Source organism: Trichosurus vulpecula, chromosome 8 (genome assembly GCF_011100635.1).
Source record: "Trichosurus vulpecula isolate mTriVul1 chromosome 8, mTriVul1.pri, whole genome shotgun sequence".
In the NCBI taxonomy this organism is placed as follows: domain Eukaryota; kingdom Metazoa; phylum Chordata; class Mammalia; order Diprotodontia; family Phalangeridae; genus Trichosurus; species Trichosurus vulpecula.
The window spans coordinates 166,794,041-166,866,129 of record NC_050580.1 but is presented as its reverse complement, the minus strand read 5'-3'; the positions used below and the strand labels follow the sequence as shown (position 1 = coordinate 166,866,129).

The 72,089-nt window shown below is 40.3% G+C and overlaps 2 protein-coding genes across 2 annotated transcripts; one reads left to right on the top strand and one right to left on the bottom strand.

Annotated features, from left to right (window-relative positions):
• Window positions 1-15,978: 15,978 nt before the first annotated feature.
• Window positions 15,979-69,058, bottom strand: ONECUT1 (one cut homeobox 1). The gene is made up of 2 exons (XM_036769483.1): window positions 67,614-69,058; window positions 15,979-23,045 (listed from the first exon to the last, which is right to left on the bottom strand). Exons 1-2 carry the CDS (start codon window positions 68,701-68,703, stop codon window positions 22,753-22,755), a joined length of 1,383 nt encoding a protein of 460 aa, XP_036625378.1. The 5' UTR covers window positions 68,704-69,058; the 3' UTR covers window positions 15,979-22,752.
• On the top strand, window positions 61,122-70,375 carry LOC118829658. The gene is made up of 3 exons (XM_036736590.1): window positions 61,122-61,172; window positions 69,055-69,486; window positions 70,052-70,375. The coding sequence occupies exons 2-3, from the start codon at window positions 69,100-69,102 to the stop codon at window positions 70,373-70,375; spliced, it is 711 nt and encodes a 236-aa protein (XP_036592485.1). The 5' UTR covers window positions 61,122-61,172; window positions 69,055-69,099.
• Window positions 70,376-72,089: the final 1,714 nt, after the last annotated feature.

The following is a 72,089-nucleotide window of genomic DNA, read 5'->3' as shown; positions in this document are numbered from 1 at the left end:
AGGGGTTAGCATAATACTCCTACCATAATCTGGAAGGAATCTTAGCGGTCTAGTACTATGGAGGACACTGAGGGCCAGAGAGGTTAAGTGAGTTGTACATTGTCACATAATAGTCACATTAGTCACATAATAGTCAGTGGGAGAGCAGGGATCTGAACTCAAGAGGTTATGGAAAGATTTTTTTTTTAGTCTTACCTCTCCCATTCAAGCTGGCTTTGAATAGCTGGTGAAACCTACTGGTTGTCATTCACAAGGCTAAATCATGTCAAAATCCACTGAGATTCATCTACTTATGAGCATCCAAGTTATTGTGATTTTTTGACCCAAGAAAAAGTTTAATTTTCCTTAATCTAAATCTCTCCGTGGGCCATATGTGTATCCTCCTTCTGAGCCTCATCCTTTGGTCAACATGATTATTTCCTGTTTATTTGGCTAATCTAGTATGTGTGTCATTGGTCTTTGTGACTAATATGTTTTACCTTTTGAATTAGAGCTAAATAAACCCACTTATAATTGCAGTTCTTTCAAAATAGACTCACATTTGTTTTCTCTTCCTGGTTTGGGTGAGGCAGACAATGTTCATAGCATCATTGGTTTTGGAGGTGAAAGGGGAAATTAGACCTCTTCCTGGCATCTCATTTTGAAGAGGACAAAACTAAGTCCTGAACAGGATGAATGACTTGCCCAAGGTCATATGGGTAATAAATATAAAGCTGGGATTTGAACTCCACTCCTCTGAGTCCAGGTCCTGCCTTTCCCCGGCTGGAGGTTAGAAAGGGTGAATGTTAGAGGAATATACTTATGCAGGACTTCTTTAGCTGTAACAAAAGGATTTTTTGGTGAGGATTAATAAAAGATTCTGAAATGTATTGAAGTCTATGGACAAATAAATTTCACTTACATTGCTTTTTTTATGGAACAGCTCAATTCCCCAGGGCACATAAAACCTGCTCATCTAGGTAGTACAAATTATTTCAGCTTTATGTGTTTCTGAGTACACCCCAGAGAATACCTGAAATCCTGTGTAAATCAACACTGACTTTAAAAAAAAATTCTCTTTTGTCAACTTGCTGAGAATAGGATTGATCTCAAAAGAGGTAAAGTTGGAGCAGTGATACACCCCACATAGCTAGACCAGGAAATATAGCTGTATGGGCCTGGTTCTGGTATTTTGTTTCTATAGAGGCATCCTGACTATGATGTTTGAATGTCCAAAGATTCTCAAGTAAGGAGCATGTGGCCTACATGTGGCCTGATGTAAGTATAACAGGGCTGACTTTCATTCACATGAGGTCATTTCAGTGCATCAAGGAAGGCCCTTCTCATAATAAAAATACTTCTTTTTTGCTCCCAGATGCCTGAAATTTCACCATTAGGATTTATCTCTTTTGACAAAGGGGAGTTTTCAATCTGAGCGTTGCTCACGCTGATGAAATCACAGGTAAAAAAGAAAAAGAAAGAAAGAAATGGTCTAATTGAATTTGGTGTTGGTAACTATTCGTGATCCATTATCATCAAAAGAATTTAACTTTTGTAGATCCCGCATTCTTCATCTCCAGCGTAACTAGGATGATGATTTCTAAGGTACCTTAAGATCCTTGGATCAAAGTATCATGAGGATGGAACACACCTGCATTATATTTATATATGATTTTGACTGAGTTCCTTAAAAGTGATGCTTGTCCTGGGTCATTATTGAAAATGCTGAAATTCAGAATTTGTTCAGTTGCTCAGGAAACTGTCCCTTTGTGGGAGAACACAACTTTGTTCATGTCTTAACGTTAAATCTCCCACTGTTAGTAGGCTGAGGATATAAACTTCTGTAAACTCAGGGAAGCTCTGTATCATAGTATTCATACCCTCCTGACTACATCATATCATATACAGAAACTTTGAGTCAAGATGGCTGAAAACATCAAAAAGGCATGCCTCAAGGGAGGTGCAGTCTTTGTTAATGGTTCATAACACCTTTTGCCAAGTAGACGGTATGGCAAACTGAGAGTGAAGGCTAATTAGAATCGGGGGTGGGGAACCTGCGGCCTCGAGGGCACATGTGGCCCTCTAGGTCCTCAAGTGAGGCCCTTTGACTGAATCCAAATTTCACAGGACAATTCGTCCTGCCTGGAGACCTTGGAATTAACTGTTGGATTTGGGTGAGGTATGACAGAAGTGCTTTCAGCCTGACAGTGGTCATTAGTCTGAATGCCGGCACGTTGCATCCCTGGTATGTACCAAAAGGGAATATTAAAAGGCTTATATGATTTAGGAGTACCTGTTCAGCATAAAATCCACCAGTTAGTATTATCTTTGGATATTGCCAAGAGTTTTCTCTGAATACCTTCTATGGGCTGTTGTTCTATTTTAAAAGTGTAGGATTTAGAACTGGAAGAAACCTTATAGATCAGTCAGTCAATCAATAAACATAAGCACTGACTGTTTGTTAAGTCTTGGGAATATAAAAAGAGTCAGAAGACATCTCTGCCCTCAAACAATTCACAATCTAATGTAAGGCTGAGAGGGACTTTAGAATCTCTCCCTCCACTTTACAGATGAGAAAACTGAGGCTTAAGGAGGTTAAGAGACTCATCCAGTGTCACCTAGCTGGTATGTTCTAGAGTCAGTGAGTCAATAAGCATTTCTTAGTGGCCTACTATGTGCCTGGCTCTGTGTATGTGCTCCAGATAAAAAGAAAGGCAAAAGATAGTCTCTGGGGGCAGCTAGGTGGTGCAGTGGGCAGAGCACCAGCCCTGGAGTCAGGAGGACCTGAGTTCAAATGTGACCTCAGACACTTGACCCATATACTAGCTGTGTGACTTTGGGCAAGTCGCTTCACCCCAATTGCCCCACCTTCTTCTCTCCAAAAAAAAAAAAAAAAGATAGTCTCTGTTTATAATCTAATGGTAGAGACCACTGCATGTTTTAAACCAAAATCTTCCTGATACCAAGTATATTGCTAGATCCACACCATCATGAGTATTTCTTAGGACAGATTTTTGTGTTTCAAGTCTGGTGGTAGAAACTAGGTAGATGAGGTCACTTGGGAGTATATCTAGCTGCAGCAGCTGTAACAGGAATCTCAAAGCAGGACAGATTTAGAAATAATTTTAAATTTCCCAAGTAATTACCCGCTAAATTCATCCCACTCCCTGGCCATTTCCCTACTTCTTGTAAGGGAAGGAGACATCTAATCAGTTGACAGGCATTTATTAGACGCCTATACTATGTTATAGGCACAGGGCTAAGAGCAGGGGATTTTAAGAAGATCAAATAGATAAATCTAGATTTTATTTACATTATGTAGTATTTATTTTGTTGGTAGGGTTCAGATAGTCCTGAATTTCTAAGTGACAGAACTCAAGCTACCTCCCTATTAATGGAGAGTCCACGTCCTTGAAGAGACAAAAGGCATGAACTGAAGTTGGTCCTCACATCCCAAACTGACTTCTATCTCTAGCCCCAGCCCATTGCTGGGATCAGGCCTTTGCTTCCACACCGCCCCCCCACCCCCACTTTAAAAGGAGGAATGAGTTTTCAGTTTTGGGAGTGGAAGGGCAATGTGTGTGTGTGTGTGTGTGTGTGTGTGTGTGTGTGTGTGTGTGTGTGTTTGTGGGGGGGGGTAGGGAGATGACAAGTGGTAGATCTAAGTATGTGCTCAGTCATATGTTGGGGATAGTTTTGTAGTATCTAAGGAAGAGGTTTCGGGGTGGGGTGGAAGAGAGGAAATGAGGTAGACAAGAAGTTGCTTTTACCACTGTGATTCTGTGAAAAGAAAACAATAGTAACTGAAAGACCACTTTCAGGATTATTTGTATTCCTTCAAGGACAACTATAGAGGGGCAGCTAGGTGGCATAGTGAATAGAGCACCAGCCTTGAGTCAGGAGGACCTGAGTTCAAATCCGGCCTCAGGGGCTTGACACACTTACTGGCTGTGTGACCTTGGGCAAGTCACTTAACCCCAATTGCCCTGCCATCCCTCTCCAAAACAAAAACAAAAACAAAACAAAAAACAAAAACAAGGACAAATATAGAGTATCCCCAAATCCTTAGCTACTTTTAAGCTACTAAACCTTGAAACTTAAGACTTCAGGGACACTGACTATAAATACTATATACCATTTGTGAAATGATAATCGTGTACCATATTGTAGTACTCAGTTTCTTTTGTAATTTTTGAAGATGTTTTTAAAAGTGCAGCTAACTGGTATGGTAGGTAGAAGTGTTGGAAGTTGGAGTTAGGGAGACTTGTGTTCAAATCCGGTGTTGGACATTTACTAGCTGTGTGACTCTAGGCAATTAATTTAATCTCTGCCTCAGTTTCCTCATTCGTAAAATGGGAAGGGAATAAATATAATATTTGTGTACTGTACCTACTGTGTGCCAGGCTCTGATCCTTATGACAACTCAGCAAGGGAGGTGGTACCAATATCTTCATTTTACAGTTGAGGAAACTGAGGCAAACATGTTAAGTGACAAGCCCAAGGTCACAGTTAGTAAGTATATGAGGCCAGACTGCAATTCAGGTTTTCAGGCCCAGCACACTCTCTCTTGCCTCTGGGTATAATAATTACCCCTACATAAAATGGGCATGATAAGAGCACCTATAGCACAGAATGGTGGAGAGGATAAATTAAGATATTTGTAAAGTGCTTTGCAAATCTTAAAGCACTATATAAATTCTTCTTCTTCTTCTTCTTCTTCTTCTTCTTCTTCTTCTTCTTCTTCTTCTTCTTCTTCTTCTTCTTCTCCTCCTCCTCCTCCTCCTCCTCCTCCTCCTCCTCCTCCTCCTCTTCCTCCTCCTCTTCCTCCTCTTCTTCCTCCTGCTCCTTTTCCTCCTCCTCTTCCTCCTCTTGGTTATTTTGGGGGCTAAAAGGGTAGTAAGGAGATGGGACAGGATGCTGGATAGAAGATGATAGAGAGCCAAGACTTTGTTCAAACATAATTGTTCACCTCTGCTTTCAAAGATTCATTCCACAACTCCATGTGGCCTCTTTTGCTGAATATGCAAATGCCCATAAATATAACATTCTTCTTTAGTACCTTTCAATAACGAATCTGTTCATTTTAAAGAATTGCCATTGTGCTGAGGCTGAAATTGAGTGAGTTTTGGGTCCTTGATGTGAAACCGTTCCATGTCTGCCACCTACTGGCTAACATATATTAGATCATCTTTAGAGCATAAACTGGTTTTAAGAATGACCATTGCTTGTAAAATATGAATGTTCAAGACTCCTTCTCTCACCAATCATTTCTTGGGGTTCTTGCTTCTGATCTTGACAGCCGCTTTTCAAACAACTGCGCTGACAGACAGTTAAATGCGCTTGCGAGAGGTAGCATTCTCCTAGTCACCCAGCCTTCCAATACACTCAACTCTTTATTTTCACCCTCCATTTCCAATCTGTTCCCAAAGCCGGTCAATTCTACCGTTGAAACATTTCTCTTATTCTCTCCTCTGATACCACCTCCACCCCAGTGCAGTCCTTCATCACCTCATCCCTGGACTGTGGCAATAGCTTGCTGGTTGGTCTTTCTGCTTCAAGTATCTCCCCACTTTGGTCCATCCATAACTAGCTACCAAAATGATTTTTCCCAAAGTGCAGGTCTGATTGTATTGTCCCTTGGGCATCCTACTCCCAATTCAATAAACCCTAGTGGCTCCCCATAATCTTGAGGATCAAGTAGGCAGGTAAGAAGCATTTATCTAAACATTTACTATGCTCCAGGCGCTGTGCTAAATGTTGGAGATCCAAACAAAAGCGAAAAAGGAAAAGAGTCCTTTTCCTCAAATAGCTTATATTCTATGGGGGTGGTGGTGGAATGGTTGAGGGGGGGTGGTGGAGAAAATATTCTAATAAGGAGACCTGAAAACGGTTGCGGGGTAGGGGAGGGAGTGAAAGTACCTGTATGGAGCATGATGATGAAGGCCAGAGTTAGGAGCACAGGCAGAAGGCAAATGAAGTATGGTAGGCCTGGGCCAGTCTCCAAAATGGAGAGCCTAGAAGGCACTCATCCATGGGAGAAGGGGGTGGTATGTCAAATGGATGTTCTAGGGTGAGAAACCTCTAAGGACTACAGGAACTTCTAGGGTGAAAAAGCAACTGAGTCATGGTGTCAAAATCTATTGTCAGAAGCACATCTGGAGAATCAAATACAGAATCGTCTGTTTGGCTTTTAAAACCCTTCTTACCTGACTCCCATGTAACTGAGATCTACTGATGTTGGCCTCCCTTGTTGATGCTTGAACAAGATATTCCATTTCCTGACTCCCGCATTTGCATTTACTTTGGAATGTTCCCATTCCTCTCCTCTACCTCCCAGCTTCCCTGGCTTCCTTCCAATCTCAGCTAAAATCCTACCTTTTGCAAGAAGCCTTTCCCGCTCTTACTACAAATCCCAACCTTTTGAGATTTTCCCTAATTTATCTTTCATACATCTTATTAGTACATAATTTTTTCATACTGTCTATTTTATCAGACCATGAACACTATGAAGGCAGGGACTGTTTCCTCCCAGTGCTTAGCCTTAATCTGGAATATAGTAGACGCCTAATAAATGCTTTTTGCCTGGACCACTTATAGTCAGAAAGAACCTGAGGTCTAGCCCTGTCTATGACCATGGACTTTTCAAAAGTTTGCATGTTAAGTATGTATCTTCTCATGCAGCTGGAATTCACTGAGGTTGGACCTAAATCCTTTTTCTGCCAAACTGAAAATAGAGACACCTAACCCTGTGTTCTGCACCTGTAACCCCCCTATATTAGGAATATATTTTCCAAAATATATTTGTTAGATAATTAATCATGTCCTCAGTTTTTATTTTCTAGAGGTCTGCCAAACAAATGCTAATCTTTTGAACACATTTGGTTGGCCATCTAATGTATTAGCTGTACTACACTGATCTGTTTCTCCATTTTGGGGGCACCAGTAGCAGATAGACTTAGGGTAACTTCTTTGTAATTATCTTTTATAGTCTAGAAGTCGAAAAAAAACCCCAAACTCCTTCACCAGCTTTTCTTTTCAGTGTTTCCTATAGCAGACTTGCCTGCCTATTTTTCCCACATGACTTTGTTGAAGTGTGTAGAGAAGCCTCTTGGCATATTGATTGGTATTGCAATAAATATAGAAAAAAAATTTTCTTGAGCCCTAGTTTTGCTATCTTGCCCAGACTAGAAGGGTGGTAGCCTCTCATGGTACTGATCCCAATATTTATCATCTTTGAACTGCTCCATGCCCAACCGGGGCTGTTTTGCCCCTCCTTAGAGCTCTCTGCCCCTCTTTCCCCCCAGTTCTTCCTTCCCAGGGGCTCCCTGTGTTGGTGTTAGATTTAGCGATGATGGGCTCTGGTTCTACTGTAGCTCAGAATTCCTACCAGTCTCATGCTTCCTAGTAACAGGGATTACAGGCAAGTGCCACCATGCCCAATGAATTTTTAGAGTATTGCATAGTACAGTAGATTCTTGTTATTTACAGTAGTTATATTTTATAAAGTCATCACAAACACTGAATTAATGAATATTGAAACATTGCTCATATGAGAAATATAGGGTTAGGTTCTTCCGAGCCTCTGGCCACAATATTTATTTTAGCCCTTTTCAGAATGGCTGATTGGCAAATTTAAAATATTTCTTGTAACAAATACATATATTTTTAATAATAGAGATAGGGCATTGGTAACAATAAGCATTTATATAGTTATTTAAGGCTTACAAAGCACTTTACATATGTTATCTTGTTTGATCCTTACAACAATACTGTGAGATAAGTGTTATTATTATCCTTATTTTACAAATGATGACCCTGAGGTGAGAGAGGTTAAGTGATTGGCCAAGGATCACACAACCGGTAAGGTGTCTGAGGTAGGATTTGAATTAATGTCTTTTTGGCTCTAGGTTCAGAGCCTTGATCAATGCCGTACATTTTCGGTTTCTATCGCATGTAGGAGAGAAATCAATGGCATGTATTATAGTAAAAGCCTCTGGGGGGATGGAAAATATTGTCAGGGGATGAGGATTGGGGTGTAGGTTCAGGATGTTCAAACATTACTGAAGGTATACAAATTGCTTGTTGTGGCTTTGCCTCTGCTTTACTTCTTTTTCTCTTTTTCCTTTCTGTTTTGGATGCTAAGGTTTTCCATGGGTTACCATTCCCTCCTTCTTTAGTTCCTAGATTTGCTGAATTATAGTTCAGGGGTTCTTCATTTTTGTGTGTGTGTCATGGACACCTATGACAGTGTGAGGAAGCCTATGGACCCCTTCTCTGAATAATATTTTTAGATGTATAAAATAAAATACACAAGATTACAAAGGAAATCAGTTATATTGAAATAGTTATCAAATTTTTTTAAAGGAATTCATGGATCCAGTTTAATAATCCCTGCCCAAGAGATCATCTAGAGTTCTAGACCAAACCTTCATTTTACAAATGAGGAAACTGAGGTCTGAGAAGAGAAGTGACCTGTCCAGGGTTACACAGAGTGAAGATCTGAACCTAGAACCTTTGACTCCAAATCCAGTTTTTTTTTTCCTACTGTACTACAAAGCGGGTCAGAATAAATCTCCAGAGTTAGCACAGAGACTGTTGTTTGACCAGTGGAAAGTTTTCCTATCATATAAGAAAAAATTTAGATTTAAGAAATATTATCATATAGTTTTATTTGGGACTTTTTCTTAGTTCCCAGTATTTCTTTATCAGATTATCAAGAAACGTGAAACCTGGTTCCCCAGAGATTGTTTTTCCTAACCGAAATGAAGAATGGAAGGATATCTCTGCTACCATAACATAAGCATAAAACATTGAAGGAGGGTGAAGAAATTGGGTACAGTGCAGTGGTTATCAAACTGTGATCAGGAGATGCTTAGTGATCCTTAGGACCCTTTTGAGAATCTTTGAGGTCAAAATTACTTTCATAATAATATTAAAATGTTTATTTTTTAATATAGTAAATATTAATACATGTGACCCCACATTAACAAAAGCTCTTTGGGGACCCTCAATAATTTTTTAAGAGCATAAAGGGGTCCTGAATTTGAGTACCAATGGTGTAATGGAATGAGGCCTGCACTGGTAGTCAGGGAAACTGGGTTCAAATCCTGGCTTAGCTATATGCTAACCTGCTTGACCTTAGGCAAGTCACTTAATTTCTTTGAGCCTCAGTTCCTCATCTGTAGGGTTGGACTAGATGACTTCTAAGATTTCTCTCATCTTTAAATCTAAAATCATAAGATCATCATGACCATTTTCTAGCAGACACTTTTCTGTACTGTCAGAGGTATAATATGGTGAGCTATTGGCTCATCATAGAGTCCCTTGGCCTGGTCTTCAGGCATTTTAACTTTGTTATCTTCAGGACTATTCATTTCAGATGATAAACCTGAAGACCAAATAAGAGGAAAGGCTGAAAGAGGTGAAAAGTTTGTTGAAATTAGATTTCTGTATTTCTGTAAAATAACTATTAATTAGTCCCAGAAAGGGAAAAAAGTTTACCTTTGACAAAAATCACCATTTAGGCCATGCATTTGCACAAATGGTATTGGGCTTTTTGAATGTGAATTCTGATATAGTTGTGGTGGGCAGCCATTCAGGATGTGGGAAATTAGTCTCATATTAAGAGATTATAGACATTCCATCAGTTTTGATAATTTAGTAAAAGATCCAAACTCCTATGTGATTGGTAGGGATCATGGAAATGATTAACAAACAAACAAACAAGCAAATAAATAAAAGCGTTCTGCTTGAATGATCCACAGCTCAGTTAATGATCTGTGTCTCCACTGGCTCCTTAAAGAGACAAGATTTTTGCCATTTATCTATGAAATCCAGAGGGGACATCATTTAACACAGTAGTGTCTGGATTTTCTCCTACCCTCAAAGTTTTGTCCACGCAAACATGAGAACTATTGCTATTGTACACAACAATAGAGCAGAGGCCAAGCAACGGGGAAAGAAAGAACCACTAGATTTGCAGATGGAAAAATCAAGACAAAGTTGGCTTGATGATAATCAAGAGTCCTATTTTCTGCCATCTTATTCCTATTAGGTCTCTTTTCAATAGCTGTTGCCCGAGGCTGCTGCTTAAGATAAGATGCTATGTATTTTTTTTTTTTTGCAGGGGGGAAGGCAGGGCAATTGGGGTTAAGTGACTTGCCCAAGGTCACACAGCCCATAAGTGTGTCAAGCGTCTGAGGCTGGATTTGAACTCAGGTCCTCCTGACTCCAGGGCCGGTGCTCTACTCACTGTGCCACCTAGCTGCCCCAGATGCTATGTATTTCTACTGAAGTTTTTGTCATATGGGGAAAAGTATCCAAAGACAACAAAAGTTCCAGTGACCGTCTAAACGTCCATCTAATCCCAACAGCTATGGGCTAGAACTGGTAAACTGAATAAAACTAGATGAGAAATTTGGAACTTAAGGTGGCATTATATCAATAATGTCAAATCCACCAACAAGTATTTATTAAGTCCTGTGTGCCAGTTATTGTGTTAAGTGCTGGGTATACAAAGATAAAAACGAAATAATCTGTGCCTCCAGGAAGTTTATATCCTATCTGAGGAGACAATGTATACATGTTTAAGCATATGCAAAATACATGCAAGGTAATTTCAAGAACAATTGAAGCTGGAGGAATCTGGACAGGTTTCATATAGATGGTAGCATTTAAACTCAATTTTAATAATTATAATAATATTCATATAGTACTCACCATGTGTTAGATACTGGGCTAAGACCTTTATAAATATCACCCCATTTGATCCTCACAACAAGCCTGGGAGCTGGGTGTCATTATTATCCTCATTTTACAGACGAGGAAACTGAGGTAAACAGAAGTTAACTAAGTGTCCGAGGCTAGATTTGAACTTGTTAACTCTAGGCCCAGTGCTCTGTCCACCCTGCCACCTAGCTGTCCCATTTAAGAGGTGGAAATGAAGAGTGAATGTATTCCAGGCATAGAGGACAACCATTGCAATGGCAGGGAGCAGGAGATGGACTTGTGTCTGAGGAGAGGCAGGATGGCCAGTCTGGATGGGCTGCAGAGTGTAGGATTAGGAATCATGCACAGCCTGTTGTCATTTGGTTGTGTCTGACTCTTTGTGCCCCCAGTTGGGGTTTCCTTGGCAGAGATACTGGAGTGGTTTGCCATTTCCTTCTCCAGCTCATTTTATAGATGAGGAACTGAAGCAAACAGGGTTAAGTGACTTGTCCAGGGTCACACAGCTAGTGAGTGTCTGAGGCCAGATTTTAACTCAGGGTGAGGAGTCTTCCTGACTCCAGTCCCAGGACTTTATCCACTTCGCCACCTAGTGGTCACAATGCACAGTACATACATTACTGTAGTGTTTGTCCTTCGGTTTTGAAGGGGACCATGACGTCAGGGAAATGATGACATGGCTAGCAGATGACTTGGATTTGAGTGAAGGAGAGCTGTGCAAGGTCACAAGCCTCACTTTCTCCTCCAGAGCCATCTGGATCCAGTGACCAGATATTCATGAGGATTGACTGGAGATGACCCAGGATGCAATGGGAGACCCTGGCCCTTTTAGGCTAAGGCCTTTTCATGTACTCAGAGTGAGGTAAAGCCCATTCAGTGAATAGGCCTCTTTAAGAAGTGAGTCAAGGGATGGCCCCTTTAATTAGAAAAAAAGATTTAAAAAAATCAAGCTGGTAGGGGAAGACCCTCAGAGGAAACAATTACCATTGATATTCACTCTAAGGCAGGAGGGCCCAAAATACAGCCATTAAACAGAGCTTGGGCAGGGACCTATTGTAGTACAATCTATGAGCTTCAGAATGAACTGGCTTTAAGGTTTTGTGAAAGAAAGAGAAAGAAAGAAAGGAAGGAAGGAAGAAAGAAAGAAAGAAAAAGAAAGAAAGAAAAGAAAGAAAGAAAAGAAAGAAAGAAAGAAGGAAGGAAGAAAGGAAAGAAGGAAGGAAGGAAGGAAGGAAGGAAGGAAGGAAGGAAGGAAGGAAGGAAAGGAGAAAGGAAGGAAGGAAGGAAAAAATTTAGCCAGTAAACCCCAAGTTAATTGGGCAGCTTCTGGCCGTTGAAATTTACCTTCCTTTGGAGAGGAGAAGGAGAAGGAGAGGGAGAGGGAGAGGTGCACTGAAGAATGTCAGATTAGGAGCAATTCACAGGTTGGGAAAGTAGTTTGGGTCCATTTGTAAGGGGCTTTAAAAACCAAATAAAGGAGTTTATATTTGATCCTAAAAGCAATAGATAGCCGGTGGAATTTATTGAATAGGGGGCTGGCTTAGTTAGATCAGTGCATTAGGAAAAATTACTTTGGCAGATGTTTGGAGAATAGATTGGAGTGAAATGAGACTTGAGACAGGGAAACCAACTAGGAAGTTATTGTAGTAGGGATGAAGGCCTTAACTAGAGTGGCAGCTGAATAGAGGGAAAGGGACACATGCAAAAGATGTAGTAGAAGTAAGAAAGACAGGATTTGGTAACTGAATTGGACATGTGGAGTGTGGAAAGTCTTCAGTTGAGCTGAGGATCATGCCAAGGCTGTGAAATCAAATGACAAGAAGGAGAATTGTACCCTCAACGGAAATTGTGATGGGTTTGGAAGAAAGGTGGGTGTTGGGGAAAAGGTCAATGAGTAACATTTTGCAGTTTGAGATTACTACCAAGCACCTAGTTTGAAATGTCCAATAGGCAGTTGGAAATGTGCAACTAGTATTCAGCCGAGAGACTGGGGCTGGATATGTGGATCTGGGAATCATGAATTAGAGAATTTATGAGGTCATTGAGTGAGAGAGATAGAGAGAAGAGAACCCAGGAGAAAGCCTTGGGGTACATCCATGTCTAGGGTACCTGATAAGGATGATGAGCCCGCTAAGGAAGCAAAGATATGTTCAGACAAATAGGAGGAGAATCAAGAGAGACCAGTGTCACAAAAACCCGGAGGGGAAGGAGAATCCAGGAGAAAAGGGTGGTTGACAGAGTCATATGTTGCAAAGAAGTCAAGGAGAATGAAGATTGAAAAAAGTCTGTAAGATCTGTCCATTCAGAGATCACTAATAACTTTGGAGAGAGCAGTTTCAGTTGAGTGTCGAGGTCTTTAACCATATTGCAAAGGGTTGAAAAGAGAGTGAGTGGAGAGGAAGTGAAGGTGACAGATGTAGGCAGCTTTTTCTAGGAGTTTTGCTGGTGGAGGCTGTTAAAGCAAAACACAAGAGACTCAGACATTTGAACATTTCAAAGAACAAAAAGAAAAGCTCATGTATTCCCTCCATTACCACCTCCATGCTTGTCTGCTCAGCTCTTGATGCCATCAGTGAATGTAATCGCAGCTATGTTAGAAGTTCTGAGTCCTGCTAATATAAGGGGAAAATGTTCATATAAAGCTTGGCATATGCATGTACTTTGGAAATGTACATGTATTATGTTCTGTATGTAGTTAGGCAGGTTGTCACTGTAGTACTCTCCCAAGTGATGCTTTGTATGGTGCCATTTCGACTGCATAGATGGCGCATAGTTAACGTGCATTTGCTTATTTTAATTTCAATGATAACAAAGGTTGGTTATCTAGAATGCCAGGAAAATCATCTTTGTTGTTTTAAAGCACTGATGCTTGTGTTTATACCGAATATTGACAATTATTGGATTTGCTCCAGCTGACCTTTGCAAGAGACTGCAAAGAGTTTTGGCCCAGGGGAGGAAAGTAATCTAAATTCCAAAGCGTATTGGAATAGGATTCTCATCTCATTGGTGGAGGTCAATTCTCTGCACCTGCATGAGGGACAAGGCAAAACTGGCAGCTTTGGTCTGTTCGGTTTCCTTAGCTCTCTTCAGTTTGGACTTTACAATCTCTTGGGCTGCTTCTGCCTTTCAGCTTTCAACTTCACTTCAAGTTGTTGAAGGGAGAATAAGACTCAGGGAAGAAACTGACATAACCGACATTAGAGACTTTGGGGAACTTCTCCTTGGGTGAAATCTTGGACTCTTTCTCTTGATTGAGCCTTTACCTCACTCCCAATAGGAGAGGTCCTTCACCTTGTATTGTCTGGTAAATATCTTCCTATGTATACTTAGTGTTATTTCTGTTTTGCTAATGATTTGGATAAATTATTTTGTTTGCTTAAAAAAAAGTTCAGTATCAGATATGGCACTTTTTATTAGTTATCTTCAGTGATAACTTTTAATTGGAAGTTGAAGAGTAATAAATAATGAAAACTCAGTAATATATTGACTTCAATAAGAAAATTGAACACTTCTCAGCATCCATTAAGTGCTCTCGAAATTGCTTAGTGAGTCACCTCTTTTTCCTTGTGGCTTCCCTGCCCTCTAACCTAACTTGTTTTATTTATTTTTTTTTTTACCTTAGACTTGGTAATAAGATTAGTTGGAAGCCATCCCTGGAAACTATAAGAACATGGAGCTTTTTGCTTGATGCAGTGGAGGTAAGATTATTTTGCCTTCCCGAAATACAATTCTGATCTGAATCTACCACAGGCAACATTCAAAGGGGTCCCATGGTAGGCCTTTTCACATAACAAAGGGTAAAATAAAGAGAAGAATACTCGATATATGAATGTCAGTCAGGCCATTAGCCCTCCTTCTTTCATGATGATTTCTTATTCTGAAGTAGAACCTAGAGCCTCTTACATTTTGAAAAATGAGAAAAACTTAAATAAAAGTGAAATCTTTTATATCCACTTAAAATTCATCATTGGAAGTATTTGCCAAAGACAAAAGATAATTCTTAGCATCTGCCTCCCAACACCCTCCCTACCACACTTCTGTCTCAATCACCTTGGGCCTCTCCTTTAAGTTAATAATAATAATAATAATAATAATAATAACAGAAATCATTCTTTTCATATAGCCAATCAGATTGACGGAAGTTGTCAGCCTCTAGAAAGAGAATTATGCTCTTCCATTTTAAAAGTATCTTCTTGTTTTATCCAGAAACCTTTAGGGGAGAGGGTCTCTTTCTTCATTGACTTCCACATGAATATTGGTACCAACTCAGTCAATCCCTGCTTCTTTGCCACCCTCCCATCCTCATCCGCCCTCCAAAACAAAGCTCAGGGCTAGCTAATCTGTTGTGATTGATTGTGTGGATGGGAAAACAAAAGGAGGCAAGAAAGGTCTAAATTTAAAGTGCTGGAAAATCCAACATTTTATTGACTACATTTTGGTGACTACATAAACGCTGAAACATTTTAACACTGAAAAGCATGATGGCATCATCACTTGCTTTTTTTTTCTTTTTTCTTTTTTTTTTCTTTTTTGCTTAGCAAACACAGCAGATGATATTGCACGGCATAAAGTGAGAACAGTAGCGAAGCTTAAAAAAAGGAAAGAAACCTTAATGCAGTACAGGAGATACCCATAAACAAACCAGAATAATGCCTAATGCATTATACTTTTTGTCTCTACACACAAAAATACAGAAGAAGCATTGGACTGAGAGAGTAGAGAACGAGAGAGAGAGAGAGAGAGAGAGAGATAGAGAGAGAGAGAGAAAGAGAGAGAGAGAGAGAGAGATTGACAAAATATTAGCAATCAACTGTAATTGGGTACAATAATCACTTAGTCTGAAATGCAGATGCAACGTATAAACTACTGCTTTCTAATCGACAAACAAAAAAGACAGCAACATTTGTCTTTTATCAAAAATCTTCTAAGCCCCTCATGGTTTTTATTTTTATTTTTATTTTCATTTTTTTTTCATTGCTAAGGAAGAACTCCTTCTTGCTCTTGGAAGATTTTCTACCTCTACTGATCTTTTTTTTTATTTTTATTTTTTTACCTGATGATTGTCTTAGGCACCCTCCTTATATAATTAAACCATCAAGCTAACTTGAACATGGAAACTGAGACACAATCAAACAATAGCTAAGGTCAAAGGTGTGTTGAGAATGGAAAAGTTCAAGAAAGGAGAAGGGAAAGATTCCCAAGGAACACAGACTAGCGGGCTGGTATCATATTGGACAACACCATTAGATATAGGAACACAACTATTGAAGCAAGTAAAAGACAATTTTTGAAAGTTTATTTTTTTAATACTGTTGTTTTGTTTCGAATGCAAAACTAAAATGATCCCACAATGATGATGCAATAAATGCAGAACATACCACAAAAATTCAAAAGGCTAAAGGAGAAACAGAAAACAACTCTTAAGGGATACAGTTCTGTTCAGTGTTTCATTGCTGATGGTAAAAGACTAGGTAATAACTACTGCTTTTCCTTTTTCCTGGATTTTCTTTCTGTTATACATAAGTCACTGCACAGCGTTACAGTATGTATTTAAAAGCAGATAATTAGTCAATGCTTACCAATGATAGACCATTGAATGATCCTGCATTTCAGAGCAGCTTTATTGCCCTATTTTAAATACTTGACAAGTATAAAATATACCTAAGAAAATGTAACATTTGACCCAAAGTTTAAGCCCTCCCTTTCCTTTCCCACCCTAAACCCCCCATATTATGTCCCTGAAAATGAAAATAAGGTACACCTTGAACTTAACTATTGCGCCTGGAAAGAAAATATTTACATTGGTAATAAATCATATGGATTGATGACATTCATTTCAAACAGAAATTATCGCTCAAGCAAAATAGTGGGCATCATCTCCCCTGACGATGCCACTTGTCAGGTTTGTAGAATTCTTCATGTGTATGTGTGTGTATGTGTGTAATATACATACATACATATGTATATATACCTACACTGTATGCACATGTGAACATACTGTGTGTGTATATCTGTATTTATTGGGCTGGTGTGGCCCAAAACAGTGGCAAGCATCTGAAAAACATCAATGGGGCCCGGTTGCAGTTTGTCGCTTCTAGTTTAGAAAAATAAAATGGCAGGAGGACGAAGTACGGGGAAGGACAAACTTATTTTTGGGAAGCCATTATTCCTTCTATCCAGGGCCTCTGAAACTATTCCAATTTGGCAGATGGGGAGGTGGGGTGGTGGTGGTGGGGGTTGTGTGGGGTGGAGGGGAGGGGAGAGGATGTTTGGAAGATTAAGGGTGATAGGCTAGACAGGAACAGGTATGGAAAATTTTTTTTCCTTTTTTAAAAATAAAATTTGTAGTTGGGACTGAGAAATCGTGCTCTGAGAGTCTCCTGTTTTCTCACAAGTGTTGCCTCAGAAATAGCATTGGCTCAGTCATCTGTCCTTAGCAGTGACTTTCTCTTTGGAGGCCCTGAGCCAGGACATTATACGTATAGATCTAGCAGTGGAAATGTTCCCTCCAGCCTTTGAAGCCCTTCAGAAGCTTGGTTAAACTCAGAAATATTTCCAAATTCAAGTTAGCTTGTTTCTAGAGTTTTTACAACTCTTTCCTTTCCCATACCCGTGCGAATGGTAAATTTTTTAAAAAGTCAGCAAAGTATCTCACAAATGCCGGTGCTTTTAAACATCAAACAAGTTTTAAATTCTTTGGAACTGCAGGTCTTACCTGCAAAGTAATCTTTTCTTAAAAAAGACAAATAAATAAAGAAAAAACACACGAATAATGCTTTTCTTCTTTCTAAGTGACGAAAAGGACGATCTTGAAACACTCATTTTGGCATGTACAAGTTTTTGAAGGGGGAAGGGGGGAAACCTGGCAGTGTTTACAACACACACTGAAGTGCCTGCTAAGAGAAAGCTAAAGATACACCCTGCAGTTAAGAGAAGCTCTCTCCTTCAGCTTATCTTAGCATAAAGAACAAAAAAGATTGTAACATAAAGCTTTGGCCATTTCAAATCTACTATATACATTTTTTAAAAACTACATAGTCATAAATTAAAGCAGTGATTAAATAAGCTTATACAAAATGTAATTAAATTAAAAAATCACAGCACATTATAGAGGAAAAAACAGGAAGAACCCAGTGTCACAAAAAAGATAATTTTTTTTACCCTGTGAAAAAATCAACTACCAAACACAAAATTTCTTAAGTAACTATTGAAATGAAAGTCATTTTTTTTGTTCCTTTCTTGCATTTTTACATAATCTTTAACCCACCTGGGGAACATTTCCAGAAATTAAAAGTCTTCCTTGAGCATCCTAGGGCAGTTCTGCCAACCAAAAAGCAAAACAAAACAAAACCCAACCAACCCCAAACTGAAGGGAACAAATCCTCAGTGATACATACTACAAAATAAATAAGAATTATAAAGATTTTGTAAGTAATCTTAACAATTATCAAACTAGTAAGTTTTGCCTTATCACATAGACTCTCTATACAACATAACCCTAAAGCTTCATTACTATGAGGTATTTGGAGGAATTGGTAAAAGTGATGCACGGCCTGCCTGGTGGAGGGACTCAAACTGTGATGGGAGGGGGAGAGAGGAGAAGGAGCTTTGGTTCATCAGCAAGAAAGTGGAAAAAAAAAGTTTTCCTTTGGTATCAAAGAAAGTTTCATTGCATGGTTGCACGGAAAAAGCACCACGGTGAATAATTATTCCTTTTTTTTTTTTTCCATTAGTGGCCTTTCTAAGAGGCTGAGGTATTCAAAGAGTATAAGGTGAGAGAGGTCAACAGCGGTTTAACACTTTGGTTCAAGCAAGGCACTCGTCCTATGAGTTTACAAAGTTTGCAACATGTTTGCCTAAAGATTTATTAAGTAGTATTAGCAGTAGTAAGAGTAGTATTTCCTAATGTCATTATTATTATTATTAACCATTATTATTATCAATAATGAAGACAAGTTTATACACTGAGTGAAGATTGAGAAAGGGGAAAAGAGGTGGGGGAAGGAAAAGGGGCTGAGTCCCCTTTGCAGACCAAGGCCGTGCATGAAAAAATCTTTGGTATTCTTTGGTATCATCAACGTGATTAAAATCACCAATGGAAATCGAGTGAGGTAGCGTCTTTGGTTCACACTATAAATAGTAGATTTTTACACATTTATTTTTTACATTTGTGGAAGTAGCTATTTCTTACCTTTTGCTTCTTTGTCCTTCATATTTAGGAAATAGTTACCAGATGTACTATAAAGCTAACCACACCACAATAATAACCCAGAAGGCCCAACAAATCTCAAAGCAGCCTCTGGCCTTTGAATGCACCCTAAACTTGGCTTGATAGAAAAGGGAGAAGTGCTTTCTCTTTGTTTGCTAAATGCATAGTTTTCATCCTTTATGTACAAAGGGAGGACCTTTCCAGGGAAAAATGCCTTTACAATTCATGTGAGAAGTGTCGTAGAACTCTTTGGTATAGTACGGTTTGCATTTAACCTGTGAAGACAAGTCATTCACCTGGGATAGCATCGGAAGTGGGTAGAGTCCCAAAGTAACACAGTGCTTTTTTTTTTCTGGCAAAGGAATCACGGTGTTCTTGGTTGGGTGCAATGAATGACATGGGTCAGTTAGAATTTCTGGATTCCACCACACCCTTTCTTTGGTCTTTAGGGTCTATTCCAGCTGCATTCTGAGATTGAATCCCTGACATCCAGAATTATTTCACCTGAACTCTTTGCCTCCTATTCTTTGGTACACGCTTCCTTCCCCATACCATCATTTCTCCCACCCTCCTGCTTAGCCCCTTTCAGGAAGTATTTCCTGTGGTGATAGGACCTGGATGGTTGATGGATGAAATCAGACTAACTTTAATTCCACCAAAAAAAAAAAAAGAAAGAAATGTTAAAGATTATTTGGAGTACTGTGTTGGAACCAACAGAAAAAAATATTAAGATTTGTTTTTTAGTTGAATTTTACTTAGGGTAAGAAATGATCAGAACTTGAGTGAACTAATGTCATGTTGTTCGCTTTGATTAACATTTTAGGTTAATATCCTGAGACATAAAATAATGCTTCACTAAGCAGAAAAGGTGACATTCCCTTTTCAATGTGATATTTAGAAGGTAAGGAAGATGAAGCCTGTGACTATGAGGTGATTAGCATATTGCTTGTGAAGAGGTGGGGCTTGTCCATTATGACTTCTCAAAATTAAAGGTCTTAAGTATGCATAACAGGTAAGTAAAAAATTATTTTTCAGGCTGTAGTTTGTGCATCTGTTTATGTGAAAATATATCTCTAGGTCCTGAAATTGCATATTGGGTGCAAATTCAATGCTGGTATGAAAATTCTCTTTGGTTTCAGCAAATAGGTTAATTGATTATTTTTCAAAAGATATTATGAGGGGAAGTACTTAAAAAAAAGTGGTGACATATCTGGAGGCTGTGTCTATATCCAAAAAAACTGGTTGAAAAGTAAAAAAAAAATATATAAATATTCAAAATGGTCATTTGTGACTCATGTAATAGCAACAGCAATGACAATAAAAAAATAAAACCTGGCTGCTTGAATTCAACCAGTTTTTTTGGGTGGGCTTAAAAAAATTACTGGAATTAAGTAAAATTATCTATGTGTGTGCAGACATAGCTTGAAGTTCCCTGAATTTTATATTCTCATGTTTGGAATGAGTAAGGCTTCCCCCTCTCAACAAGATAAATAAGTTATATTGCAGGTTTTCTTTTCCTTCCGGAGAAAGCAACATTAATTGATTTTTTCCTTTGAGTCATGCTGAATTGACAATACTGAATTTCTAGGAAACTTGAAGGTATGTAATTTTAGAAGTTTGTTTAAATAATTGGACTGTAATTGTGCCTTTTTTTTTTTAAAGAAAGCTGGAATTCAGGATAAAATGGAAAATCCTAAAATAAAAATTGCTCGAGGCAACAGCACTGGAGATTTCATACAGGAGTGTTAGTTTCTTTTCCCCATTTAACACTGATCTCAGGAAGAGGGATGGAATTAACATATTGTGGTTGAGTTTTACCTTTTTTAGATTTCTGTCAGATAATTAGAGAAATTGCTCAAATTTGGCCCTAAGGAGCTAGGTAGTATGTTGTAATGGTTTAATTTTTATCTTTAGCATTTTTATGAGATTTGAATGAGCTACTTGTTATTGGAACAATGCTTAGCTTTATATTTTCAAACAGGTAAGGTAATTAGGGATAGCCAATTTATAACCTAATGATGCAAATGGTAAACCTGCAGTTGTGGTTTGAACTGAGGGAATTTTCTACCTGAATCTCCATAGTTCTTTAAAGGAGAGGAAATGCTTCACTAGTCTACCGCCAGTGCATCATCATTATCTGATTTTGTTGTCTCTTCTATTATTCCTAGCAATCGAAAAAAAACTCATGCTCGTATATTGCCCCGGCTCTGTGAGCAAAATGGAAAAATGTTGTCTTGTGTTTAGAAGGTCAAGTTGAGTGCTCTTTTTATCTGGCCCCTTTAAAATAAAGTGGAATCTATGGCATGCAATATCCAGCTTGATATAGTAGCAAGAAAGAATGTAGTACACCATGGAGGTTGTGCTTAGTGATGAAAAGACTATAAGAACTGCAAAATGGAAAGTCTGCTCTTCTTTTTGGCCTTTTTCTATGTACTACCAACAATCCTCCCAATTCAGGGTTGAATCATCCATTGTCTCTTGACACCCAAATCTCACCAAGGATTGAGCTGGCTATGAAATCACCTTGATTTGCTTATTTAAGTGGCTAGAAATGTTGGATAGGTTATTTTTTGTTGCTTGGTTTTAAAAGCCTTTTGGTATCTGATGATTCAAAATAATAGGTCAAATCCCCAGGATTTGCAAAATCTAATTTGATTATGTTGGTATCTACCAAAAAAAGGATTTTACTGATGCCACTTTTACAATTTCATGGTGTTAGAGGTAGGTTCTGAATGACTAGTAGGTCAACAATTTAGAAGAAACAAAATTAGATTTTTCTCAACTATTAATGGATTGTTGGGCTGTGTCTAGGGTTCCAGTCAAGTGGTGGTTATGGAACTTGAATGAGCTTGTGTCAACTGAATGGAAGGACACACTCATGGCATCAACCTTTGTGATGGGATATTAGTTGCTTCCCTGAAGCTACATTCTTTCTTGCCAGTTCAGAAAACTAATGTTTCAAATGCTTCAAGAATCCTAAATAACAGTCATGGTTATATGTGTACTGTATTATACAGTTAGGTCAGTTCATACGTATAACTTTACATAGTATTTTGTGTAAAAATAGCTTTGGAATATTAAAATCATTGCAATAAAATACCTGCACTATAATATTAAATGTGTTCTTTGGTACCTAGGTGATTTTTTTTAATGGATGGAATCTTGTTTCATTTTTTTAAAAAATATCTGAACATTCCTTAACAAACAAAGAGAATGCACTGGTTTAGGAGTCATTCAAATTTTCTTTGCTGGGTTTGAATCTGCATTTAGGTTATAGACCTGGCAGGTTCAAACAATTGAAGAGCGAAATCCCACTTCTGTTCAAATGAACTCAGACAACTCCACACCATGTTGGCTGTACTCCATGGCACAACCCTTCCTGAAGACCAGCCCTGCCTAAGTCCCTAACCATTGGTGGTGGGTATGTGTGGGTGGGTGTGTGCGCGCACAGTACTGAGACACCATACACCTTCATGGTGTGGTAGAAGAGATGAAGGAGTCAGATCTGAAAAGATGTCCATTCAATGGCTAAAAATCACTATGCTTCAAACCACTAAACAGCCAAGCACAGTGAGAATGATCATGGATGGACGGTGTAAGACCCAGCAGTTCTCTTGCTTATAATTTCCTTTGCCAAGTCATCACCCTGCTGAAGTGTGTGTCTCAGAACAAAGTCAGGATGCAGGTGAGTTCAGTCTTTGGTTTCTTTGGACTATAAATAACTTTTTTTTTCAAATAATTCTAAGTATAAACCTGCTATCTTGAAGTCCTGGTCTTTTTTTTTTCTTAAATTTTTATTTAAAGCTTTTCCACCGAGGTTTTAGTTTGTGGTTATTTCTTCATGCTTTGGTACAAGTGCTTGATGAAGAAGATGAATTGCTTGAATTGGTGCTGCCCTCGTCTTGCCACTTATCCAGACTCCTCCTCCTTGCATTCATGAAAAAGTTGCTGACGGTGCTCAGCTCCAACCCGAGCTGCTGGGAAATGGTGATTTGCAATTCTTTGGATGGACGCTTATTTTCTTTGAATATTGCATGTAGAGTTCGACGCTGGACATCTGTGAAGACCAACCTAGGCTTTTTGGGTGTATTCCCTCTGTCCTTCCCATGTTCTTGCTCTTTCCTTTTGCATGCTGCAATAAAACACATAGCTATGTTAGAATGTTGCCCAGAAAAATATGGAGGCCATAAGGAGGGACTAATGAAGTTGTCTAACTGGATGCATCAATTAATGCAACAATCTTATCATAATTTTGCTTTGAAATAAATTTTTTTATCTCTATTTTCTTTGCCTTATGGATAAAAAAATGCAGTGCATCAAATGATTCAGTTTGGTTCTTGCTTTTCTTAAACTGTAATCCGTTTAGTGTTAATTATTTTTTACTTACAGATGTAGAGATCTGGGCTAAGAGCAGCTGTATTGGATTGGATTGGGGGTGGGGAGGAGGAAGATTGAAGAAGATTGAGAAGAAATAGCTTTGCCTTAGGCCCTCGAAAGGTATAATTGGGTGCTTGAGTTAAAAATAAAAATTAGAAAATCTAGCCTCCCCTCTTCAATTTATTTTCTCTCTGTTTTTGTTATTTCACAGTTAGTAAGAAAATATTATGTTGGGCTTCCATTACACAATCAAACCATTGAATTAACTGCTTCATAGGATCAGGAAGACAGCTCCTCAAAGTGATCATCAGTCCCTCCCTTTTCTTTCACTGTCCTATGCTGTGCCCAAACTGTCTAGGGCTTATCAGTGTATCAAGGTTTGCACTGCTAGGTTTACAACCCAAAGTGATTCATGACAGCAAGAAAAGAAGACAAGGTATGAAAATATTCATAGCAGCACTACTGGTAATAGCAAAACCCTAGAACCCAAACATATATCCAGTGATTGGGGGAATGACTGAACAAACCATAGAATATTAAAGTAATGAAATAAATATGACTGCACCATACAGAATGATGGATCCAAAGAACTCATTGAAATGTATTACTTAAAACTTGGAAAAGCTTTAATAAAGTCATGTAGAGTAAAGAAAGCAGAATCGACAAAGAAAAACATACATAGTCTATGGCAATGTGGATAAAGACACCACTGAAAAGGCCAACTACAATCAACAATGTTATCATTATCACATTATCAAAATTAAAAGCACTCATCCTTCTTTTCTGTTAGCAATCAGTAAACTACAACAGTGCAAAATGACATATGACTCTCAGTCACAATCTTGCTGTTTCTGGGTGATGTACTTTGCAAGGGGTAGTGGTGGTGGTGATGGTGGTGGTGGAACCTAGGAGCAGTAGAAGGAAAAGGAGAAGAAGAAGGGGAAAAGAGAAGGATTTCAGCTGAAGAAGAAGGAAGTTAGTAAGACAAGAAAAAGAAAGATCAGTGTGGCTGCCAGGGTGCCAAAGAGATGAGAAGATGCCAACAAGGTGAAAAGGTACAGAGTAGGTGAGGCAAGTTGTTCAAGGGAGTTGAGAACATGAGCAAGTAGTAAGAGGGACAAAGGCCAGAGGATTTTGCAACCATAAAGGATGTAGATCAAGGAGACCTTTGATCAAGGTCACAAGCTCACAGAACAAGGTTTGCTGTGACCTCACATAGAGAGCTCCATTGTTTGTCTTTCTACAACTGCCAAGTAATTGTTATCTATGTACAAAGTGTAGGCCGATTTTTCTCCCAGAGAAGGCAAAGGGGCAAAAGAACCTTTCTCACCTTTGCAGGTTACCAGGTAGAAGGAATTATTCCTTAAAAACAAAGCAAAGCAACAGAATAAGGACTCCTACGTAAAAGCAAGGGAGGAAAATGAATGGAAGAGGCAGAAGGAAATCTTGACCTGTGTCAGGAGTTTAGAGGGTAGAGAAATGTGATGTAGTGGAGATAAATATAACTGGGGGCTAGGGGAAGAAGGGGGAGGACTAGCTAATGAAAGTTATTGTAAATAGATGATAAGAAAATAATCAATAAACAAGCAAATAGGAAGCAAATAGTATAAATAGTAAACAAATTAAACCAACTAGTATTTAGGTTAACTAAGTAAATACATAATTGACCGTTGGAAAAGTGTACAACCCTAATATCATCCAAAAGACAAGGCTAATGAGAATCATGAATACGTGTTCATTTTCCATCTGGGAGGGACAGAAGGATGATTTTAATGTCAATAGTCAACAATTAGCAATATTAAATGGGCTCTGAGCTTACACTAAACTAAAAGTATTTAGAGCCATAGAAGTCAGAATGACAAAAGCTGAGAACAGAGACTTAAATTTGTCAATGGGGAGAAAACTAACTCCTTGTAATGGCATTCAAGGCCATCCACAATATGTCTGTAACTGATGTTTCTAACTTTATTTTTTATTACTTCCCTTCATCTACCATTTTGCTTCATCCAAATTGGATTATTCACATTTACCAAAGAAATAAGTTCTGAAACTTTGCTCACACTATTCTCTACACATCTTTGTCTATTTTTCTTTCTTTTGGGGGGGGCAGGGCAGTTGGGGTTAAGTGACTTGCCCAAGGTCACACAGCTAGTACATGTGTCAAGTGTCTGAGGCCACATTTGAATTTAGGTCCTTCTGACTCCAGGGCTATTACTCTACTCACTGAGCCACCTAGCTGTCCCTTTGTCTATTTTTCAAAGCTTCTTTCATGAACTCTTAAGATTCCCCTCCCCCCTGCCCCATTCCTTCACTATGAAGTGATCTCTTCCTTCTTTAAAACCCAACATCACTTTGTTTGTACCATTCTTATGTCTTATCACATGTTCTATTCAATATTATATTTACTTGTATGTATTTTTTACCTCTGTTGCTAGACTGTAAACTTCTTAAGTGTAGGGGGTATTTTTCATTTATTTTTCTCTTTCCTTTAATACCTCACAGGTTGTTGTGTTTGTCCTTTGTTCTCAAAGAGGACCATAACATCAGGGAGATGATGACATGACTTGCAGTTGACTTTGATTTAAGTGAGGGAGGGCTGTGCAAGGTCACCAGCATCACTTTCTCCCCCAGAGCCATCTGGATCCTGTGGTCAGATATTGATCAGGATGACTGGAGATGGCCCAGGATGCAGTGGGAGACCCTGGTCCTTTTAAGCTAAGGTCTTTTCAGGTTCTCACCTTGAGTGAGGTCACATAAAGGGTGTCCAATAAATGCTTGTTAAATAAATAAATGAATTAATGAAGTGGGAACCACTGACAATTAAAGATAACAGAAGGTGGCACCTTATACTCAGGCAAACTGATAGTGGGTTCCCAGGTCAAACAGTGTTAGAGGAAGCAATTCATTTATTCAAAGGGAATTGCTTTACATATTTTCTCTTGTACCTCCTGCCTAGCTCTTAATGAGCAAGTTGCTATTCTGTAAAATGCTATTGCTGATGGGGAAGGGGAAGGGGAGAGAAATCCCCTCTCTCTCTGATTCCCCTGTACTCTGAAAGAGGCACAAGGGAAAAGGCTTCTCCTGTAGCTGGCACTCAAATGCCCAGGATGATTCCCTCCTCACTGACAGAGCTCACCTTGCAGTTGGTCTCAAGCTTGCTTTTTAAAGGCCATAAGCAATGCCATTTTCCTTCTTCCAGTCAGTGGCTGACACATACTGCCCATATGATCTGGGGCAAGGCAGCTGATGTCACATTGACTTAGGCAACTCTCTAAGACTATCTATTGCAGAACAGTTGCCTTTCTGCTTTCTTAGAGGGAGTTTTCTCACCAGGAATCCTGTATATCAAAGATATTACAGTTCTAGGCTCTCTTTCCCTCTCATTTGTTTTCTAAATATAAAAATCCAACTTGTAAGTCAGGATACCTTATTTCTAAAACTGACTCACACACACTCCTTGGGCAAATAACTTCACCTCTCTGGGCCTCCATTTATACATTTGTGAAATGAGATTATTGAACTAAATATTCTCTAAGGTCCCTCCCTGGACTAATCTATTATTCTTTTTATAATTTACTAAGTTAGCACTTTTCATATGTCTTTTCTTCTTCCCTCCCTCCCTCCTTTCCTCCTTCCCTCCTTCTCTTCCTTCCTTCCTTCCTTTCTTCCTTCCTCTCTCCTTCTCTAGTTCCCCATCTCTTCTTCTTTTCTTCCTTCCCTCTCTTCCTCCCTCCTTCCTTCCATTCCTTCTCTCCTGAACCTATTGTAAAACACAATATTCCAAGCTATGTGGTTTGGAACAATCTAATTTAGCCCCTAGAAAGGTAAATCTGATGTAGTTGTTAGCATCAGAGAACCATTCTGTCTTTTAAGGCCAGAGGGGATTTACCAAGGAATCTGCTTTAATATATTTCATAATTTCTCAAGATTTAATTCTTGTAGCCTCCCCTCATTGCCACAGATTGGCTTTCATATGAAGGATGATCAAATAAAAAGGCTGCAAGCCTGGGACTATGTGTCTTTCAGTTTGGGGCAGTTTTGTGGTTGAGAGTATGATACCTTTTCTTTCTTCTCTGTTTAAGTTTTTTTCCGTTTACCCTTTTAAAAGGCCTTTCCTGATTAAAATCTAAAGCAAATCTGGCTGGTTGTGGTAGATTCCTAAGTTACAGTACTGAGACTGTCAATTCCATCTCAGTTAATTCCAGCTCAACAGCATAGAGTTTTTCTCAGCTCTAGATAATGTGTGCTAAAACAGTACAATTTCATTCTCTATTGTTGTGATAACCCTATCAACTTTAAAGGGTTATGAAAAAAAGCTTCTGAGAGTATCTGGTCGTGGACTTCATGCCATACATCAAGACTTTGGACTACTTACTTTCAGGGACTTATATTTACCGAAACTCTAATTTTCTACTAAAGCCACAGGATAGTATGTTTTAAGTGCTTCCTTATCTCATTTTGGGTATATTCACATTAAAAGATTTATTTTGTTAGTATGGATGTTACCATAGTCTTCCTCTTGGGTTTATCTTATATTGAAACAAGCTTTTAGATCAACTTTAAAGTTTATGGGGCTAAAATTTTACTTTAATGCTCTTTATTTTATTGATCATTTTGTTAAGTCAGGGACAGCACATAAAGATACTGTGAGATAGCAAATTTTACACTTGGGATCTCTTGAATTCTAATCTTGGTTTAGTCACTCACTTCTGTCCTAGTGGGTAGGCTATTTGGCAACTTAGTTTCTTCAGTTTTACAAAAAGAGACACAATTCACCTCAATTTTTATCTTGGGACACTTGTGAAGACAAGAAAATCAAAAGAAAAAATGGAATGATACAAACATAATATATCATGTCTGCTTGAATTTTTTCCTCTCCTCCCACGTTCTCATTCCCAAATGTATATATGAGTACATGTGAGGTGGGGGTGGGGTCATGAGAATTATAGAATATCAGGCTGTGGGTACTCCTGTAGTATCTGTAGTCATTCATCCTCATCCATCTTCATTAGTCTTTTAGACTCTCATCTCCTTTTCCTAAGAACAGTGATACACTCCAAGGGGCACAGAAAAGAATAAAAATTTATTGGAATTTAGATATTTTAATGCTCCCTCTTTCCTTTGAATAGTGTTGCTATGATGTAAATGAAACAAAAAAAATGTACAGAAAAGATCAGAAGGAAGTTCGGAAGGGGACGGACAAGCAGGGGAGTGTTGGTACTTTCATATTAAATTTTATATATGTTCAAAGAAAACAAGCTGAATATTTATGGATTCATATACAATTCTTTTTCTGTTATTCCTTGTATACGGAAATGTTTGTGTAAGGGAGTGGGGTTCCTAGGCACCTCCTTCCCACCACCACTCAGTTGGTGTAGTTACAGAATGTTAAAACACATGATGAGGTTTTAATGTGCTAAAAAGGTGTATTATACTGTGATCCCTTTATGAGGTTCAAATAATACCTCCCTGATTGAGTCAAGAAGAGAATGAGATGGGCTGAGCAAACAAATTAGCCATGTCCTTGGAGACTTTAAGCCCTGGACAAATTTCAGCAGTAGGGAAGATTGCAAGCCAGTAACTGCCTGTGGAGCAGATGCCCTTGTTGGGGAGTGTGGGGGTGGGTAAGGACTGAATTTCTATCATTGAAAAGGAGCTTTTGCAACAGTAGGAGTCACTACATCCATCAGAGAATAAAGAAAAATACTCTATACAGACACAGATACAGGGAGTCAGTTATTTTCAGAGAGGAAAGAGCTTCAAGGAGTTTGACTGCCGATAGCAGAGAAGAGTCAGATTATGGAAAGGAACAAGCCCTAAAAACTCAGCCGAGCAACCCAACCAACAAAGAAGCTAATCACAAAGGTGGGTTTGTGAGTACTCTATGAAGAGAGAAAAGACTTCCAAGGTCTGAAGTACCAGGAGTTGTGAATTGCTTTGCCACATCCTACTTGCATGCCTTATGACAATTGTACTATAAACTTGAGACGACTCGCCCTTAGTATGTTGTGTGTATTTGTGGGAGAGTACACACCAAGTATATAGGAGAAAGGTTTTTATAACTAACTTCTTCCTATACCACAAACATTTAGCCTTTATACCACATACCATTCCTATACCATAAACATAAATGCCTTTGCTAAGAGCTAATTGAATCTTTAGTTGTTGTTTAGTCATTTTTTCAGTCACATCCAACTCTTTGTGACTCCATTTGGGGTTTTCTTGGGAAAGATGCTGGAGGGGTTTGCCATTTCCTTCTCCAGTTCATTTTACAAATGAGGAACTGGGACAAACAGGGTTAATTGACTTGCTCTGGGTTACATTGCTAGTAAGTGTCTGAGTCTGGATTTGAACTGAAAAAAAAAAGTCTTCCTGATTTCAGGCAGAATACTCTATTCACTGCACCCATCTAGCTGCCCAATAATACTTATGTTGATGCTTTTATATTAGTTGTGCTTTCCTTAGATGTTCTGTTGTTTCAGTCACGTCCAGCTCTTTGGGACCCTATTTAGGGTTTTCTTGGCAAAGGTACTGGAGTTTGTCATTTCCTTCTCCAACTCATTTTACAGATAAGGAAATGGAAGCAAACAAGGTTAAGTGACTTACTTAGTATCACACAGCTATTAAGTGTCTGAAGCTGAATTTGAACTCAGGTCCTCATGACTCAAGGACCAGTACTCTCTCCATTGTGCTGCCAGGCTTTTATCTATTGAATCTAATGGCTTGTTAATAGGAAGTACACCAGTGGGGGCTTATGAGTTACAATGTTAGCAGGGTAGACAGAGTGTTACCTTTAGAACCTTAGATAGCCTCTCCTCTCTACAGACCCACCCTTAGAGTTTGAGGGCAAGTTGGGGAAGTGGACCATAGGAAGTGGCACATTCATGTTTGTTGACATTTGTTAAATTCATAATTTTAAAAAGAGAAGATTGAATAAGGAAAAAAAGAAAAGTGCTGCAGCAACAGAAAGTTAGCTTAGCAAGCTTAGATATTCCTCACGAATTTCTTAGCACGTGTGGCAAAAATCCATTCCCAAATCTATATTGTGAATTATTTTGTAATATCTCAAAAGCCTATGATTTTTTCCCTTGGTCATAGTTATAAAATGAAAATATTTTAGATATGTTATCATTTGTACTGAGTAAGGATAGATTGTTGATCTGTTAGTCTATGTGTGAATTGGTTGGGACACAGGTGAAAAGAGAAGAGGAAGGAAAAAACCAGAAAGAGAGAGAGAGATATGAAAAGCAATAGGAACCATTTAAGAGAAATGTGGAAGGGGTGAAACATAGCATGAATTAATTGAATTTGAAAGGCTTCTGTTGGTAACTTGTGGGAGAGAAAAGGCTGTGTGTGTGTGGGGGGCAGGGGTGTTGGAGGAGGAACATAGGGAATTGGAGTAGTTAACCCTTGAGAATGATGGCTTCTCTGGGATACTAAGGAAGATGTGACTGATTGATTTACCCAAGAAACTGCTTCCATATCTACCCTCTGATGATTGGATAGGGTCTTAGGATCACAGCTCTAGAGCTGGAAGGGAACTCAGATGCCATTTAGCCCAATCCCTTTATTTTATGGATAAGAATAGAAACAAAGGTAGAACTGGGAATGGGGAGAAGCAGAGAATTTAAAAAGAAATTCTGATACTTGCTCACACTTATATATCATTTTAAAGTTTACAGAGCCCTTTCTTCATATGAGGTAGATAATACTAACATTCTTTTTTTTCTTAAACCAGCACTTAAGAATTTATTTATGTATACTTTTTTTTTTTGAGCAAGAAGGAAAAACAGCATGAGGTTGTTTGCAGTGTGAGGAACAAATGAGGAAAACACACTTTAGAGTTTACAATGAGTTTCTTTCACAACAACCCAGGGAGCCTTTTAGTACAAGTATATTATCACCATTTCACAGATGTTGAAATTGAGGCACAGAGACACGGATCGATCCTCCCAAGGTTGCATAGCTAATAAGTATCTGACTCCTAGTTAATCTTCCACAATACCAATATTCCTCGTGGAATCACAGAGGTCATCTGAGTGCCAGTATTCTTATCCCATTTCTTAGATATGTAGGTGACTTGCCCAGTTACACAGATAGTTAAGTATTGGAGCTGAGACTTAAACTCTTTAGATTCTATCCTTAGTTATCTTTCCATTAGACTTGTTGAATGATTGCTAGGGAGCACAAAACCTAGGCAGGTTTTAGGTGGCGGTGGAGAAGTCAATTATAGCCTTAAACTAAGGGGTGCACCTGGAGGCCAATAACCCCCAGGTGGCACAGGAGTGAGTCAGCTGACCTAAGAGAGAATTCAAGTTGATGTTATTAAAACAGAGGCACTGTGGTTGTTGTCATCCTTATTGTTATTTGGTTGTTTCCGTTGGTGTCCAATTCTTCATGACCCCAATTTGGGGGTTTTCTTGGCAAAGATAATAGAATGGTTTACCATTTCCTTCTCTGGCTCATTTTATAGATGAAGAAACTGAGGTAAATGGGGTTAAGTGACTTGCCCAGGATCACGAAGCTAGTAAGTATCTGAGGTTGGATTTGAATGCAGGTCCTCCTGACTCCAGGCCTGGAGCTCTATGTACTGCACCACCTAGCTGCTCCAAACCCAGGCATATATGACCCCAAATCAATCTGAACTGAATAATGAGACTGAATACCTACACTTCATTTGGTTGTAAATAGTTTGTACTTCTAAAATTTCGTCTCACTACATATCAAGTTAGCTTTTGCACAGCGGAAAAAAAAAGTCCATTGCCACTGGTGTCAGAGGATTTGGGTTCAGATATGACCTTTGAGGCTTACTTATTAATGTGACCTTGAGCAGGTCATTTCTGTGAGGTCTTTAGTTTCTTCATCTGTAAAATGGGGGAGTTGGATTAGATAATCTCCAAAGTCCCTTCCGATTCTGGATCAATTATGTAATTCTTGCTTATTTTGTGCTAAAGCTACTAGAGAGGAACATTAGTGGAGTGAAACAAAGGGGAAAGACTGTGTTTATAGGACACGGTCTAAAGCAGACAAAGCCCAAAGCCCTTTCATGGAGGCGACTGAAAGTTTACTGGCACCAGAGAATCTTCTGTTTGGAGGTTGCCTTGGGTCTGTTCCACGATGCTATGCCAGTAGGTGAGAATGAGAGGTAGGTAAGTGGAGAAAACAAGGAGGGAAAGGGACAAAATCTGCAAAGCTATTGAAAGGCGGTGTTCAAATTTCAAGTTTGTTGGCTTAAGAATCATTGATCTAGAGTCTCTGATCCCAAATCTATTTTCAACACTTGCCTCTAAGTGCCCAAGCATGGCTGGCTATCTTCTACACTTTTCCATCCCCTTTTAATACCTGACTTGGGCTTGCTCTCCTCAGGAAATTCTCAATATTCTGAGTCTTTAACTCTTTCTCTCTATCAAAACTTGCTGGAGCCTTGTTCCCCCTTGAGCCCCACCCCCTCTTTTTTTTTTCAGGAACTTCATAGGTAATAGATAGTTAATCTAGGTAGGGCAGCTAGGTGGCACAATGGATACAGTGCCAGGCTTGGAGTCAGGAAGTCCTGAGTTCAAATCTGCCCTCAGACACTTATTGGCTGTGTGATCCTGGGCGAATTACTTAACCCTGTTTGCCTCAGTTTCCTCATCTGTAAAATGAGCTGGAGAAGGAAATGGCAAACTACCCCAGCATCTCTGCCAAGAAAACCCCAAATGAGGTCATGAAGAGTTGGACATGACTTGAAAACAACTAAACCACAAAATCTAGGTAACAGCAGGCCTCAAAGAAGATAATACATACCAAGAAGTGTGCAAACTTCAAAATTTATTATTATCATAACTACTGCTGCTACTACTACCAAAAATCTAATTAATTACATTGTGTATTATTAATGGCTGGGGACAATTAGGTGACACAGTGAATAGAGCATTGGCCCCGGAGTCAGAAAGATCTGAGTTCAAATCTGGAATCAGACACTTGACACTTACTAGCTGTATGACCCTGGGCAAGTTACTTAGCCCCAGTTACCTCATACACACACAAAGATATTAATGGTTAATCACCTGCTAGGTTACTACTTGCAGATAGATACCTTTTTCATTCTAACAACGGCTTTAACCTAAAATCGTCTTATGCTAGGTATTTCAAATACTATGTTATAGTGGAAGGATTTTTTTTTTGGTACCAAATTTCATCATCTGGGTTGTTACATATCCTACCTACACATAGGACTGGCCTTGGTCCAGAGGAAGGGAATAGTGAACCCTAGCTCACTGTTCCAGCAGTAATGGAAATTCAAACATCAACAAATGCTTTTGTCCTCTGATGACCTTACTCAGTGGCAGTTAGCACAGTTCAGGGCCAAGGTGACTCAGCAATGAACGTCGAACCTCCATCTCAGATGTGGATAGGAGACAGAGACAAGGAATAAGGGAGCAAAGGGAAAGCTGGGTAGGTCTGAAGGTTTTCTGATTCCCTTTCTTCTCCTCCAAAACCTAGGCAGTGGCAGTTCTATAATGTAACCTTGGCAAGGACAAAGTAAGTTGTGTTGGTTTATGTTTATAAGACCCCTGATGAGCCTCTGTTGGCAGCTGTGATTTTCTGTTGCAGAGTAGAAAACAACCATGTGTTGTGGAGGTAGGGGGTGGGGATTGCCAACTAAGCAGTATCACAAGGAGACAAGGCATTTATTGAGGTCCCCGTGGGACCCAGTGGGAAATCCTGGAGTAATGAACCAGTGTAGTTGTGACTACCTCAACACTGTATTTTAATTAGACAAAGAAAACACTTTCTTCTCAAAATGGAGAAGAGGGGTGGGAAATAATTAAGGGTTAAAATACATAAAGGTAAATATGATAGATCTGTTATTAGCCATATTTGTCAAATGAGTAATTGAAGGTCAAAGATCAAGCCACCCAATTTTTTAGAGAATCATAAAATTTCAGAGTTGGACAGGATCTTAAGGGCCATCCCCTTGAACTCATACCTGGGAGGGGAAATCCTCTCTTCTCCTTACTGGTCAAGTTGTTATCCAGCCTTTGCTTTAAGACCTCAAGGGAAGGTGAGCCACTACTTTTCAAATCAGTTCATCCCAGTTTTGGGATGAACTTTTTGGAAATCCTTAAAGAAAGCTACTTACCTCTGAAATTTTTCCCGTTGTTCCTAGTTTTGACTTCTTCAGTTAAGGAGAACAAGTCTAATCCCTCTTTAAATACTTGAAGACAAGTGTAATGTGCCCCTTAAGCCTTTCTTCAGGTGCTAAATATTGCTTGAGCCTTGTATAGCATGACCTCAAGGCCCTTTACCTTCCTGATCACTTTCCTTTAGACACTCAGTTAACTTATCAATGCCCTTCCTGAAATACGATGCTAGGAACTGAACACAATACTCCAAATGTGGTCTGATGAGAGCGGAGCACTGCAAACTCTCACCTCCCTATTGCTGGATGCCATACCTATCTTATCATAGCCTAAGATGCCATTAATTCTCTTGGCTACCTTGCCATGTGTCACATAAAGCTCCTATTTTTCAGATGAATTGCTGGTCAGCCTCACCTGTCTTTTCTTGCAGTTATGAAGCTGATTTTTTGAACCCAAGTGTCAGATATTCCATTTATATATACTGAATTTCATCTTGTTAGGTTCCATCAATTGTTCTAGAATGTTAAGATCATTTTGAATCCCGACTCCCTTCCAGTGTGTTAGCTCCCAGCTTTGTGTCCTCTGCAAATCTGATAAACACGCCTTCTATACATTTGTTCATGAAAATGTTAAAGAACACAGGGCCAAGTTCAGAACTCTGTGGCAATCTACTTCTCAAATAGTATAGAAATGACTGCTAAGCTTTTTTGGGTGTGGATTTTCTTAGCTGTAAAATGAGTGGATTGGAGGAGATAGCCTCTGATATTTCTTCCAGCTATAGATCCATGACTCAATAATTCTACTCTTTGGGACTAGTTGGCCATTCTGGAATCCACTTTTTTTGCACCAACATTTAGTCTGGATCTCTCCATACTTTCTTCACAAAGTGCAAGGGAGAATTTCTCAAATGTTTTGTTGAACCTAGGGAAACTACATCTAGAGTGTTCCTCTGGTTTCCCAATTTGGTGACACTACCAAAAAAGGGAGATAAGGTTAGCCTGGCATGATCTATTTTTGATGAAGTTACATTGACTGTATGATCACTGCTTCCTTTCTAGATGTTTATTTACCATCACTCTAATAGCAAGCTTGAAAATTTTGCCAGAAATCAGAATTAAGCTCAAATAAATAAATAAATAAGGTCTATTGTTTTCAGATTCCTTCCTTTTAAAAAAAATTATAACATCTGCCTTTCTCCAATCTCGGGGTACCTTTACTAACCTTCACAATTTTTCAAAGATGACTGACAGTGGCTTAGTTTTTGACTGTGGCACAGCCATCAACTTTTTCAGGACTCAGTTCATCTGGGTCAGGTGATTTGAACTTGGGAAGACGGCAAAGTGCTTAAATTGAAATCCTTATGTACTTGGAGTACAAATTCCCTATTAGCCATTCTTCTCCTGTCCTTTTTAGGACAAACAGTCTTTAAAACTCATACAGTTTAGTACTCATACCTGACCCAGATGAACTAAATCCTAGGGCACTGAAAAGTTTAGTACTCATACAGACATTTAACAAGTGATATTCATTTATCAGAAGTTGAAGGGACCATTTTTGAGATTTTTGCCTAATAATGCTGTTTTTAAAGTGATACAAGAGGCTGACAGGCCTTCAGTTCTGATATGGGCATCCTTTGATTAATTTGTTCCCTTACTTGTTTGGAATTTGTGATAATTCAGACAGGTTAGTAAAGCTAACTGCTGAGTTAACAGATAACATACCTTGTGAATGTTATATTTATGATGCATTATTATATAACAGGCAGTGGTTTGTTAGAACTAGTTCAAATTGGCTTATGAGAGCTGGTTGTTAAACTTCTATTGCGAACATTTACACCTCAGAAACTGACAAAGGCGACACATCAGGGCTTAATATATTGTTTTGTTGATTGTCTAGACTTAAGAAAATGATGAAGAAAATGTTAATAATACAAATTAAACTTAAAAGTGTGTTATACATACTTTTTCTGGAGAGCCAGTTGTAAAAAATTTATCAGTATACAGTTTTATATATATATGTATATATATACATATATGTATATATACAAATACATGTATGTACATATATATCAGGAATATATAGGATGGTGGTCAGGAGGAAGAGGTATGATTGATATCTGTATCTACCTTTGCAAAAAGTAAATGGTTATTAGTTCATGCCATGGACCTATTTGTTAAGTATATTGATGAGATAGGAGTCAGATTTATGGCTGATTTCAACAGATACTCATACATAGAATATGGTAGTAACTGTGATAATAAATTAGTTAGGGATGATACCATAAGACATACTTAGAGTAATTAAAATCCAAGGGATGAAGGGCTCAGAAATAAGTTTTTTAGAAAGAGGGCACAATGTGATATAATTTAATTGCTGCTAGATGAAAGAAGACAAAGTTGTTGGAAGAACTTTGTTCTTGGAGTCCTTTGCCTAAAGGAGAGACTCACGTTTGTTCAAGACACTGTAGAATGAACTCAGCTGTGTGGCTGGTAATCTCCACTTTTGCTCTCTGAACCAGACAAGGCAGACCACTGTGGTGGAGGTAGGGGCCTTGAGACAAATCATACTGGAGTTCTCCCTTTCCTTATTCCCCTTCCTCTCCAGTATTTTACAGGGTAGATGAAGAATAGATGAGAAGGTTAAAAAAATTACAAAGAGAGCAACATACAGCCATTGGGTGTGCTGGGTGGGAAGGATGGGAGAAATTATGGCTGATTACACGCTGCTAAATTCATACAGTGTGGTACAGTGGAAAGAATGATGGGTTTGGAGTCAGAGGACCTGCCTCTATAGATTAATACTCTGTGTCCTTGGGCAAGTCACTTCAACCCTCTGTGACTCAGTTTCTTCATTTATAAAATGAGATTGGGCTAGATGATGACCTCTAAGATCTGTTTATCGTTACAATGTCAGGGACTTAATGCATTTTTAACATTAGTTCCTTCTCTTTCCATCTTAATATCTTCCCATGTCATTGCCTGCCACTGAAGACCCTACAAAACACCAATGCCTAGACTGAGGCCCAGATCTATAATTAGGAATTTTTGCAAGTACTATAAACCCAGCCTCAGGCAAGATGTACTAAAAGTGTCCTCAATTAAAAGGGTATGAGGTGGGGCAGAGACACTGTCTTATTGCATGGAAGCCCTGGTGTGGGCATGAGACCATTTTGAGAAAGTCGATGATGAAGAAGAGAGCAGGAGCAGGGGAGGAGCTCACCCCATCTATTATTATCCTTTTAAAAATTGGTATTTTTGCCAAATAGGTGCTCCTTTGTTATCTCTCGGTTTTTGAAGGACTCTAAATTTGTCATCCTCTACATTTGCAACTTGTTTAGTGGAGCTGGTGGGAGTGGGGGGTGGGTGGGGGAGGTCTAATTGTTTAGCCCTAATTACAGCTCTGGAGATGCCTGAAGGAAAGCTCAGCCCTGCAGCTCTACTATTATTTTGGAGTCAGATACCGCTCACCTCTAGCAAATGTAGGTATTCTAAAACCTGATGGATAAAGATGGGTAAGACAGAAGCTTGTGGTATCCCTTTCTTCCAGGCCTGGGCTGGAGCTATTTTGTGACCCCCTTTGTCCTAAACAACTGTACTAAAGGATCACGGAAGGTACAACCATCCTAGAAACATTTGTGTCCATTGCAATGACTTGGAAACCTTTTTTCTGAATCTCACCTGTTACAAGATCCCCTTGCTAGTTCAGAAGACTGAACCAGAACATAGCTAAGATCCATGTAAAGATAGTGAGAATTAGGTGATACATGTGTATGTTCTATATGTGCATGTGTGTTGTGTCTGTCTCTGTTGCCATACATCTTAAGCTAGGTTTGAGGTATGGGAAAACTGGAACTGAAAGATTATTTTCTTCCAATACTCTTTTTTCTCCCTCTCTCCTCCCGAACACCCATGTTCACAAATTGGAGAAGCAGAGAGGGAAAGAAGAGAAAAATGAAGTGTAGAAACTAAGAAAAAAATTCACCTAAAATAGAATGAAATTAAAATTTTCTTTTAAAAATCCACTTAATTTGAAGACCTTTCTCTTATACTCCATTCTTTTGTTTTCATTTAATGAGTCTTTTGTTTTCATTTAAGAAGCCTATCTAAAGAGCAAAACTGCCAGACTGAAAAATAGTGGATTTTTAAAAATAATTTTATTTTATTGCAAGGTAATAGGGGTTAAGTGAGTTGCCTAGGGTCACATGGCTAGTAAGTATCAAGTGTCTGAGGCTAGATTTGAACTCAGGGTCCTCCTGACTCCAGGGCCGGTGCTCGATCCACTGTGCCACCTAGCTGCCCCTTAAAAACCATTTTAAAGACCCTATCAGATTAACTGCAGGAGGACACGGTTGATATGGCCATATGCCTTTGGAATCAGGAAGGCTTGTGTTCAAATTCTCCTTCCAACACCTACTGACCACATGATTCTGGGCAAATCTCAGTGCCCTGGGCAAAGCTCTAAAAAAGTCAGTTGTAGAAGAGGTGGTAATGGTCATTGGTAGCAGGACTCCCTTTACTGGAAGCTACCTTTGCCACTGAAATCATAGGTCTGGCCCAAACCCAGAAAAACAAAAACAGTTCATCTCAATTGGTTACGTGCAAAGTAGTCACTTAAAAGATTCATTGAGTGACTACATAAAAGCATGGGTCTCTCTGTATATTGGTAGTAGTGTGTACATTATGGTAAGACATTAAGAGGGTAACTGACTAATTGTAAGTTCAGATGACTGCGGGGTGTTTTAATGAATCAGTCTTTTTATTTCAGCTTCCCTGTCCCCCTCCCCACCCAATCAGTGCTTTTTGACTGCAGTAAATCAATTTTTTACAGATGTTGGTTCATTTCTGGCTCGATACACCAATTTAATTGGACCAAATTTTTTTTCTCATCCAGGTTCCTTTTATCTGGCTGACTGGTGAATGAATAGGCTGAGTGTCATAGAATTCATTGCCTTTCTTTGGTGGTTTTGTTTAAATACAAATGTTGGCCATATTCCTGAAGGACCTTAGGTCTGGCAGTAGGCCTTTGAGATCCCTAGAAGATTATCATCTTTGTGTTCCAAATATCCAGACTTCTTGGATTTTTAAGTTCCTAAGATTCTAAACTAAGACCATAAGACCTTGGTCCTTTGGGTCACACACTTGATAGTAGAGGGAGAAATCCTAAATTAAAGAATGTTTCCAGTCACCTTTGAGAGAAAAGTGAGCTGCAATCTTTGGGCAGCAAATGACTGCTCTTCTGGTTCCCAGATGGAGTTTGTGACGTGAAAACTATTTTAAAAGCAAATTCATTACCAATTGGTTGAAGTTTATGAAAGGAGCATTTTCAGTCCAGAAAGTGGTTCACAGAAAAACAATACATAAAACGACTATAATGGTGTAAGTATAAAGAACAGGCAGATAATCGGGTAAATGTAATTACACTGATCAAGAAACTTGGCCCTGGAGAAGAGTTGAGAAAATGCATCTCCTTCCCTCCTTTGTAGAGGGGGAGGACCTTGAGTTTGGAATACTGTGAGACATAATTTACGTATGGGTTGGTTTTATTGAATTAGATTTCTTTTTCTTTGTTACAAAAGATGGTTCCATGGGTAGGAGACATGGAATGATATATTCAGAAATGAAGGTGGTGAAAAACAAAATCTATCAGTAAGATATTTTTTATCAATAAAACATTTTTGCAAAGATTGATGATGCAGGTAACAACTCTCTCCACCCCTTTGTTACCCTGAGAAGACCAGCAAGTACAGATTAAAAGCCCTTTATTATACTCAATAGCCATCGAAAGGCTTGCCCTAGCTTCAGTAAATGTTTGTTGTGTTGAAGAATATCAAGGGTGCAGCAAGAAGCCAAGTAGCAAGAAGAAGTAGAGTAAGCTCTCTTCCCCACCCCAACTCCTACAAACAAATCTAGAAAACACACCAGATTGAATACGAGTTGGGAAATACAAGGAAGAAAAAATCAGATCATTTTTTCCCAGCCTAGATTAGCGCAGGGAGGTAGACAGAGAGGTCTGTGGACACTGGAGATAAGAGTGTCATGGAGTTGCTTCACAAAATACTCCAAAGCAAAGAGGTACTGGTACTAGGGCAAGAAGAGGCCCCAGACCCAGCATTGTGCAGGGTGCAGGAATAAGTACAGATGGGTAGCTCTGTTGTTCACTATCCAGTTCTGGATTATAGACACAGTGATGAATGGAGAGCATGTCTATGTGCATTGTCACACTAGCTAGGGCACTGGGTCTGGAGTTAGGAAGATCTGAGTTCAAATCCCACTTCAGACACTTACTAGTTGTATGACCTTGGACAAGTCAATTAACTTCTATTTGAATTAGTTAGCTCAGTTGTGAAATGGGGATAATAATAGTACCTACCTCTTAGGGTTGTTGTGAGGATCAAAGGATAACATTTGTGAAGAACTTAGCACAGTGCCTGGCACGTAGAAGATACTACATAAATGCTAGCTGTTGTTGTTGTTGTTGTTGGCAGCTTTCTGGGGCGAGAAGTGGTCAGAGGTCCTAGGATATGTATTGGTCAAAAAACAATTTTGGAAGCAAACAGCAGATGTGTGGTTTGGACTCCAGAAGTGGAACGGGGTCTCAGTTCCAACTTCCATCCAAGTCTGAAGTTTGCAATGGAACAACCAGGGCAGGGATCCCAAACAAGAGAGGAATCTGCAGTGCTATCACTTTGAATCACCAAAGCTTTCCAGCTAGCTGATTGTGGTTGAGTCCAGCAATAAGCCACTAGTGTTACAAATGGAGTGAGCCCACAGGCATGTGACTGACTCAGACACAAACCTAGGTCAGGAATGTGTAGAACTCAGACCAGGGAGGCAGTAACTAGACTTTGTCACAGATCGGATCATTTTGGGAGCATTGAAAGCTTACAGTCCCCAGGCTGAGCTGTTCTTGAGATCCTGGAATAAAATAATATAAAATACTCTAAGAAAAGAGTAGTAGAACCAGCCTGGATATTCCCTCTAGAAGTATGCAGAGTCTGGCCCTAATATCAAGCCCAAATCCAGGAAGTAGACTGGAAGGAGCAAACAAAAGAATCCCAACCTGAAAAACTATTATGGTTACAAGGATGCTCAAGACACAAACCCAGAAGAAGATAATGATTCCAAAATACCTATAAGCAAAATCTCAGAGAAAAAACACAGCTTGGGCACAAGTTCAATTAGAATTCCTAGAAGAGATGACAAAATAATTTAAAAGAGAATTTTAAAATGGTTTTATAAATGAAATGGGAGAGCTGGAGGAAAAAGAGAATGAGGGCCATGATAGAAAGAAATGGTAAGGGAATTGACAGTTTGGCACAAAAGGCACAAAGTCTTGTCCAAGTAACAAACTCTGAAAATTAGAATGGACCAAACAGAAGCTAATTACTCTATGGTGCCACAGGAAATATCAAAACAAAGTCAAAAGACTGAAAAATAGAAGAAAATGTAAGACATCTTATAGAAAAAACAACTGATCTGGGAAAAAAATCAGTGAGAGATAATTTAAGAATTATTGGGCTACCTAAAAGCCATAACCAAAAAAAGGGCTTACACATCATTCAAGAAATCATAAAAGAAACCTGCTTAGATCTCTTAGAACCAGAGGGAAAGTAGAAATAGAAAGAATCCATTGGTCACCTCCTTACAGAAATCAAATTGAAAATACTCTATAGCCAAAATTCAGTTTTCAGGTCAAAGAAAAAATACTACAAACAGTCAGCTTGGAACATGATATTTCAGAAAGCAAAGGATAGAGGCTTACACCCGAAAATAACTTATCCAGTAAAACTCCCCTACAGGGGAGAAAAATGGACTCTTAGTGAAAGACAGGACTTCTAAGCATTCCTGATGAAAAGACCAGAGCTACATAGAAACTTTGAATATAAACACAAGAGTCAAGAGAAGTAAAAAAAAAAGGTAAACATAAATAAACAATCATAAGGGATAAAACAAATATAAATGGAGGATCTAAGAGTGGGATCCTTTTGTTTGCTTCTTCCAGTCTACTTCCTGGATTTGGGCTTGATGATATTAAAAAAAAAAGAATAGAAAGAGAAGGGAAGAAGATTACGCTGGGGAAGGGGAAGGAGAGATAGGATGGGAAAAATTATCTCCTATACTCAGAGTGTGCAAGTAGAAGTCTTTACAAACAAAGAGAAAGGGGTAGGGGAGTGGGTGCTAGTTGAATCTCACTCTCATTTGAACTGGTCAAAGGAGGGGAGAACACATACAGTTGGCTACAGAAATAAATTTAATGGAAACAGGAGGAAAAAGGGGGAAAAAAGAGGAAGAAATAAGGAGGGTAAGTTAAGAGAGGACTTAGTCCTAAGCTAAACAAGCTCTAACTAAGGATGTACAAAAATATTTATAGCCACTCTTTTTGCGGTGACAAAGAATTGGAAACTAAAAGGGTATCTATCAATTATAGAATTGTTGGACAAATTATGGTATATAAATGTAATGAAATACTATTATGCTATAAGAAATTATGAAGGGGATGGTTTCAGAAAAACCTGGGAAGACTTAGATGAACAAATACAGAGTAAAGTGAGTAGAACCAGAACAGTATATACATTGATTATAAAAGACAAACATCTTTGAAAGACACAGGAATTTTGAATAGTGTAATGATCAATCACAGTTCCAGAAGCTCAGAATGAAACATGCTATCCACTTCCTAACAGCGAGGTTAAGGCCTCAGAGTGCAGAATGAGACATCTGTTTTTGGACATGGCCAACATGGAAATTTATTTTGTTGGTTATATATATTTGTAACAGAGAAAAAACAATAAGGGCATCTGTTTTAACAACCCAGCTAGCAACTTCTGTGGGGGCGTAAGATGCACCCAGGACGCTGCCGGGACCCAGGACGCTGGAAAAGCACAGGTTCTTTTTATCTGCTTAAACAAGGAAAGCACGGTGAAGGGGTTGACCAGCTTACTTTAATCCAGCATTCACTTAGCATATAGACAACATTCATTTAGTTCGGGGGAAAACGCCAGCATTCAGTTAGCATTCAGTTAGTTCAGGGGAGCATACAGACAAGCATCAAGAGACAGACCAAATACAGATTCATTGACTTACTTCAGGGGAAAAAACCAGCACCCTGAGGTTCAAAACATTCATTTAGTTTGGGGGAAAAACAAATCAGCACCCCGAACCTCAAAACCAAAATACAAACAAATTGCAAATATCAACAGACAGACCCAATACAATTCATAGTTACCAACATCTGGGCTCGACCCAAGAGCCAGGGCTGGCCCAGAGTCACGCTCCCCGCTTGCTCCCACACCAACTGGAAAAGGAAAGAGAGAGCTTCAAGCTGTGCTCTCCCCTCTTATAGAGTTTTTGACATCATCAAGCACCGCCTGAATGACCAGGGCTGATTGGTTCTTGACTTGGCCCCTCCCCCTAGCGTAGACCAGGTTCTGGAGCTAACACCTCCCCTCAAGCCAGCCCCATGACTCATCACACAGGAAGTTGTCTGCTTCCTGGAATGCTCTTTGGGCTTCCTGCCCCGGAAGAGCAAGCCACAGTGTCCAGAGGCTCAATGAGGTAAGCTGAGTCATTCAAAGAAAACAAAGGCCATTCTGGTTACAGCATCAAAGAAGTATAAAACAAAAAAAAACTAGCAAGTAATTACCATTTAAATATTCATAAAAATTATTTGTCTTGTAACAAGATCAGTCTGCTAAAAAGCATTGTTAACTTATATTTTGAATAATACTCTTATTAATAGCTGTTTGTAAAGGGATTAGAATATAGTAAATGCAATTTTAAATGATCAGGACCACTTTTCATTATACCCAAGGAGCAGGTCACTCAGTGGTATTCTGGCCAACATTTAACAATTAGCTTTCCGAATAAAAGAATGTACACAGGACACGCTTTTAAGTTTAACCTGAATTATTAACATTTTCTCCCTCACTTTCTTAAGTTTAGATCACCACTAAAATGATTAATTGAACACTGAATTGTAGCATTTGCCATGATTTCTGAGGTGTAAATGCTCAAACTGAAAATTTAACATTTGGTTCTCAAGAACCACATCCTTACCTTTCAATGCTCTATCCTGGAGCATCATTTCCTGCTTCATCCACAAAATCACAGCATTACAGAGCTGGAAGTAACTGTAAGAGGTCTAGTCCAACATGGGCTTTATCAATAATCTCTTCTACAACATCAACAAATGGCCGGTATGGCTCCACTTTAAAACTTACACTAAGGGGAAACCCATAACCTCCAATACACATTCAGACAACTCCAATTGTTAAGAAGTTTGTCCTTGTAGTAATTCCAAGGCTGTCTCTCTTCTACTTCCACCTATTTGTTTTTTTCTCCACCCCCTAGGGCCAGGAAGAATAAATTTAATCTCTCATCAGCTAAATTAAAGATCATTAATTTTCTACTTACTAGGCTCTGCTCTACGCACTGGGGATAGAAAAACAGAAATGAAAACAATCCTTGCCCTCAAGATTATATTCTAAATATGAAACACTGCCTCCCACATGAGGCCTTTCCTGATTCCTTCCAGCTTCGAGTGCTGTCCCTTCTCCTTTTACTTTGCATGTAGTCTGTGCATACTTGTTTTGTATATGTATGCTTATATGTGTATGTGTTGTCTTCTCCTATAGAGAGACCCATTTAGGGCAGAGATATTTTCACTCTTGTTTTTGTCTCTGTGCTTCTCTGGCTTCGTTCCAGTCTCAGATGAAATCCAACCTTCTGCAAGATGCCTTTCTTGATCCCCCTTAATGCTAATGCCTTCCTTCTGAGATTAGCTCCATTTTATTCTGCACACATCTGATTTGTACATATTGTTAGCATGCTGTCTTCCTCGTTAGACTGTGAGCTCCTTGAAAGCAGGGACTGTTTTTTGCTTTTCTTTTTATCCCCAGCACTTAACAGTGCCTAGCACATAGTAGGTATTTAATGAATGCTTGCTTATTAACTTATTGGTTTAAGCATTCAAATGCTTAAAGATAGCTATCATAATTCTCTCTATGCCTTCTGTTCTTTAGTGCATATTGTGTTTAATAAATGCTTGTTTCCTTCCTTTTGCAGCATAAACTTCCTTAGGTCTTTCAACCAATTCTCATATGGCTTGGTCTCCAGTCCCTTCATCATCCTGTTCATTCTACTTTATGAACCTCTATTACTCAGAACCAAAAACAACACTCCAAATGTTGTCTGACTAGAGCAGAATACAGTAGGATTATGACATTTCTCACCTGGGCATTAGCCCTTTCAATAAGGTCTAGGATCATACTTGCTTTCTTGGTTTCCATTGCACATAATGCTCATTCATTCTGAACCCTTAGTCTACTAAAACCTCAATATCTTTTTTTACATAATTGTCTATTTATATACGATTATAGCTAGATAATTTCTTTACATGGCAGTCTAGCTAGATAATATTTTTACATAGTTGGCATCCCCTATCCTACACTTCTGAAACTGATTTTTGGACTCAAGTGTGGAATTAAGCTATTTTATCTTACTAGAGGGGGCCCATCATTCTAGCTTGATAATGTCTTTTGGGGATCCTGGCTGTCATCCTGTGTATTGGTTAGCTCTCTCAGCTTCATGTTATCAGAAAATTTGATGAGCCTGCCCTCTATGTCGTCATCCGAGATACTATTTAAAATGTTTGACATAACAGGGCCAAGACATTTGCCAAAATGAGACTGCTCAGAATTTGAATCCCGGACCTCTTGCACTCTGAATGAGAAACATATCCCTAGATCATCAAGCAGGGACACTGGAAGCTCTTTTGTGAGAAGAGCTACAGAAGAACTTCTTCTCTCCTCTTCCTCATCCCACTGGGGATGAAGTTGATTGGCAGATCTACACTGGGGATATAGCCTTCTCCCTATTTGATGAGCAGATTTCAAGGAAGCAAGCTAACTCACTATTTCCTTTAAAAAGTCATTCATTTTTTACATGACACATTAGCACAGTGAAAACAGCTCTAGAAGAAAGCCAAAGCAAAACTCTTCCTTGTGAATTTCTGTGCCTTAGAAGACATAATCTTTATTGGAGTGGCTGCCAACTACAGGGAGAACAAAACCAAGATTTTGGCAAAGAGCTATATGATTTTCCTATTGAAGAACACATTGAATATATCTGTCAACTAGTATATTGTCTTATCATCATATAGCATTCTTTGTGAATGGAAATGAGGCTACTCATTGGGGCATTCATTCTGTTTATGCAGCAGCGAAGAAGGATTTGTGCTAATCCTTCAACACTCTTTCATCCTAGACCCTTTGTGACCAATGGAATGCATTTGCAAGATCATTGACTGGAATGAGCAATGGTAAAGGTAATGTGTATTGGAACAAAGCTAAAAACTAGTCTCATGTATTAGAAAAGAGCCTAGATTTGGAGTAAAAAAAAAAGGGTTTGAGTCTAGTCTCTTCTACTATGTGACCTGGGCCAAGTTACTTAACTTCTCATTTCCTCACCTAAAAAATTAGTGTAAATAAATATTTACACTATCTGCTTCACAAGTCAAATGAGATTTTATATATAAAAGTGTGATACAAGTATTAACTATAGGCTTAGACCCCAAATTCTGACCTTATTAACACTTTCCTCTAGTAAGCAGAACTAGGGATGGGGATTAAACCTATGATTTCATTGGTATAAGAAACCCTCAGATGAGGAATATCCTTCTATCAATACAGGATGATAGCTTTTCTGACACTTGTAGTCTTAGAGAGTTGCTTGGACATTAAGAGATTAAATGACTTGGCCAGGGTCATACAGTCAGTATGAACTGGTTCAGACTTGAACTTAGGTCTTCCTGACTCAGAGAGGCTAGTTTTCTATATTCTATGCTATGCTATGCTATGCTACCTGTTAAACTAAGCTAATTAATGATAATGTATAGTATAATATTTTCTTCTTCATCCCACCTTCTATTTATTGTGTCACAATGTAATTTTCTAAGATATTCCCCAGTCCTCCCTGAGAAGCTATGTCCCCTCCATCCTCCAAAATTTTCCAAGAATAATCTCCATAAAGCCTTTCAAGAGAACCTTCTAATTCACTGCTAGAGACAAGATTTCAGCCAAAAATTAGTTTAATAAAGATAATTAGGCAGTGAAGGTCTAGGAGGTGGAAGAGGATATGGATGGTTCCTCTTGGCACTTTGTAAGGGCTTTGGGAACAGGTGAATGGACTGTGTTATATCATAGTGTTCTGGGAGCCAGCTATTGAGGACTAGAGCTGCTGTATCTCTGTTCAGACTGACCTAATTGTATATGTCAGTGAGTAAAACATGGGATGACAGTGAATGTCATGGGGAGGGGGTAGAGAGAAAGAAATAAGCACTCATGGTGCCTACTTTGTGCCAGATATCGTGCTAAGCACTTTACAAACATTATCTCATTTGATCCTCACAACAACCCTCCAAAATAGGTGCTATTATTATCCCCACTTTACAGTTGAGGAAGCTGAGGCAAATAAGATTAAGTGACCTGCCCAGGGTTGCATAGCTAGTAAATTTCTGAGGCCATTAGTTGAGTCAGAAGGACCAGTTAAGGCTGATGAGAGTAGTGCAGCTTTGATACCCAGTGTTGGAGCTTGAGTAGTTCTTCCTTTTGTGTTTTTCATTGTGGTGAGTGGGTTTTGTGTTTGCAGGTGTCTGTGTTGGACTAGCCCATTCTGTTCTAAAGCTCCTAAGCCAGCATGTATCAAAATTGGAGGGCAAAGTGGTGATGAAACTAGAGTCCAGATTCAGCCTCCAATTGACTATCTGGATTGTACTGGATATACTTACTCATAATCCCTAGAGAGGGTGTATCTAGCAGAGAATATTCAAGACATGACATTTTCATTTCTCATCCTCCCCATTTCCTTGAGTAATTAGCACTACAAATGTGTTTTCTATTATTTCATTTTCATTGTGCATGCAAGTCTCTGTTGGTATTACTGGAATTTACACACATAGATTTTTCATCTTTTAGTCAATAAACCAGAGACTCTCCAAGTTGGAAGGGGAATCAGTGCCATCTAGTCCATTCCACACCCAAATAAGAATTGACTTTACAGTATACCTTATAAGTGGTCATCCAGTCTTTGCTTTTCACCTCTAGGGAAAGAGAACACATTACTTCCAGAGTAGTTCTTTGAACTTCTGAATACATCCTAGTTCTGCCCCCAGGGGTCAAGTGAAACAGTGAAATTCTTTTTCTATATGACTACTCTTCAAATAAGTGAATCCCTCTATCACATCCTCTAACCCAAGCTTTCCCTTCTAGGGCAGTCAGGTAGCACAGTGGGTGGAATGCAAGACTTGTCATCAACAAGACTTGGGTTCAAATACTGTCTCCGATATGTACTAACTGTATGGCCCCGGGCAAGTCATTTTACCTTTGCCTGACTCAATTTCCTCAACTGTAAAATGAGGATAATAATAGCATCTAGTTCCCAACGTTGTTCGGAGAATCAAATGAGATAACATGTATAAAATGCTTTGAAATCTTAAAGCACTACATAAATATTAGCTATTCTTATGGCTTAAATGCTCCAAGTTCCTCATATGACTTTAACTCAAGATCCTTCTGCATTGGATATACTCTAACTTATCACTGTCTTTCTTAAAATGTGGTACCCAGAACTGAACATAGTACTCCAGAGTTGGTTTAATAAAGTCAGAAAACAATAAAACTCTCATTTTCCCTAGTCCTAGACACCGTGTTTCTCAATTATGTCTGTAGGACCATAGATCTCAAGTTGGAAGGGATTCTAGAAGCCATCAAGTTCACCCCTTTCATTTTACAGATGAAGAAACTGAGGCCCAGTGAGGCTAAGTGATTTGTTCAAGGTCATATAGTTAGCAGTCAGGATTTTAACTCTGGTTCTCTGGCTCTAGGGCTAATGTACTTTCCTCTAAATTAAATTACCTTTTGTTTCAGTCTTTTTCTTTTCTCCCTATTTAAATGCTCTTTTGGAGAGAAGACTATCTTCTATTTGATCTCAAGTTCTCACATAGGAGGGAGCACTCAGTGACTACCGCACTCCTGTAGTTGTTGACTGAAAGAGAGATGCCAGGATTAGCTTAAGAACTACCATACTATTATAAATAATATAGATACATGTATATGTATGTGTCTATGCACACATTTATACATTCTTTCTATGGTATTTGGAAAAAAATTACCTTTCAAGTGACATGAGATGACATGATGTGATCTGTGTGATAACTGATACGGCACTGGTTGTAGAAATAGGTGCTTGCGCATTTGAAAATGCTGTCCCTGAATATACTGAAATTTCTTGATCTGAGGTGAATAATGACCTTCTTATCTCCAAATCCACCGGCTTCCATTTGATTCTTACACTCTTTAACTTTCTGCACCCCTTGACCCTAATGACCACTTCTTCTCTCTTGCTATCCTCTATTCCCTTGGCTTCTGTGACATTGTATTCTTGTGATTCTTCCCACAACCATAGGATCACACCTACTCTATCGTCTGCACTTGCTCCTTATTCTCTTCCTATCACTAAAAATGAAAGACCAAGAAGATTCTGATCCTGGTTCTTCTTCCTCTCCACCCCTATCTCTTCTCCCTTAATGATGTCATTGACACCTATGGTTTCAATTTTATCTTTATCCAGATATGGATATGGACCCAAGTCCATATTTTCACTCTTGACCTCTTCACAAAACTCAAAACCGAATTGTCTGCTAAATATTTTCCACCAGGATATTTCACTTGCCCCTCAAACTCAATATATTTGATATTGAGCCTTTCATTTACACTCTAGAACCTGTACTTAACCCCCAACTTCTCTACTTCCATTTCCAGTCACCCAGGCTCAAAATCTGATTCATATTTGAGCATTCCCTCTCCTTCATCTCTTGATCATTTACTACATTTATCAGCACCTACTTTGCATGGCACTGTGCTACATACTGGGGGAGAAAAGACAAAAACACAACAGTTCTTTGTCCTCAAGTAGTGTGCATTGCCATGATTTCAGAGTCTAGAAACACTCTTGAAGCAACTGTGACTCGGTCTAGCCATGGGTTCCTTTAAGTCCCAGATAAAAATCCCATCTTCAATGAGAAGGCTTTTCTGATCTTTCTTGATTCTAGTTTCTCCCCTCTGTTGATTACCTCCAATTTACCCTGTATTTATAGGTTGTTTGCATGTTGTCTTTCTCATTTGACTATGAGCTTCTTGAGAGCAGGCACTGAGTTTTTTCATCCTTTCCTTGTATTCTCAACACTTAGAACTGTGTCTGGCTCATAGCAGGAGCTTGATGATGCTAGTTGACTAACCTCAAATTATGCCAAAAAATGACTAACCTGTTTATAGCTCTTGACCCAGACATCTCACCTCTAGGCATATACCACAAGCAGGAGAGAGAAAGAAAGAAAATGCATATATGCCATATACACTAAAATATTTATAATTACATTATTTGTAGTAGCAAAGAACTAGAGATAAAATACATACTAATTGGTTTTGGAGTAGCCACATAAATTATGGTACACAAATGTAACATAACATTAATACACTATAAGAAATGATGAATATGAAGAATTCAGAGAGGCATAAGAAAACTTATAGGAATGGAGTTGCGTGAGATAAACCGAATTAGGAAAACAATACGCACAAGCACCACAGCAATGTAAATGGAGAGAATACAAAAATGAAAATGCTATGTAATTATAACCAAGTTTGACCCCTGAAAAGAGCTGAGAAGAACTGGGGGACTCTGATTATGCAATATTGCATATTATCAGAATGGTCAATGTATGCAGTTACAATGACCAGTTATTTCCCTTTCAAAAAAATCTTTGTTATAAAGAATAACTCATTGTGTCAGAGACAGAACAGAAGAGATCTATTTGGAAAAGAATGCGATATGAAGACAAAAGATGTCAATAAAAATAGGATAATTTTTAAAGAAATATCGAATTCAAGCCCAAGTCCTCCTGAGTCCAAGTCCAATATTCTTTGTGCTACATCATGCTTCCTCACACCCTTGCTCATGCTGTTTTCCATGCCCATAATGGGTTCCCCTTTACTTTTCCTGTCTCACTACCTTTGCCTGATGAAATCCCTCCCTTACTTTAAGGACCAACTCGGGTGCCACCTCCTCCATGAAGCCTTCTCTGATTATCCAGCTTCAAGTGAATTCTTTCTCCTCAAATTCCTCAGCAATCTTATCTGGAACGTTCCATTGCACTATGTTATTCTTTGTAACAGTTTGTGCCCTTGTCTTTTTCTCTCACTAGAAAGAAGGATCTATCTAATTTTATTTTTGTATCCTCAGCACCTATTAAGGTGAATGTAAACAGAAGGTGCTTGATAAATGTTTGTGCAGTTGAATTTATTGAATTCCTATTCAGGCAGCGTATATTGCATTTTGAAATGATATTGAGTTTCCCAAAGAGCATGAGTCAAGATATCTATTTATATGATTAACATGTGTGTGTTTTAGCAGCAAGGGTAAAAACAAACAATTGCTTCAACAGAAAGATAGTTGAAACAAGTTGTTTCAAAATTCTGGATATCACATAGCAATTTAATGAAGACAAAAATGGCTTCCTATGTTTCTATCACCTTTGAAGAGGCTGATTGATGAGCAAATCTCTCTATCATTACCTAGTGAAATTATCTTTTTCCTTTTTCTCTTGATGCTTCTTTGGCCACTTTGGCTTAGGTTTTTGGCAAATGTTGCCCAGAGAGCAGACATAGCATAACACAGTTGTTCACACTTCCTAATAACCAATCAAAAAGCTCACAATCAAATTCAGTTCATGAGTTATCATCTGCAACCAATTCCCATCTCTGTCTTGGGGTTTGGTCAGGTTCTTCATATTGTGCTCAGACATCTGTTTTGCATGGTAATAGGGGTAATATGTATGTGTGTGTGTGTGTGTGTGTGTGTGTGTGTGTGTGTGTGAGAGAGAGAGAGAGAGAGAGAGAGACAGAGAGAGAGACAGAGAGAAGGAGAGAGGAGAAAGTGGCGCCATAGATACAAAAATCTAAATCCAGAACAGGACACCTTTATGCCAGTTCATCTGAAAAAAATCTGGGGGTACATGTGTTAGTAGACTTCAAAGTCAATATGACAATATATTATGGTAGTCAAAAAAGCTAATGAAATATTGAGCTGCATTAGGAGACATAAATCTTCTGTGAATAAGGACATTATAGTTCCACTGTACAGACAATATCTAGAATACATTGTTCAGTTCTGGGCACCACATTTTAGGAAGGATATTAATAAATTAGAGATCATTCAGGGGAGGGCAACCATGTTGGTGAAAGGCCTGGAGTTCATGTTATGTGAGAATCAGTTGAAGGAACTGTAGCTGTTTAGCCCAGAGAAGAGAAGACTCGGGACAAGACTGTTAGCAAGAATTAGAAGGGCAACCATATGGAACACTGGTTAGGGTTATTCTGTTTGACTTCAAAGGACAGAACTAGGAGCAGTTGGTGGAAGTTCAAAAGAGGCCAATCTAGGCTTTCATAGGGGAAAATTTTGGGACAATTAAAGCTAACCAAATATGGAATTTTGCCATCAGAGGTAGTGAGTTACCTCTCAGTGGAGGTCTTAAAGAAAGGCTAGATGACCTCCTGTCAGGTACGTTGTAAAGGGAATTCTTCAGATGTGGTTTGGACTAGGTGGCCACTGAGGTCACACGCAACTCTGAAGTTCTGAGATTCTGTAACACACTGTATACTTTACATGGCTTGATAACCTTCAATATCAGGCAGGATGGATGGATTTGAAGAGCCATATAGGGGGCTGATCTTATATACTTTAAACTTTTAAAAAGCTTGATCCAAAGGAAAAAGAACTAAACTTGGATTCAACAGACTTGGGTCACAATAAAATAAACAAACTCATCTCTGGCTTTTGGATGACATGTTATGACCTAGAGCAGGGCTGTCCAAAATGCGTTCCACCAGCAGCATAGCAGTGTGATTATGCTGTCCACCTACAAGCTTAGAAATTTACATAAATGCTTTAGTAAATGAAACTGAGCTACTGCAGAGCTCTCACTAAAATGGTAAATCAAAATATATTGTCTACTGTTTCAATAAAAACCTAAGTTTGGACAGCCCTGATCTAGAGAATAGTAATATACAAATTTATATACATATTACAAAATTATAATTATCATAACTCACATTTATGTAGCCCTTCGATATTTTCAAAGTACTTTCCTCACAACAACCTTGCAAGGTTGGTAGTGCAAATATTAGTATCTCTATAGATGAGTAAATAGATCCTGATTTCAGTCAAGTCTCAGCTAAAATCTCCCCTTCTGCAAGAGGTCTTCACTAGGCCCCCCGCCCCCACCTTAAGGCTAATGTCTTCTGAGATTATCTCCAATTTATTCTGTATACCTATTTTGTGTATATAGTTATTTGCAGGTTTTTTTCTCCATTAGATTGTAAGCTCTTTGAGAGCAAGGGTTTTTTTTTTTTCCTCTTTCTTCATATCCCCAGAGCTTAACACAGTGTTTGGCACATAGCTGGTGCTTAAAAGATAATTGTTGGCTTGATTTACTTTGTTAAATAATTTGTCTTTGGATCACATAGCTTAGTAAATGTTAGAGCAGGGCCTAAAGCATAGATATCATGAGGCTAAGCATAATGTTTTTTCTCCATGATATAATGTGGTTTCTGATCAATCCAGTCAAATAGTGAGGCACTTCTGTGGGAAAAAAAACCAGTTCTCAGTGGTGTAAATTGGGGAGAAATACAAAGCACTAAGCATAAATACAGTCATTATCTCTGAGCACAAACCATTTTAACAAAAGACAAAATTATGTTAATCTGGAACCCTGGTAAAACAATGTTTACTCATAACACTTACTACCCTTAAGTCTATTGATCATCCTCTCAAATGTACACCCCCTACATATAAGGTCTTCATTTGGCCTCTTCAGGGAAAGTTACCCTAAAAATAATACTAGGTTGTAAATTCTATCATGATTTACAATTTGTTGAGGTACAATGCTATATGTACACCTATGCAGACTAGATTTACTTCTTGCTTTCTAACAATTTTAATGCTAAGGAGATTTTCCAACATTTGAATACTAGTTAAGCATAAAAAGATTTCAATTAACAACCGAGGAACTTAGTTCTCTAGGCAATTGCATAGACTATCGAGGAAGCAGTGTGATATGCGGAAAGACGATCAGATCAGGAGTCACGAAACACCTGGGTTCAAATCCTACCTCTGAATTTTATTAACTTTATTACCCTAGACAAATGTCTGAGCCTCAATTTCCCTATAAGTAAGGTGAAAATAATGATGCCTCACCTTATTGGCGGTGGTGGGAGAGGTTTGTGAGGCTTGAATGAAATGATGTGTGTAAAATACCTTGCAAACTTTATAATTCTATGGAAATGTCAGTTCTTAGTTTAATAAAATGTTACAAATGTGATACAAAGGAATCTTTCTCTATCAAAATCAGAGGCAACAAAAGTATATGATGTCCCTATAGAGAGGGTGGGGTTAAAAAAAGAACTAGTTAATATATGTGTTTAATGTATCTAAAACATCTGAAGATGTGATTTTATACTTTTAACCAAGAGCTATTAAGCAGTTTTCTCCTTTTCAATAGCTATTTTTTTATTCTTTAAAAATTGTCTCTTAGTTTAAGTCAATTCTGTGCCTGCAGATTAATAGCAAAACTCTTCCTTTTAAGAATCTTCCTTTAAAGATCAAGATTAAAATAATTAGAGCTAACATCTAAATAGTATTTCAACTTTTATGAAATCACTTCACATATTTTTCTTATTTGATCTCAGTAGCAACCATGAGGGGTAAGGGTTATTTTAGAGACAGGGAAACAAGCTGAGAGAAGTTAATGATTTGCCCAAGGACATACAGCCAATAGATATCTCAGGAGGTGATTTGAATTTGGGTCTTCTTCATTCTAGGTCTAACCTTCTAATCACTTACTGCCTAGGGGCATTTTCATGCCTACTTGGATACTTCAAACATCTGTTCTTTCATTTATGTTTGCCCTATATGCCAGTGTAGATTACAGATTACAGCCCTTCTGTGTAGATTATTTTAATGATAATCTATTCATTTTACTCTGCTTCTGTTGCTCTGCCCATATCAAATCCACAGAATAAGATGCCTCTACCAGGTGCAAACTCATAACCCCTAATCTCATTACCATATGGCTAATTCAAGCCTTGACTGACACTACCCCACCCCCTCCTTAGTTTCCTCTCTCTTCTGATTGGAGGGCTGGAGGGTGGAGTACCAAACTCCTCCCATTGCCTTCCTTCATAGGGGGCAGAAATTGGACTTTTCCGCTCACTCTACTCTGCTGCTCTGCCTCATTTCAACTCCATGGAACAACATTCCTCTCCCTGCTCTTCCCCCAACCTCAGCCCTCCCCTGCTTTCCTGTCTCCTTTTGTGTGTTGCAGATTAGATTGTAAACTCCTTGAGGGCAGGCACTGTCTTTCTTTTAATTACTTGTATCCTCGGCGCTTATCAGAGTGCCTGACACATAGTAAGTACGTCATAAATGTGTATTGGATTAGATTGGATTAATGAGTTACTATGGTCAAAAGAATTCATCACCTAGTCGCCAACGTTCCAGCAATGAGTTCTTCCAAACTTAGAGAGGTTGGTCTTCAGATGACAGATTCACAATCTTTAGATGTGGTCCTGATTCTGCAAAAGTTTCTCAACACTTTTGGATAATATGGGAAAAAAAGAAGGCAATTTTGTCCAGTGATGTTGACTAACTGCTAAAGTACCAAGGTGTTTTTAGCCACATCTTTTCCCCCCAAACCATTTTGATGAGCACTTACTCTGTTTAATGAACTTGTAGTATCATTACATAATCACCCAGTTCACAGATTAATGATGAAAAGAGGAACTGATTTCTCCAGTTGCATCATCTGAAGTAAATGTTAACTTTCTTTCAGCTGAGTCCTTAGTTAACCACATTAGTGTGACAAATATGTCTTTGTCTAGCATAAGTAATTAGAATTTAATCACTTTAACTGCATCTTAATTACCCCAAATGAATTGAAAGGACATTTAATAGCAAAGATTAAATTGCCTTAATGAACGATTTTTGTGACTACATCAATACTTTAATCGGGTTAGCCACTCCTATCATACACTCTCGTCAGCAGAAATGGTAGTAAGATTTGAGACCACTAGGTGGCGCGATTTCATCATTTTTAATTGTAGAAAGCCAAAAGAGAGTGGCAGGCTAACTAACTTCCTTTGGGAGCTATGGCATCCTCATGATATGAAAAAGGAATGCAGTAGTTCCAGAAATGACAGTTCTTAGGACAATATTCAAACTAAAATTTCAGCTACATGATGTTTGGAGACATACAAGGAATAATTGAATTGTGGATAGAGAGCAAGACTCCAAAGCAGAAAGACTGGGGTTCAATTTCGACCTCTGACCCACATTGGACATATGACTCTGGACAAATTAGTCAGCCTCTGTGTATTTTAGGTGACTCTAATATTGTAGTTTGTGGAGAGTTTCTTATATTGATGAAATCATGGGTATAGTTGCTAGCCATCTAGAACATGATATTTGACATTTTTTAGACACAATCTGTGTCAATGTATTATTTAAAACATACACAATCCTGAAAAATAAGCAAAATACAGGCATTGTACATGGCAAGCATTAGTTCAAAGACAAGAAATAGAACTGTGACCTAATATCCCATACTGATGCCTAGAATTACAAAGGTACTGTTCCCCACCTCCCCCCTGGTCCCAGCAGTCAATGATTCCAGGTGGAATAGAACTACTTATAGGACACACATAGGGAATGTAGTAGAATGAACAATGGCCTGGCAAATTGGTTCCTTTACTGCCTTGCTATGTATCTTTTGCTTTCTTTCTCCAGTTTCAACAAATGGAAACAATAATACATAACTCTAACAGGCATGTTGTGAAGAGAAATGAGGTAAGAGATGTGAAGTTTTTTGAGATCCCTAGTGGAAAGGCATTTGTGTTATACGCTTAAGGCAATGTTGTTATTTTTCATAGACATTTCAAGTTAGGTCTATATGAAGCTGGATTAGACATAGGGCAAAACCATTCCATCTATTTCGTTCACCTGTACAAATGGCAGAACCTTTCTTTTTGGTTGCTTACCATCTAGTTTGTATATACAGACCAATCATAGTAAATTTGATAAATTAAACATCAGGGTCTGGTTAAATTCAAGCATTGTCTTAAAGAGATGTTTTTATCAGCATGACTTCCTTAAAGGGTCAGTGCATTTCCTAAAAAGAAAATTTTTAAAAATGATTGGATATGAATGTTATGGAAATGATTAGAAGTGTTATTTTAATTTGAGGCTGGATAATCACCAAGCAGGTTTGGTGAAGTGGAAAGATTGCTGGTTTTGAAGTTGAAGATGTGGGTTTTAGTTAATAATACTTAACTACTTGTGTAAACTAGGGCTAGTCACAACCTCTTTGAGCTTCAGTTTCCTCATCTGTAAAGCAAGAGGATCCTTCTAGCTCTAAATCTGTAATCCTTTGATAAAAGAATAATGACAAGACATTTTAGGTATCCATTTCCTGTACTTTAAATGTGGATACTTCCTCCACTTACCTCATACAATTATAAGGTATGTATAAGATAGCATACGTGAAGGGACTTAAATGTTTTCATATAATACTATATAAACATAAGGCTAGCCCAGAGCATAGAACATTCTAGGAACATAATAAATGCTTCTTTATGAAGTCCAATTCATTTGAACAATATAATGCAAAATTGCTTCAATGGTTGCTCTGGTCAGTTGTTTCATATCCAGTCACCACACCTTTTCACAACTGCCAGTACAATGATGATGTCCAACGTTACTGAATATCAATAGTCAGAAAAAGAGGGTAACAATGGCATGGCTAATAATTTTCATTTTAATTAGATTCTCATTTGGCTGCACCATGTTTTTTTTTTTTGGATCCTGGTGCTGTGAGTCTGTATTAATTTTTTAATTAACATGTACCAAGGTTATTTAATAAACTCAGAAAAAAGCTCACCAAACTTCAGTGGAGAATTAAAAGATCCGTTCTAGTGAGTAATATTGAATATCTCTAAAAAAATATAAGTTTTGTCTTTAACACCATAGATTTAGAGCTGGAAGAAACTTTAGTGATAATGTAATCTAATTTTAATTTTATTTAATTTAATTTGATTAATTTTAAATATGAGGGTAAGTTATTTACCTAAGACCATATGGTTGACAGAGCCAGAATTTCAATCCATTTTCTCTGACTCCAAATTCAATGGTCTTTTATTGCACTATCTTCTGGCTTGCAAATTCAAATGATAGCTTCCTGCCTAATCTCAGTATTCTCATTAAAGTATGCTTTGCCATAATATGGAGGGGGAGGGGGATTAAAGTTTGGGTTTTTAAGGAAACATTAAAATGTACATCTGTAGTTGTTAGCCCCATATTCAAAGATATGAACCCATTAATATACACAAAATGCATTTTACGGTGAAATTAAGTTCTTTTACTTGGATTTATGAGAGAATAATTTTAAAATGAATGACCAAGTAGGTATGCTTCTTAATATTATTAATAGTATAAAACATCTTAATTATAATGTATTTCTATTATTTGGAAAAATGAAGAAATTTTTATGCCAATGTCACATTAATTCATACAGTTTTATAAGAAGTCCATAATATAACACCTTCAATCTCAGTCATACCTTAGAACATTGCTACTACCCTGGCTTGGGGTTCCCTACTATCTTCCCATCAGTTGAGGGAACAAACATTATTAGTGCTCAAATGAAATTGATAATTTCCTCCTCTTACCCACAAAAGATTCTGAGGCTGATCTCAGATAGAAAATGAATATATATTCAATATGTATTATAATACATATTCAAATAGTCAATGCTTACAGGCAAAGAATAGAGACAATTGCTTTCTCAAGGACAAAGTCATTTTCTACCAAAACTGAATAGTGCTGTATCAGTGACACTCCTTATTAGTTACTGACTTCATTAAGAATATCCTGCTTTACCAACCTGAGCTGGAATTATTCCCTATTAAAAACAACAACAACAGCTGTGTAGCAATGTTCCTTTCATTAGCTGAATCGCCATGAATGTAGAAATGATGACATCAAAACCTATCCGTGTTACTATCGTAACAATCTCCTTAAAGACCAGTTAGATTAGAGATCACTATAGATTTTTCTCAGCACGGATCAAAGGGACTGAATTGAACGTTTTAGTTTAATGATCCAACCCATGTCACACCCACAGGGACGCACATTTAGATTCTACAAAGCAGGTGTGTAAGCACACTCAGACACATACAGAAAGCGGCAGTGTAGGGTGGGCTGGCAGGGGTGGGGGTGGAGCGGGAAATCAGTCCTTGGAGTTTGACACTTCCATTCACTTTGCAGTGGGTGCAAACATACCCAATTGGGAGTTTGGGACTCCTCAATAACGTAGCTCACCTCAATTAACACGTATTTTCCATTTTACTACTGTAACTTCCTCAAAACATTCTTAACTCCTTTGTAATTGCAAGCTAGGCCCTGCGGGAGAGATCAAGCCTGGGTCAAATCCGCTCTAGCACAGGGACCCGGCAGAAGCCCTGTCCAGGGTACTGAAGGGACAACTCAGCCTAAGCAAAGCCAGGGGAACGAGGCAGTCTAGTCTTGTTCTAAGTAAGACAAGTAGTTAGTTTTGACTTAGCGGACTCATCTTTCCTGGAGATGACTCTACACATAAAGTGGTCTAAACAAAGAACCCAATTTCCCTGGCTCTGGCTTCGGGGGATTTTGTTTTCTAAGAAAGAAAAATAAAACAAAGCAAACACAATCCTAACATTTCTTTGAAGGAAATGTAGTCCATACTGCCTTCCTTTAGGGTGCCCAAGCCTAGAGTCAAGTGAGAACCATGTTTTCTAGTCATATGGCTCCGATCTTGATATGGTCAAATAGGTATTACAACAAAAGAAAGTGCCCAATCTAAATGCTGAGTAAATCTACTTTGGGGGGGGGGAATGCTCTAAGAAGAATAAAAATTTATGGTTGAAGCTGTCTCCTTACTGGGGAATTTTTCAGCCATAGGTTTAGAGGGCCTCAGTATAAATCCCCTGTATACTACAATACCAAGTCTGAGACTTTTAAGTTTTTATATGTGATTTAGTCTTCCTCCTAACAATTAGAGTTGCCCAAAATAGAATTGACTGCCTCAGGAGGCAGATTTTCCAACATTGAATGTCCTTAAGCAGAAATTGAATGACTCCAGTCTGGAATGCTGTGGAGAAGGTTCCTATTGAGATATCTGGAGGATATGACCTTTGAGGTAACATCCAACTCTGAAATGCTATGCTTCTATGCCTCATCACCCTGCTTCTCTTCCGATCCATCTTCTTCTTCCTAATAGTGTTGTTATTAATATTAATTATCATAATGACTAGACATTTTTAAAATAACCATAGCAATAAGTTCCTTTCCCTTTGAACTGCCTGCTGAAACGAAGGATTCCCCCAGCTACCAATTTGCCTTATATTGGCCAGTAGGGGGCAAGCCCAGCTTCTCAAAAAACAAGCTGTAGCAGCTGGGCAACTGAAGGTCGGCGGAAATGTAGGGTAGCATGTCAATATTATGCATCCAGAGCTCTAGTGTAGACACTTCCCAGTTACCTCATAGAGCACTAGAGGAGTCCTGCTCCCCCTGGATGTTTTTGTAAGCAGCAGACCAGAAGACAAAGACTATTCCAAGGTTTGTACCGGCTGCTGCAAACATACCCTGGAAATATGGGGTCAAGAGGTGATTAGTGGGGAAGCAGAGGTGTGTTTATGTGGTGGTGGTGGTGGTGGAGATGGCAAAGCAGAGCGGTGATAACAGTTCTATTACCTAAAAACCCAGCAGGACAGAGTTCTGCTGAGGACTCCATGGATACCCGAGTGGGGCCTATTGGCTGAGCAATGTTTGCTACTTCCATCCAAACAGATTTTTTTGCCTCTGAGAGGGAAAGCCCCGTGAGGGTAATGTGCGAAGGTGTACCCTGAAACGAGATTTTCTCTATATTGCAAAGTTGGCCGTTTCCACAAAATGGTAGTACCCAGAAGGCTGGGGAAAGCTCTTCGGTCTACCAACCACATAGGGAACTTCTTCCTGGGTCTGTAACCTTTCCCCTGAATTTTGTTGTTTACGATGATACCACAAATGAGGGGAAAAAACCTCAACAACAAACTATTCCCCCACTTCCTGTAAAGGATGGGGTCGGGGAGAAAAGAAAGGAAAGGGCAGCTGGAGTACGTGCAGTTTCACGCAGTGTCACTTAGGGTAATTTCGGCCTCACGCACAACTTCGTAGAGCGCATCTGCGGATACTGACACGAAGACTCTATGTATGGCAGAGCAGGTTTTGTTACTGCCAGTTTCGGTCACTGTAGGTGACTGTGAGAGAGACAATGATAAGGACACAGAAACGGCCACTAATACTGGTAGCCGAGGGAAGGTGGGGGGACAGAGGGGGTAGGAGCTCCGTAACTCTAGTTCAGCCCCCAAAGCTGAAATTGGGCGTTAGTGTGCGTGAGCTCGGAGAATGTATGTTTGTGTAGAGGATCTTGCTTGGGGTGAAAGGAGAAATAAATCCCCAGGGGGCTCCCAGCTGGGCCAGTTCTGCCCCTCCCCCGCGGTCCCTTTGTTCACCGCCTCTGCTCTACTCAAAGAGCAGCTGCAACTGGCTGAGCCTGGGCCAAAGGGATGTGTGTGTGTGTGTGTGTGTGTGTGTGTGTGTGTGTGCGTGTGTGTATCTGTGTCTGTGTTTATGTTGGAGGAGATCCCGAGGCTGTCTCTTTTCTATCATATACAGCGTTTCCTGAGTGGGCCACTTGTAGGGTCAAAAACCGCTTTCGCCTCAGAATTGCGGAAAGTTCCCCCCTCAACCTTTTAAAAGCCGAGCTCTTAGCCCACTCCAGGTGTTCCAAGCAATCCGACTAGTGGAGCTAACTAAGTCCCTCTCTCCTCTTGCCTTGGACCCGGGTTCCGGGCCAGCCCTAGCTTTCTGGCACAGAAGAAACGAAGGGACCTGTGGAAATGCTCCTTGGCTTCTCTCTGCCCTCCTTCCCCCAATTTGGAGAAACATTAACAAAAAGCAAATTGAGTTATGCAGGATTCAGTTATAAATCAACCAGGCCACAAGGCCACTTACAGCAAACAAGCCCCAGGTTGGCCCCGCCGCCACTTTCTCAGATTCCGGGTGACCAGGCGCAGGGCTCTGGGCCTCTGGATGAAGACAAGAGTATCTCTGTAGCTCCAGGGCGAAGTCACTTTCTCTGTCCAAACTCCCCCACTCTCCTCGGAATTTCCCAAAGCAGAACAAAATGCAGGATCTGGAAGGGGAGGGACTGGGGAAACACCCGATGCTCAAGATTGGAATGAGTCTGAGCCAGACCTGCTGATTTTAGGAGTCCGTTCCCCTTCTCCCTCAGTTAGTTTAGGACGAATTCTTTTCATTTTTATTGGTTCCCTCTGGATACCAGCATGAGGCATTTCCGAAACCTCAGTTGTATACACGCAGAGTGTTTGAATCCAAGGAGATACGGAGCGGCGCTTTGCTAGGCATGTTCGGGTTAACAGATTTAAGTACAGAAGGGTGAATGAAGGCAAAAGCTTCCTCCACATAGAGTTCCACTTCCCGCCCAGACGGGTTCAGCAGCTCGGCCAAGCACATTTATGGGATCTCTAATTGGAAACTAATCTCCTCCTCCGTTTGATAGGCGTCCACGTCAGAGGCATGTCACCCCACCCCACCCCACCCGGGACACAACACTCTAGCGGCGAGAGAGAGCTGCTGGGCTGCATCTTTAATGGGGAAGCAGCGATTATTACATTGAGGAAAAAATATTGATTTTTTTCTTGCATCTAATTCCGTGAGACTTCTCTCCATTGCCCGTCTCATAGTAGCCCAGTGTATCTAATTTTGTTAGGAAACGCATAACATATTACAGTAAAGCTGAAGAGAGGGGGTTGGGTATGTATATGGGGAGGAGAAGTAAATATTTGGGGTAAATCTTCCAGTTACCCTAGGGGCCCAGTGGCCTTTCTCCCACAGTTGCTAATCAAACTGAGACCTCTTCAGGTCCTCATTGGATCCCAGCCCTATCTCTTTCTCCAGTCAGGAGCTCTAATTGGGTGCTTTTTGGTCTTCACGTTTGTAGTGTGCTCCCTTAAGCAACACATATACCAAAAATCGCATTCATGGTAACATTTTCCTTCCTTAAAAATATAAATTTGCTGGAGGTTTCTCCTCTTTCCCTTAAAGGGACAGGATTGGGGGGAGTAAAGGCAAGGAAAATGCTAACAGTCCAATGAAAGACTCATTCTAGTCTTCCACTTCAGTAATTTTTTAAGGCTTCCAAAGTCATGGAGAAAAGTCACCCCCAAACTACTCCTCTATTATCCCTACAAAAGTTTTTTTTTTTAAATAGAAGTTTGATCATAGCTTCAAAATATTCCTGTATTTCACAGCCCTTCACAAGGTACCCCTAAGGCTATTGAAAGGTTGCACACCTCATGCTAAGGCTTACACTTTAATTCCATCCAGGTCATGATCTTGACTATCCTCTGTTCCTATTCATTTTCTCACTAACCATCACCACATCGCTACTAAGATAGCTTTGTGGCCGAACCATCCTATCCCAATCTCCAGGTTCTCACAGTTATCTCACGGCCTTTTCCCTCTAGGATTTTTTTTTGTCATATAAAAGGGAGGAGAGGAGGCAAGAGAAAACTCCCTTGCAGTCTATTTTTACTTGTTTTAAATAAACACAAATGTATTTATTTGGGGGCAGTAGGTTGCCTTTATTTCTACTGCTGAGGTAGCTCTCCTGCTGGGGGAGGAGGGGAACAAACTATTAAGTTTTTAATATAAGAGTAGAAGAAATTAGACAGGAAAGGGAGAGAGAGAGAGAGAGAGAGAGAGAGAGAGAGAGAGAGAGAGAGAGAGAGAGAGAGAGAGAGAGAGAGAGAGGGAGAGAGAGAGGGAGAGAGAGAGAGAATTAAAGACAAAAATTGGAGGAAAGAGGGGGCAGTTGCTGGTTAAACTGTGAAGTAATACTGGACATCGGAGAGAAGAGTTCTGTCACCATTTTCATTCTGAGAAAATGTGATGGGTCAGTACCTTGACATACTATCTATGTAACCAACTAATGCTCCCTTTTTCTGCCTGATTTCTGGCTAGGTAATAGGTTAGGGAGAAGACTGCAAACAAAACAACTTTAGAAACCCATTCCCTCTGGAGGGCCCTTCTAGTCCTACTCCAATTCCTGTCTTGAATAAGAGGCCAAGGGAGATCAACTCATTCTTTCCCTTTAGGGCAAGCCATCAGTCTCATACATTGGTTCTTGCTTAAGGACCAGGTGCTATAGGTCATTTGATCAACTGATGGGAGAGTATAAGTCGGAAAGGTGCTACCTGGGGTTCAATCTCTGGTAATCTCCCAGGCCTTAGGAGCAAAGAGAGAGGGAGAGGGGATCTCACTGATTCCTGTCAACCTGGCCTTTCACAAATGCTTAGGAGAAAATTGGAGTTGCTATGGTCTGCTCTCCAGAAAGACAAAACCTTGTTTCCATTGTTAGTTCAGAGTCCCCACTGTGCTTGCATCTGACTGTAGTGAAAGGGCTCCCACCCTGGAGGTTAGTGATCCAACCATTCCTCGCCACCTCAGCTCCTTCCCAGTATATGTCTAAATGCCCACCTTCATTCCTCTGGTGTCTGGGCTTGTCAGGCCTGCCAGACTTCCTTCCATCTCTTAAGACAAAAGCTGAAGACAGTCAATGTCATTGTCTTTCCCCAAATTAATAGGAGACCCAAAATTATGGGGTTGGGGAATAGAGACCCAGGTACCTGGTGGCGTTCTGAACTAGCAAGAGGACACATCTTTCCTAAGGAAGTGAGGAATTAGCTTCCAGAGTCAGGAAAGAGTAGGAGGCTGTATGCCCCTTCTAAGTCTCTCATGATAGAAACCTGGGTCTAGCTCAACAGCTCAACAACCTGAGGGCAGTGTGTGTGTGTGTGTGTGTGTGTGTGTGTGTGTGTGTGTGTGTGTGTGTGTGTTTGTTACAGGCTTCTTGGTGATCAGAAGTCCCATTTTTTCCCCCATTGGGGAAAGGGAGGAGTATGACAAACATACCTCCCTCAATGAAAACATTGTCCTCCCTATAGGGGACATGGGGACAGATAACAGTCTGTGGTTGAGTAGTCTCTTCCCTCAACCTCTTCCTATTTCCAGAATGACCCAGAGGGGAAGTTGGAGTAGTGAATGTGAAGAAGGCTTCGTTTAAGTGGTGCTGAAAAAAAAATGAAGCAGACAGAAACAGAAGGATCAGTGAGTACAGTCAATGGAGTACAGAAGACACAGGATGGGGTTCCAGGGTTAGTGGGGTTGGAACAGTGAGGTCAAGCCAGAGAAAGATTCAACAAAAGGAAAAATAAAAGCAAATAGATGTCGCAGTTGGGTTTCAGATTTAAGTTTTAGCCCTGACAGCACCTGGCCTGTCTCTCTCTCCTCATTGGAAGGCGATGGAGTTAGGGGGACGACCCTGCAGGAAGGGAGGGAGGGAGATAGGGGAGCTCTGGCCTTCTCCTCTTTGATTTTAGCCTGTGAAACGGCTCAGTGCCCCCGGCTCTGGCTCGAATTGACTGTCTCTTGTTCTCCTGGGACGAATTAATGGAGAACGATCAGTTAATTAACAAACCCTCATTCAGGCCTTTACCATTCTATTCAAGCCACTCACTCAGCCTGGGAGCAGGGTCTGAGGTGTGGAGGCCGAAGGGGGCGGGAGGATTAAATTAACCTAACTGCAGTCACAATTCGGCCTCTGATCCTTGAAAAAAAAGAGAATCAGTTTCATTTCTTCTCTCGGCTACAGCCAGCACCTGGACCCCCTGTTTTCCTCGCTTCTCTGCCACGCATTTCCTCTTAGTTTTTTTTTTAAATGTCACAAATTCCTCCCATCCTGTGATAACTAGATTCTAGCTCTAGCTCTTCCATAAAACCATAAGAATAGGGAGACAGACAACGCTCTTTCCCTAATACCACCACTGCCGAATATCAATACCAGCGGGTCACAGACTGAAACTGCCAGGACACAGAAGCTGGTAACCAGTGCGGGTCAATCACTCTAATGCTTCTTTCTTACTCCAGCTCGGAGCTGAAAGCTACCGGCGGGGCTTCGTTCCTACCACATTTTGGATTCTCAGACCCTCCCCCAGATTTGGGGATCAATTTTTCAAAGAAGCAGCAGAATAAAATGCAATGAAAAGTCCATAGCATGCAGGCACCTAAAGAAACTCAGCTTAGCTGGGCACAAGCTTGTTTCCTCTCCCTCTTCTTTTCCTTCTCCTTTTCCCCGCCCCTACTCATTCTAAGAAAACATTCAACTCCTCAATAACTGGTTTAGTTCCAAGGAAAGAGAGAGCCAAGGAAGATAGAGAGAGAAGGATGAGGAGAATGACCGTTTATAGCTACATACATGAACACTCACTAGACACAGACACATTGGCACCTAGCATAGCTGCTTATATAGGATCGGACATCAGCGGTTGTAAATTATGAAACACTTTGGCCCGATGAAGTAGAATTCCAAGCAGGACCCAATTCCCCTACGTACATAAATGTAAGTTCGAGACACTAAAGGCTAGAAGTCTTTGCGCATCTCACTCAGAGCACCTGGTATGTTCTGTTCCATTCCCAGAACCCGAGCTTCTCGTACTGGACTGGAGCCCAGGGCATTGGACTGTGAGCCCCGTGTGAACAATATGAATACACATTTACAATAATACTCACCGGTGTACGCGCGTGCACACAACACGAGACTAGGTTGGGGGTAGACTGGGCAGCTAAAGATTCTGGCAGGTATCGCGGGTTTTCCCGAGCCGCTGCCAGCCCTGTTTCCTTACACAACCTCCGGAAGCCTGAGCCCCCTGGCACCTGCGCTTGGGACTGCCTGGTTTGGGTCCCGTGGAGAGAAAGACAAGGGCACAGAGAAAGGGAAGGGAAGCAGCCTGACCTGAGAGGCCACGTACGGCACGTTTTTTCGTCCCTGAATTGACTTGTCTAGGTGGAGGCGCAACTAACTACCAAATCAAATTCTGTGTCCTCTATTCTGATCTCCCCAGCATCCTAACTAGCTCCTCTGCCCTCCTGGCTCACCTGCTAACCGGAGCGCTGACATTCGCTGGAATTCCGGCTCCTGTAACCACTTCCACATTCTCCGGAAGGTCTCCCGGCCGGATTTCAGTTTGCTCCAGGGTTTGGGGTTGCGCAGCAGGTCTGAGAGGGTCCCTTGCGAGCGGCACAGCACCCTTTGAGCGAAGATGGCCTGAGGGATGCTGTACCGCTTGAGCTCGGTGGTGATCCGCTGCGCCACTTCTTTGGTATTGATTTCTTCCATTTGCCCTGAATTACTTCCATTACTGACCTGGGAACCGGTCACCGAGGGGTTTGGCTCCCGGGCGGTGCCCAGGATCTGCCCGTGACCCTGGGCATTTAAGTGGGCATGGGGGTGGTGCGGGAGGCCGTTGATGGGTACCATGCCTGCGGAGGTGGGAGTGAGGTGCTGTTCCCCGTGCCGGGCTAGCATGGCGGGATGGTGGGCTTCGAAGCCGTTGGGGGTGAGCATCTTTTCAGCGGGCATGGTGGCGCTTGGGTGGGCATAATGGGGCAGTCCTTGTTGGGAGTTGTGGATGCTCCCCAAGCCAGAACCGGAGAGGGGCGAAAGGCTCTGGCCCATGCCGGGTACGTCCTTGTGGTAGGGGGTGTAGAGGTTATTCATGGACGCTAGTCCCCGCTCGTCCCGCATGAGAGTGAAGCTACCGCTCACATTGCCGGCTATCCGCTGGTGGTGGTGAGGATGGTGGTGGTGGTGGTGGTGGTGATGATGGTGTGGGAACTTGTCCGAGACGGTCGAGATGGGAGGTAGAGGCTGCAAAGGGGTTAACGTGGTATAAGTGCTGGTCATGCTCATACCTGGAGGGGTCTCGCACGCCATGGTCATGGTGGGGTGCAGGGGCCCCGCCAGGGCGTGTTCGGGGGGTCGGTGGTGGTGGTGGTAGTCCCCGCCGCTGTCCAGGATGGACGCCATGCCCATAGAGCGGGGGTGAGCGGGCAAGTGGCTGCTGCGATGGGCTACGGTGCTGCGGTGGTGGGGGCTGCTGCTCATCAGGTCGGCTGTGGCGGGCACCGGCTCATGGCTCACCCCGTGAAGATCGCCAATCGCCTCCATCGTCAGCTGCGCGTTCATTGTGATTCGTGCGACCCGGCGGACAAAACATCTATCTGGCCGGGCAGTGGGAACGGTGTAGGAAGTCTTCACATCTGGTGGATGCGGGTTGTTTCGCTGTTTGTCTCTCTCTCCTTCTCTCTCGCCCCCACCTCCCTTTCTCGTTCTTTGCTTTCTTTCTTAAAAATTAATTTAAAAATGTTTGAGCTGCTTTGGAAACACTATCCCTCCACCCCCTGTTTCCTTCCTCTCCCCTTTCCTCTTTATAATTATAAGGCCCCCGGTTCCTTTAAAATTGCCCCCGCAGCAGCCGTGGTTGGTGTCTGGCTGCGTCCCTCGCCATCTCTAGCCATGTCTCTTTTACTGTTTCAGAGTCTCTGGCCACGGCTCCGCTGCTGCTATCGGAGGAGAGCTCGCATGCGCACTGACACGGCCCCCACCCCCACCCCCATTCCGGGCCCGGCCAGTGACGTCCCCATACATATTAAGGAAGGGGCCAGGCGCTTTCCTATCGGAGTCCGGCTGGGGAGTCGCGAGCACATGCAAAAAAGCGAGGAGGGAAAGCGTGAGAGGAGCCTGGAGCTGCAGCTGCAGCTGGAGATGCGCGTCCTGTTCTGTTTTCTTGGATGGGCTCAAGCCCGCAGTCTGGCTTTAAAGGATTTCTCCTCCCAGCTCCTGGAAGGGGAGGCCGGACCAGGCCGCCAACCTTTGTGCTCCACTGTTGGGGCCAGGGGGCCGCGTCATCCCCGCCCCCTCTTATCACAGCAGCCTCGGGGCCTTAGGCTGCAAGGGAGGAGTGCAAGGGCGGGGCTGTCAAAAGACTGGGGGGGGGGGGGGTGGTGGTGGTGGTAGTGCTGGTGGTGGTGGTGGTGGAGTGGAGCGGTGTGGAGAGGGCAGAGAGAAGAACTGATCCTAAAATCTTCCAGATTTTTTCTTGACCCTGGGTTGGAGTGGGATGCGGTGTGGAAGGCAGTAAGGGAGGGGAGCTGGTGGTTTCAGCTTCCTTTTACCTCTGACAAGGACTTCTGGCAACCCTCTTTTTCTCCCCCATCTCAACCCTAGGAGGGAAGGGTGAAAGGGAAGTGGGACAAAGTTTTCCTGGCGATGGCCTTGATGGGACAGTGCCAGGAATGGCTTGAAGGCCGGTTCTACCCCGAGCGCCCGGCCCTGGGGGCGGGGTTCAGGTGGCTGGGGTCGGGGGTGGGGGCGGAGGGGTGTCTTTACCCACCTAGTTCTTCCCAACTGCCTTGTTTCCTCCAGCCTTTCTCAGTAATTAACACTGCAGCCAGCCGAGAGTCTCCTTCCTTTCCAATGACTTGGCATTTTCGGGGGTAGGTGGCGTGGGTAGGGTGTTGGTTTCCCACCGTAGGCGAATTTTCATTTTAACTTCCGGGTCCTGGCGGGGCAACCGAGCTCTCTGCTGCCCGGGCGGAGGGTCCAGTTAGTCCCCCCGACCATTGTCCCGTTTCCCCTGCCCGCTGGGCTAGCCGGCGTCCTCACAAAGGGGAGACTGCGCAGAGCTCAAGGACAGAAGAAGAAGGGGGGCAATGGGGGACATCGTACCGGGTGCCAGCCAGTCTTCACTTCTAAGCAGCTACTATTTTCCTTGACCCGGTCCCGGCTCCAGCCTAGACCTCGCCCATCCCCAACGAGAAAAGTCCTTCGCTTTACTGAAAGGAGCTTCAGAGAGTGAAGATTTGAAAACAGATTCCAGCTCTTCCCCTACACCCTTTCTCCCAAAGCCCAATCTTTTAAGGAACCAGATCCACATGGGAATAGGACATCTCATATTCGCCTTTGCTCCCTCCTCCTCCAGGCCAACCTCAATTTCACAGTGGAGATAGACCCAGGCTTTAGCCGGGGTGGGGGAGTTGGGGAGGCACTATAAGGGGGAGGCAGTAAAGCGCAGAGCTGGCCCTGGTGCCGGGAGCACGCCAGCCCACCACATGCCGAGGTTTTCTTTCGTTTACAAAAGGGTGGGGGGGTCACAAAACAAAAGGCAGAGAGCTGCGCCTGCTTAGGTGCTTTTATCCCTTGGAGAATGGACAGATGTGCTCATTGTCTGCCTGTGAACAATAAAGGCCTTGCCAGGGACGCAAGGCACCCCCCACTAGTGAGGAGGGGGGCTGGGTGGAAATTAAATGGCGCTCAGATTCAGAATACCTATATACCAAGTCTGGGAACACGTGGGTGCGAGGTAAATCCTGGTCTCCTTTACTGTATTTGGTGCTCCTTTCTGGGCCACTTATATTGGCCTAGGACAGGTGACACCTTAGATTTAAAAAGGAGGATCTACCTGAAATTCGTGCCAGAAAAAGCATGAGAAGCAGACTAGAACTTATGGAGATTAGAGCCCACCAAGTATCAGCTCCCTGCCCCCGAGTTGTAGGTGTTCCTTATATGTAGGAGGGGAAGGGTTCTGGCAAGCGGTATGGGAGATGGGATGTGGTAAGGGGGCAGCCTGATAGTAGTAAACGGTTTTGGTTGCATACTTTTTTTCTAGGGCCTACCACCAGAATTGGGTAAACTTGAATGACAACAGGAGGCAGGCTATGATCGAGGTAGTGGGCTTTTCTTTGTTCTAAACCCAGGTAGAAAAGTTTTCCATTCGGCTCTGTTAGGGACAGTCAGTCTTGTACCACTGGAACTGACCTGGCTTCACCATTCTAGTTGATTTAATAGAATCAAAGATTTAATAGGATTTCTGAGCTAGAATCTCAGAGGATACCCAATCTTGTCCACGTAATGTTATCCAGGCCCTTCTTGAAATAGAAGTATAGTGACAAATGATAATCCAAAATCCAAATAATAGGGTCACAATAAAATGATCCTGTCATATTACTAGAAAAAAATAACTACTGACACACACAACACTTAAGGTTTGCAAAGCACTTCCCCTCACAATGTAATCATGATTATTGTTGGAAGAAAATGACAATGTGCGAATGTAAGTTCCTTGAATTGCTTCCATGAAATCATTGCAGTAACCACTATGCTGCACACAAACTGGATTGTGGGTCAAAAGATATTTGTGGAATATCACATTCTGAAAATTACTAGATTCCTTATATGTGTTTTCTTCATCTCATCATGAGAAAAGGGATCTCCAAAGGCTAATGTTGCAGTCATATGTCTTGGAAACAGTGTCACTTCTTTTCCCACCATCCACTCCAAAAGATTGATTTGCCCTCATGATAACTTATTTTTCAACAGGTAACAAGAAAAAAAGAAAAAGGCAAATACCACTAAGTGAATAAATTGTTCATAGTTTTCTTTTTGTGTAGTTAAGTAAGATTTGATCCTGAAACACTCATGGCAAGGCCCCCAACTAGGTTTAGTAAGAACTGCCTGGAAAGGTCTGAAAGAGTACAATTGAAACCCAATCCCAACAGCTTTATGTGCAGGAC

Bases quoted from the DNA above. Each gene is read 5' to 3' on its own strand.
- ONECUT1 (XM_036769483.1), bottom strand. From the start codon at position 68,703: ATGAACGCGCAGCTGACGATGGAGGCGATTGGCGATCTTCACGGGGTG. The intron at 23,046-67,613 runs GTGAGCCAGGAG...GTTTTATTGCAG, and splicing joins GTCAGCGCTCCGGTTAGCAG to CATGCAAAAGGAAAGAGCAA.
- LOC118829658 (XM_036736590.1), top strand. From the start codon at position 69,100: ATGCGCACTGACACGGCCCCCACCCCCACCCCCATTCCGGGCCCGGCC. The intron at 69,487-70,051 runs GCGGGGCTGTCA...TTCCCACCGTAG, and splicing joins TGCAAGGGAGGAGTGCAAGG to GCGAATTTTCATTTTAACTT.